This window comes from Apium graveolens, chromosome 3 (assembly GCF_009905375.1).
Source record: "Apium graveolens cultivar Ventura chromosome 3, ASM990537v1, whole genome shotgun sequence".
Lineage (NCBI taxonomy): Eukaryota > Viridiplantae > Streptophyta > Magnoliopsida > Apiales > Apiaceae > Apium > Apium graveolens.
Window position 1 is genome coordinate 205827981 of NC_133649.1, and position 72089 is coordinate 205900069.

A 72089-nucleotide genomic window follows, 5' to 3' on the forward strand; every position below is an offset into this window, starting at 1 on the left:
ATACCTATGCTAGAGATAAGCAGTAGTTGCGTATACCCTTAGTATAGGAGACCCAAAGGTGAACATATTTTCTAAACCGGGAGACGATGTTCCCGAGTATATTATATATATATATATATATTTATATATATATGAATAGTTTTTAAAACTATGAATCAAATAAGGTTTATTCGATAACTTTATTTTATTATTGAATTTTATTTTGAATATTCATTCGAGGGCTTATGACCCCGTTTATTTTATTATTGAATATTATTTTGAATATTCATTCGAGGGCTTATGACCCCGTTTATTTTATTATTGAATATTATTTTGAATATTCATTCGAGGGCTTATGACCCCGTTTATTTTATTAATGAATATTATTATTTGAATATTCATTCGAGGACTTATGACTCCGATTATTTACAAATTATTATTCTTAGTTTTATTAAAGAATAATGTGTCGATAATCAAACTCACTTTTGATTATTCAAATAAAGATAGTACTTTCGTATAAGTATATCTTTGGTTATTTAATATGCATTGCAAGTATAAGTTTTAAAACTTCTACTTCAATTATTTTTATAAAGATTATTCTTTATGAGAATATTATTTAAATAATAATATTCGGATATTTTCTAATAAATTGGGACTGATTTATTTCATTAAATCAGCATTACTCCAAACATTCTTAAAAATGTTTGCGAGTCTTCAAAATGATTTTAAAAGTTAGAGCGGATCCCAAAACTCATTTTTTTATATATTTAAGATCTTCCTTTCAAAGTGGATTTAAATATTCGCTCAAAACCTGAGGGATCCGGCTCTGAGGTGTGTTTTATATTCGCAACAAGGTTGCTATTTTGATAAAAGAGTTTTTGATTACTTAGCCAATACTCGGGAAGTAAAATTCTTGGAACAAGTTAATCCATTAACAGGCATCGCCTGGGAAATATCGGTGAGTTTTCCTTTCCAACTAGATACGACTTCTTGGTGGAGCCATATCAACAAGTTTCTACTTGGGGAAAGTGGGGACGAGCTTTACGTTTCAGAGTCATGGATTTCATCTGAACTAGGAGTGGCGTAAGTGGTCGAGTGGCGCCGGCCCAGCCTAATTATATTGGCCCAAATGGCCTGGAAGTTCCGCTAAGACGGTCCATTCCTTAGGAGTCCAGTGTTCGGTTGACAAGTAAATCCGACAGGTTCTCCTCTACATGTAGAAAATGGTGGGGTGGCACTACTACGACTGATCATCGTAAGTGGTCTTCCTGGAGCGGCAAACTCCCGTAATGAGTTCATCATCCAATTGGATATTTCTGCAACACTACCCAGAGCACTTCGATAGAAAGACTACGGTTGGGCGATTGTTGAGTGTTGGCAGGGTCGAGTTTTCAAAATAATGTTTGCATCAAATGAAGTATCTCGTAACTTCATTTTATTTTGATAATATTTTAAAGATTGATTCTATACAAGTTTTGTCTTGTAGCTTAGTCTATGGGATGAACTATTTATACATTGAACGGTGGTAGTTCAAGTAGTATTCGGAAAAGATATAAGTATATTGGAGTATCTTGTAACTTCATCTTTTAAACTTATATCTAGTAAATGATTATCTTGTGCATGTCAAAGATTTTCAGAAAAACGTTGAGACAAGGTTAGATATATGAGATCACCTTGAAACGATATTTTTATACAGTTATAAACTGGAACTCTGTGTATATTATACATGTCAGAGGATTTAAAAGATTATGAAAAGTATATATGTATATATATACTGAATATTTTGCGACTTGGTCGCGTTAAGATATCAGCTTGGTTCATTTCTTCTTGACCAAGACTTTCATGAGTACTATGAGAATGCTCATATATTGTTAATTATTATACATATTATTTCGGTGGGCTTGTTGATTACCCTTGCTTTCTTCTTTCATCATACAACATCAGATAGACAAGATGAACAGGACCAAGCTCCCAATTCGCGAGCAGATAGGAAATGTTCCGCAGTTTCCTATAGGCGTTGATGTCGCTGTAGCTGAGGTAGGAACTCCCAATAGGCTAGGCTTTCAACTTTTGATGTACCAGATTTATGTATATTTATGAATTGTAATAATGGCAAAGAAATGTAAATTTATTCAGATACCCTTTTAAGGTGTATTGGCATTTAATTGTGGAATAAAACGACTTGTGATTATTTTTGGATATTCATCTCTGAGACTATAACTTGTGGTGTGTGTGTTTATGGTGGGGTCATAGTACATAGTAGTTGATTATTTATTAAGATTGGGTGTTATTAAGGGAAATGGAACTCGTGACAACCCGGATCCCCGACCCCGGATTTGGGGGTGTTACATGTTTATTCTATTTTAATGATAAGGCATATAATGTTGCACAATTAGTTAACAATTTATATATTCTAAGATGACTCAAATCAAACATTACCTCTACCATTGTTGTTAAGCCATATTAATGAGAAACGCATTTCTGAGTTACATATAGATGGATACTTGGATAAGTTTGATTTTGAATCATACGGAAGATGCGAACTTTGTCTCATTGGCCTAAAGCTTCTTTTACCTGATCAGGTGAAAGGGCCACCGAACGATTATGACATATACATAATGATGTATGTGGTCAAATGCATATGATGGCAAGGGGTGGCTTATACTACTTCATAACATTTAATGATGATTTCAGTAGATATGGATATGTGGTTCTTATGAAGAACAAATCTAATTCTTTTGAAATGTTCAAAGAATATAAGGACGAAGTAGAAAAACAAACAAGGGAAAAGTATAAAAGTTTTACGATCAGATCATGGAGGAGAATACTTAAACCTCAATTTCAAGAGTTTCTTGAAGGAGTGTGATAGTGTATCATAACTTACTCCTTCTAGAACACCTCAATGGAATAGAGATTCTTAGAGGAGAAATAGTACCTTGTTGGACATAGTGCGATCGATGATGAGTCAAGCGGATCTTCCATTTAGTTTCTAGGGTTATGCTCTAGAAACAGCTGCATATACACTTAACCAAGTTTCGACTAAAGTGGTTCAAAATACTCCGTATGAGATATTGAGTGATAAATGTCAAAGCATGTCATTTATGAAAATTTGGGGACGTGAAGCGTTTGTAAAACGTTTAGCCTATGACAAGCTTGGACCAAAATTATATATATGCTATTTTGTGGGATACCCAAGTGAGACTAGGGTATAGTTTTTATAATACTTCCGGGAACAAAGTGTTTGTTGCTCAGGCCGCTGTATTTCTTGAGGGAGAACTACTTTCTAAGAAAATCAGTGGGAGGATAATACATCTCGATGAAGATCGAAAACCACATGATAACATTGAACCAGAGTTGGAATAAGATCAGGATGTACTTCAAAATGTTGAAAGTAATCCTGTCCAAGAAAAACAGGTTATTCGTAGATCTAGTAGGATTCACTATGATAAGCCTCTCACCTACCAAGATGTTATGAACAGTTCAGACTCCAAGAGATGGCTAGAGGCCATGAAATCCGAGATGGAATCCATGTATCAAAATAAAGTACTGACTTTAGTTGATCCACTCGAAGGGGTAAAACCTATAGGGTGCAAGTGGGTTTTCAAGAAGAAAACTGACATGGATCGTAAAGTACAGACTTATAAGATGCGACTAGTGGCAAAAAGTTTCAAAGAAATTTATGGTATAGACTATGATGAGACTTTTTCATCGGTTAATATGGTCAAGTCCATCAGGATTTTGTTAGCAATAGTTGCTTACTTTGACTATGAGATTTTGCAAATGGATGTCAAAACTGCTTTCTTATATGGGAGCCTTAAAGATGATGTATATATGATACAACCAGAGGGTTTTGTCGGTCCAAAGTTTGCTAAGATAGTTTGTAAATTGCTTCTATCTATTTATAGATTGAAGCAAGCCTTAAGGAGAATGAATATTCATTTTGATGAAACGGTCAAAGAGTTTGGCTTTATTCAAAATGAAGATTAATCATGTGTTTGCAAGAAGGTTAGTGGGAGACATGTGACATTCCTAGTATTATATGTAGATGATATATAACAAATAAGGAATGTCATACCTTCTCCACAGGATGTTAAGACTTGGTTGAGAAATAGTTTTTCGGTAAAGGACTTAGGCGATGCTACTTATATATTAGGGATCAAGATCTATAGAGATAGATTGAAAAGATTAATCGACTTAGTCGGAGTACATATATTGATAAAGTATTACATCAATTTATGATGCAAGAGATAAAGAAAGGATATGTTTCGATGTCTCATGGGATAGTGATCTCAAAAGATAATTGCCCCTTTAATCATTAGATGATAAGGGACATTTGAGAAAGTTCCAGATGTGTCATCAATTGGATCTATAATATGTACAATAATATGTATTTATCCTGATGTTTCGTATGCTTTGAGCATGATGATCAGATACTAGTCTAATCCAGGTGAGGGTCACTTGATAGTTTTCAAGAATATTCTTAAGTACTTAAAGAGGACTAAAGATTTATTTTTGGTGTATGGAGAAGATAGGGAACTGGTTGTAAAGGGTTACACTGATATTAGTTTCTGAACCTAATTTTTGGACAGACAAGGATGATTACGAGTTTATGTCTGTTTTGTGGTTTGTCTAAATATAATTGATGTTAGCTTGAATAGTTCACAGCAAGAACATTGATGATTCTATGGAAGCCGAATATATTGATATTTTTTTTAAAATAGCCATGGAGACTGTTTAGGTATGTCCTTAGGGAATATCGCCTTATTAATGAGATTAATGATTAAGGATATATAAATGTAAAGTGCATAGTAATGATAGTGTTAAAGACCCACTGACTAAGGCTTTGTCGTAGCAGAAGTACGATGGTCATACTAGTTCCATGAGTATTAGGTACATGTGTAATATCCGGGATATATCGTGTAATTATTTTGCTAATAAATAATTAATATATGTGTTCAGTATCTATTAAGTGAATTAATTGTTAAGTGTGTTTGGATGTTTAAAAATATTATTAATTGAGTATTTTAATTTTTATATGTCCAAAATAAAATGTAGATAATTGCCATATCTTCCTAATTATTTTTATGTTAATTTATGAATTTATAAGGATCATATGAAATTTATAAAATCTTTTTCCGAGTATTTAAAATCTATTTTATAAAAACGGGAACCAACCGACGTCATCCATTGTTACGTTTTTGGAATCCGAAACTCTTCCGAGAACTCCTTCCTAACCTAATTGTAATATTCCGAGCATATTCCATGTTTCGACTTTTTCGATCCGGCGTACGGTTTGTCCTGCGCAGGTCCCAGCGCAACATTTTCGATACAATATTCATTTCGGTAAATCAATAAAACTCGTATTTTCGATAAACATGAGCTTTTTATTAAACTATCCCAATTATCACCTCGTAGTACGTGTAACCAGGCGCTGAGACCAAGACCGCAGTACAAATTGTACTGGTTTGGATAATTATACCGAAAACCGATACCGTTTGGATCAGTTTTTATAAATAAACGTACCGTTTTATATCTGAAATGATCCAATGGGATACTAATTTTCCGTAATTATAAATAGCCTTTACCGTATTTTATTTCGTATCAAAAATCATTTGCAGTCAGTAATTATATAAATTTTCAGAGAAAATTCGTATATTCATAAACCTTTCTGAGAATCAAACCAACAATCGGAGGTGTTACCGGAGTCCGTTTGAAAAGCTCAAGTACTCAATCCAAAGGTCTTGAGGTGTTATATCAGATTCTATGTTCCAAATCACTGCAGAAATTAAGGTTTATTTTCTGAAAAATTATTTATTTTTGAATTAATTTTATTAAAAATATGAATTTTTGTTCGGATGATTGTTTGTATGATTTGATGCTTGCATGTTGTAGAGCTTGTTTTCCTGATGATTTTCATATGTCATACGTCTCATTTGGAGTTCAATAACATGCTCAAAAGTGGGTTTAATTCTCGAATTTTAAAATTAGGGTTTATAACCCGTATGAATGTTTTCAATTGAAATTTGGGGCTTTTTGATTTAGGGGTTATTAGCTGTTGATTTATAGTGGATTATGTTCCTTATGAAATTTGAAATGGACTGGTATATAGCTCATTAACAGAGGATGTCTGAATCGAAGGGAGTTGTGTTTTGAAAATTTCCGAAGTTCGCCGGTTTCCGGCGATGTTCTTGGCCAATTTCCGGCCAAGTCTGGGGTTATTAGAATGATTTGATTGCATGAATAAGTTCCAGGTTGTCTGTAGATGTGATCTGGAGCTTGTGGTGAGGTGAGGGTGCCGGAATCATGTTCTCCGGCCACCCCTGTATTTTCCGGCGACGGGGGCTGTAAAATTGCAGTTTGGTACCTTGTCTTTTGGGGAAGAAACAGTTAGGTCCCTGAGGTTTCCAGAACTTGCAAATTTTGGATTCCTATTTTAAAAATATTTAAAAATCATATCTCCTATTTATTTTAATTATAAAAATTCGATTTTAATTTTTGAAAATTCCAAAAATTATTATTTTAATTACGAAAATTATTTTTAATTAAAAAATAAATCTGAATCAATTAGTTAATTAATTTTAGTTAATTTTTAATTGATTAATTGGTCAATTAATTCGAAAATTGATTGATTAATTGATTTAATTAATTATTAATTGATTTTAGTTAATTATTTAATTAGATTTAATTATTTAAAAATGATTTAAAAATTCCAAAAAATAGTTTCGAGATTTAAAATATTATTTTAAATTGTTTTCAAGACTCGATAATTATTATGAAATTGTTTTGAAGCCAGAATTGGCCAACCGAACCCTATTTACTACTTCGAAATTGATCCAACGACCCGTTTTAATTTCGAAAAATGTTTTAAAAATCATTTTAAATACCAGAAAGCTTGTTTATTACCCGAGACTTATTTATAAATAATATATTATTGATTATGTGACGTGCTATGTGTTATATGTGACTTGTTGGTTGACTGTCGGTCCGTATATTCGATGTTTACTTGTTTATTGCGTAACTTTCAATCCGTTAATCGAATTTGGGTGAAACGAAGGGTAGATAGAAATATGTGTCGAATAGAATCGTATGAGTTAAATATTGATAGATGCTTATGATATGTGAGCAGAAGAGGCAAGGCGTAGGAAAGGGAAACAGATAGTCAAGGAGTAAGACAATGGTGGTTGAGAGCAAGTGCAGTGTAGTAAGCTAGTACCAGGCAAGTGTTCTGAACTTTCTCGAGATATTGCAGTAATTGATATTCCTGTTTTATATTGCAAGTGCTTTGAAGCACTGAACCCTAAACCTTGATTTCGGTTATTGATCTTGAGCCGTAAACCTGATTCTTTCCAGACTATTGATTATTGTGTACCCAAATACAAACCTCAAATATACGATACTACTCCACAAATACATACAAACTAACTATTACACACTGAACCGAATTGCTTACACATTCAAACCATTGTATCTTATGCTTTGAAAGACCAAATTCTTGGAACCCTGAAATGTTGATCCCTTTGTTATCCAATTCTTTCATTACCTAACAGCCAAGCTTTGGAAATTCCATATGGATTTTTATACAGATTGAAACCATTTTCATTATTGAACGTCCAATGTTGTTAATGATCCTGTGTATTGTTTATCACTGCTTATTCTGTTATTATGGTAGAATTGGATTGTTTTTATAAAATTGTGGACCAGATTCGTGGTCAGACCATATAATGGTCAAGTTAGGCCAATGTGTGCCTTGGATCCAGTAGTTAGAGCAGTGTTGTGTGCTTTGCTCGGGGTTAGTGCGTGACTGATCAGCAGCCTAACCTTGGTGTTTAACATAAAAATATAATATCCAATTCTAAATCATAATCCATTGTTAACTTGATATCGTATCCATATTTCCCTGATGATCATTATTCTCAGTTTGTCATTGTGACTTGCTGAGCTAGTTAGCTCATTTGTGCGATGTTGTTTATGTTCTTTTCCAGTTAAGAAGGAACCGGTTGGTACCGAGGATCCCCAGTCCAGCGCGAGAGCTAGGGGTTCAGATTGATCGAGCTAAGCTAGTAGGCTTCTTTTGGAATAATTTTAAGTTTGTAAAAAGTTTGTAATAATGTTTAATACTCAGTTCTGAGTTGGATAGTTGGGATTTGAACGGTTTGTAATATAAGTAAGTATGGTTAGCTTGTGTGCATGCTTTAACCTGTTGCAATCCGTGGTAGTTGGCAAGTAGGGTCACTCCATATTATTATTATTATTATTATCTTTATTATTGTTATAAGCAGGTTATAAATAGTGTATGTGTGGACCCCAAACTTCTGACCCGGGTTTGGAGGGCGCCACAACATGGGTGATTGGCTCTAGTGCAAGTGGGAGATTGTTAGTGTTCGTGCCCTAAAGACAACACTATTATGTTTTAGTTTAAGACATTAGGATTATTAATGTTTATGTTCTATCGATTATTCTCTTTATAATTTATTAATTCTTAATTTACTGCGATATAAATGTTAGATTAATAAATGTCCTTGGAATATGATATGCAATTCTATATCTCTAAGTACGTGACTTAGAAATGAGATTATGAGAATAGTATCAATATTCCTAAAGATCCCTAGTCGAGTATTATTATTAAGGGACAATAATAATGCATTAAGACTGGTGTGTTTGTTGACTAATGATCACATCTCATTGATCATAGGTATAGTGATACTAAAGTCAAAAACACAGGCAGATGTATATGTACATGGTGCTGGACAGACTCAATGTGAGATTCTACATGTCTGTTGTGTCATAAATAATTCTCACAGTGATAATGATGTAATGGTCCTTAGACCTGAAGTCATTATATTTCTATACGAGAATTAATATACATTGATTCCATCAAAAGTTATCCTTGACCGGGTAATGATAAAAGTGGACATTGGATATATTATGAAACGTATGAGAAATATGAATGATCTAGATGTGATTTAACCCTCCTATTTTAGGAGTGATATTATTGGCCTCTTGTAGTCAAAGTTACAACCCTAAGTAAGTTGTATTGTAATATAAGTTTGCATTTTGTATTGTACCATTTATATCTGTAAAAATGTTCAAGGGCAGACTGGAGTCTTTTTCTGTAAACAGTACCAAGCCTAAGAATTACATCTGGAAGAAGATCAAGAAGATCATGCCTCAGAAGAATTATGAAGAAGCTTGGAGTTGAATAAATCTGTTTTGAGAAAAATATTTTAAGTCAAGATCTCTACAAGTCACAGATTAAGTGTTATAGAGAAGTTATTCGAGAACTCCAAAATGACTTATCGAGAAGTCAAGAAAAGCTACTAGAGAACTCAGAGATATCGACAAGCCAAATTGAAGACATGAAGATTGAAGATATCGACAAGTCATTTCTTCACTAGAGAACTCTGAGATATCGATAAGTCTATTCGTCACTAGAGAACTCAGATTTATCGATAAGCCAATTTATCATTAGAGAACTCAGAGTTATCGATAAGCCAAAATGAAGACATAAAGATGAGAGATCTCGACAAGCCAAATTCTCTTATAGAGAACTCAGAGACTTCGATAAGTCAAAACAACTGTACAATGATTAGAGATCTCCATAATCCAATATACTTATCGAGATGTCAAGTTCTCTATATACCGAACTGGAGATCTCAAGGTAAAACTCAAAGTACAAAGTACAGACTAGTTAAATATCTAAGATTATCAATTAACAAACAATCCAATCAGTTGGATTGAAAAGTCTACAAAAAGCAGCTTAAAGAGTACAAGATCAAAGGCCAAGATTAACTGGCAAATCAAAGTAACAGGCGTGCAAGATTAGCAAAGATATACTAAGCCATAAATAAAAAGATTTGGTTATCCAAAAATAGGGTTTAGTACATGCTATTACATGTTGTGTAATAACCGATGTTTACTGTTCTATAAAGTAAACACTAGATGCTTTGTTAGAAGTAACAATTTATATCAGAAATCTTGTATTCTCTCAAGGAAGAAGCTAAGCTCTTCAAAGAGCCTAGAAATTTTGTATCAAAACATTCGTAATTTTAATATAAAATTAAGCGAGTTTTGAAAGACTTGTGTTCACTATTTTATCTGTCTAAATTCAGTACTAACATATTTCACTATAAGATTTTAATTTACTTTGTTCATCACCATAAACACTTCAAGAAAAGCAAAAAAACACAAAAACACATTCACCCCCCTATGTGTGTGATTCTTTATCCAACACACTTCATTTGAAAAATTGAGGGAGAAGGCAGTGAAGTATACCACTTGGGTCGTCGAATTCTGGGTCAACGAATTCCAACTTCTTCGCTATCGATTTGCTTATCTTCTCCTTTGATTTTTGTTTCTTTTTTTTATCCCTTTTAACAATTTGAGATTTCGGGGTACCTTGAACAACTTGGCATAACAAAGTAGGGGAAACTACACTTTTGGAATCTGAATCAAAGGATGGTTATGTTTATGAGTGCGGTTACAAGGCCTAGGTATGACAAAGATGGTGTTTGTATATTTGATAAAAAATAAGTATCATTCCCTTCACTATTGAGAAGTCGGCGGCTAGAGCAAGTAAAAATAGAGTAAGGGGTGTCATAGAAGTAAAACTTATAGAAAGTATCACCAAGATTGTGATCAAGCAATGTTTAATTGCTAAGATTATTCAGGCTATAAAAGCTTAATGGCCATCTAAATTTAACAAACATATAGTCATCCAACAAGATAACACTAGACTATTTAAAAACTAAACACCGGTTGTTTAAGCCTTAGATATATTAAAAATAGAGCAACAATGAAGCAAATGTATGATATCACTTCACTTGAAAAATTGAGGGAGAAGGCAGTGAAGTATACCACTTGGGTCGTCGAATTCCAACTTCTTCGCTATCGATTTGCTTGTCTTCTCCGACTTTATTTTCTTCTTTTTATCATTTTTAACAATTTGAGATTTCGTGGTATCTTGAACAACTTGGCATAACAAAGTAGGGGAAACTACACTTTTGGAATCGGAATCAAAGGATGGTTATGTTTATGAGTACGGTTACAAGGCCTAGGTATGACAAAGATGGTGTTTGTATATTTGATGAAAAATAAGGATCATTCCTTTCACTATTGAGAAGTCGACAGCTAGAGCAAGGGGTGTCACAGAAGTAAAACTCATAGAAAGCATCACCAAGATTGTGATCAAGCAATGTTTAATTGCTAAGATTATTCAGGCTGTAAAAGCTTAATGGCCATCCAAATTTAACAAACATATAGTCATCCGACAAGATAATGCTAGACTATTTAAAAACTAAACACTGGTTATTTAAGCCTTAGATATATTAAAAATAGAGCAAAAATGAAGCAATGTATGATATCACTTCACTTGAAAAATCTAGTGTTATTCCTAATGAACTAATAATGAGATTTACAGAAGGGGGGTTGAATGTAAATCTCAAAACTTTTTCAAGTTTTGAGCAGTTTCAAAGCCTATGTGTTTAAGATAAACAAGTGTATGAATTGCTTTAAGCTAATACAGACAGATATATATTCAAACACTAATGTAAAGAACACAACAGACCTTAAAAACTTTTCTGGTGGATTGTTGTTCCACCAGAGATGGTATTTCAGAAAATCTGTGATCCAAGAAGTTGATCACAGCTGCGTCCTAGTACAAACTAGATAATTTTTCTCTCAAGATTTTTCTAAATAGCTCTGGAAAAATTCATATCTAATTACTAGCTGCTGCTTGGTTTATATATCACCAAGTTTACAAGTGAAGACAAAGATAAAAATACAATAATAAAATAAGTTCTCCACTTGTTTCTTTTCCATTTTACTCCAGTGCATTGTTGACTATTGCCTCTTTATGCTAGAGTAGAACGGCTGCTTTTTCTGATGTTCCTGAAATAGGCTACCACATCTCAGTTGTCTCTGTCAACCCATGTGCCTTTGTTTGTAGGTAAAACTACCACTTGTCAACTGCTATCTAACAGAACATCCGTTGAAGCCTTCATCCATTGATGGCTTCATCCGTTGATGTGTTAGCAGTTGAAGCTCTATCCATTGATGCACTCATCCGTTGAAGGATGTTATCCGTTGAAGCTTTAGAGACATCCGTTGAAGCTTTGTTTCTCATCCGTTGAAGGTCTTTAAGTTATCCGTTGACACCATTTCATTTATACAAAATTACAAGGCATGAAATATTTACAATTGGCCTTCCTATCTGCATATCCTCTAGTAGTCAACATGACTTATAATTTCCCTCAACATTTAAGAATTATATCTCAAATTCAGAAACTGAAATGTGCTACAACATTAGACTTATTTCTAAGTAAAGCTATGTTAGGGCGAAATCACGCACTAATATTCACGCAAGTATACGCGTTCGCAAGTAATATAGAATACTTTCTAGTTCGTTCCCTCAGAGACTCAGACTAAGTTATTGTCTAATTAAACTCACTCACCAATGTATGATTACTTCTCAATGTTAAGATAACACTTAAAATTGTTGATTAAATATTAACTATAATTAACTACTTAATTAACCACTTAACTAACACTTCAATAAAACACTCATGAGATCACAACTTCATTATTACTTCCTTCTATAGCCATTGTTATTACCTTTAGCATGTGACAGTGATGATATTAATCGAATAACACGAAACTGATAAAAGCCAACTTTTATTATACTAATACCATTCTACCAAACATCCACAATTAAGATAGAAGTTGAATAGTCATCAATTATGTTGAGTTCCTATATGTCTACAGAAATTTACAACACAACGATTTAAGCACAAGTTATTCCTTTTTGATTACATAGGGCAAATAAAACTGTTAGAGTTACCCACTAATCATGCACAACGTACATGAACCTATGCTAGCATGGCAAGTTCTAAATCTCAAGATCCACCGTCGCTTCACAAGAGATTAACACCCTATCTTATATGTTCGCGACGCACATAAGACGAATATGCACAACCAATACTAGATATCATGCAATCATCATATACTAAAGTATTAAACAATTAACTAAAGAATTCCATAATAAATCCGTTGCAACCCCATGATCACGATTAGCCCATAATAGAACTTATCGCCATCATGGGTTCATATGAAATCATGATAAACAAACACAAGAAAATAACAACTAAACTAATTATATTTAAAAAGAGTACGTCACAAGAGTAAATAAGTCAAAGCAAGAAAACTAGCATCCAACGTTACAACGAAACAAGAATCACAAGAATATATGCTTCCTCTTCGTTGCGGTGTGCTAAATCGGTCTTCTTCCTTATCTCCTTCGCTTCTTGCAAAACACAATCTAAAACATAATCTCCTCTTAATACTCTGTGAAAAACGGCTCAAATCTACCTATATAATAGTCCCATAAAACTCAGATTACATAGAAGTTGGAAGCCAAACAGAAGTAGAAGTCTAAAATAATTTAGTTTTTTCCCCGACCCTGCGCGGCCGCTCAGTATTTCTGCGCGGGCGCGCAAGGCTGCTGCGCGGCCGCTCAGCATTGCTGCGCGGGCGCGCAGGACCCTACTGGAAAATTTCCAGGTTTGCTCCATTTCTTCACCGTAATCTGCCCGTTCTTTTCCTCTCGCAATGGTGAACACATGCCAAGGCTTATTCTTGATGATTCCTTCTCCGAAATGCAACTAATACCCTGAAATGCATAAACACTAGAAAAATGCATCAAATACACAAAATACTTGATTTCAAGACACCAATTTAAGCCATTTTAAGACGTTCTAAGTGGTATAAAATGCCACTTATCACACCCCCAAACTTAAATCGATGCTTGTCCTCAAGCGTCACAGACTCAAAAACAAATAAAAATATGCATGAATGCAATCTATATGAAAATGCAACGATCCCCCTTACTACAATTAACCAACCAAATTGCCACGTCTCAACGAATGCAGTTAGACAGTAAAGATCAATAAACTCATGCAAACGGACATACCGCCAGAAATGTGGTGTGTGCAAATGCTTAACAGATATGCTTTGGAACTAGACCAATTACTATGACTAGACTATCCTCAAGACAATCCTACGATTATACAAAGAATAAAAATTCTAGGCACAAAGTGATATACAACACTACAAGAACTCTGGAGCTTACTACGGAATCGTGCTTTTTATTTACAACTCAAATGCTTATTTGACCGTGCAATGAGTGAGGTCCACAAAAGACTTATACAATGGTATCCATGTAACGAGCGTTAGGTTAGCGGATCCCAGACTCTAAAAGCCTTAGGTCACTAGGCACAAAGTCCCCTAAGAACTTAATAACTCGAATACCAAAGAGCCCACTCTTGATCAATTATGCAAATTTTTTTTTTTTTTTAATAACTCTGAGCAAGTGCGTTTCGCTCCATCTTGCTCAACCCTAGACTACTCGCATAACATGCGAGCCGGCTACTAGCCATTTGACGCCTAGCCACAACTAGCAACAAATTCCATTTTTACTCCATTTTTTTTCTTTTTCATGCCTTTACCACTAAGAACCTATTATCAAATTCCAAGCATAATAAATAGATTATCCTCGAAAATAATCAGATCATAACAACAATCTATCCCTTAAGCATTCTCTAAGACTTAGTGAAAATACAAGTGCTTCTAGCATGCATACCAACCTACACAACTTAATATCACTTTAATGCTATCACTACACTCGCATCAATATCACAATTCAGTCGATAAATCATTGCAAAAGGGATCATGGTATATGCATGAGCTATATGATATGACAAATAAATAAAGCTATATAAAAAAACTATATGGCAAAAATTATGCAACTATATGAACTAACTATCATGAATATGCAGCTATATGACACACACAAAATATTCCTTAACTACCACCCCCAAACTTAAAATCTTCACTGTCCCCAGTGAAGGTAGTAGAAAGGAACACAGGGTATACCTACTCGGAGTCATCATCATCATCACCCTCAGTAGGTGGAGTATCAGGCGGCGGGTATGCAGAGTCCTCACCAAAAACTGGCCACTGGATATCAGCTCCAAGGCCTCGAAAAGCAGTCCCTAACGCAAGGGTGAGCTCCTGAGCAAACCTGCTCTGCGTCTCATACATGGCATCCATCCACCGTGAAAGCCTCCTATACTGGACATCACCGATCCCAGCACCCTCCTGAGCTCTCGAAGAACTAGCCTCACCACGCCCTGGCCTGGCCATAGTAGCACCTCGTGCTGGACGCCCTCCTGGAAGACGATAACCCAGCCCATGCTCCTCAGGCTCACCACCGGTCCACTCCTGCATCCCATTCAGAGTGCCAGAATCTATCGGAGCTACTGGCAACTGCAACTGCTCATGAGCCGGCCAGTTCACTCCTACTGCTCGGCATAGCTTTGTAACCGTGGATGCATAAGGGATGTTCATATCCTTTGCTCCCCTCAAAAACTTCAGAATTCCTTGGTAGATAAACTCACCAAGGTCCACATAGTATTCCTCATTCAGAATTCCCCACAACAACTGTGCTCTCTCAACTGTGACCTCGTATGCATGTGAAGAAGGCAAAATATTAGCACATATAAATGCATTCCATGCACGGGCATACCTGTTCATGGCGATCGCCGGAAAGTGACGATACTCATTATTGGCTGGACTGCGGTTCCAAACTGTGCCCGGTCGATAGAGAGTCGCACAAATTAAATCCAAGTCAAAGTCCTCAGCAGTCTTTTCATTCCAGTTCTCCTCCTCGGGCTTCCTCTCTCGCTGTCCAATCACACGGCGAATCGCCGCAGGATGATAATCAACCGTCAGCCCACGAACTACAGAAAACCCATTCTTTTCAGCCTTCGCGTTCGCGTAGAACTCGCGAACAACACTCATCGGTACTGCTTCGGGTGACTCACAAAAAGCTATCCACCCCTTCTCTGCAATCATGGGCAACAACTCACCATCCCTCCCTGATGGTAAAAACCCCCTCTCCTTCAGAATCGGCTTCCCCAACAGCCTAGTGTACTCCTCCTCCGCAGCTCTGTCAGTTAACCGAGGCCTTGCAGCAGTACCCCTTGATGAATCAGCAGTAGGAACTGTGCTGCTGCTGTCAATAGTGCGTGCTCTCTTGGGTGCCATTGATTTGTGAATAAAAGTGTGTAAGAACTGATTTTTGATGTCTATGCGAGGGTTTAAGTGTAGGAAGTTTGTGGGACATATGTGGGATAGGTGTATGTATATATAGGGTGTGGAGTAGGTTAAATTAGATTAGGAGTGGGGTTGAGAGATAAAATCATGGGGTAATGGGAAAAGAATTCGTGGGTTTATGGGCTGTGATGGGTTTTTTGTGTGTTTTTGTTTTTTTTTTTTTCTGAACTGTAAAAAAATTTTCTGAAACTCGACCCCTGCGCGGCCGCTCAGCATTTCTGCGCGGGCGCGCAGCAAGCTGCGCGGCCGCTCAGCATAGCTGCGCGGGCGCGCAGAGGGTCTCTGGAATTTTTTTTTTCAGCCCCTGTTTTCTGATTTTTTTGTGTTTTTGGATAGGTTATTAACTTCTAAGGGTTCCTGTAACAACAATTCATGAGTTGCCTCCCACGCAGCGCTTCTTTTTCGTCATTAGCTTGACGTTCCGTACCTTTCTCACGTAGTCAACAACATGGCACTAACCACCTCTCGGTTTGCCATGTCCCCATAGTAGTGCTTCAACCGCTGACCGTTAACCTTGAATGCTTGGTCCGAATCATTCTCAAAAATTTCCACCGCTCCATGTGGAAACACAGTTTTGACAATAAAAGGTCCAGACCACCTTGATTTTAACTTCCCAGGAAAAAGTCGGAGCCGAGAGTTGAATAACAGAACTTGTTGCCCTGGCACAAATAACTTAGGATGTAGCTTCCTATCGTGCCACCTCTTCACCTTTTCCTTATACATTTTGTTATTCTCGTACGCTTGAAGTCGAAATTCATCAAGTTCATTAAGCTGAAGCATTCTTTTCTTACCAGCTGCATCTAAATCCAGGTTCAATTTCTTCAATGCCCAGTAGGCCTTATGCTCAAGCTCCGCCGGTAGATGACATCCCTTACCGTACACCAACTGAAACGGTGACATCCCAAGTGGAGTTTTGTATGCTGTTCTATAAGCCCAAACAGCTTCATCGAGCTCTAAAGACCAATCCTTCCTTGACGGACAAACAACCTTCTCTAGAATGCGCTTTATCTCTCTGTTAGACACTTCCGCTTGACCATTTGTTTGCGGATGATAGGCAGTAGCTACTCGATGATTCACATTATAACGCTGCATCATAGAAGTGAACTTACGGTTACAAAAATGCGATCCTTCATCACTTATGATTACCCGAGGTGTTCCAAACCTTGTGAAAATTTGCTTATGAAGAAAATTTAGCACTGCCTTTGCATCATTTGTCGGTAAAGCTTTAACTTCGACCCATTTTGAGACATAATCGACTGCCAGCAAGATGTACTGATTATTGCAAGATGAGATAAAAGGCCCCATGAAATCGATTCCCCATACATCAAAGACCTCGACTTCAAGCATCACATTTAATGGCATCTCATCCTTCCTTGACAAATTTCCCACTCTTTTGCAACGATCACACCTTAAAACAAACTGATGAGCATCCTTAAACAAGGTAGGCCAGAAAAAACCTGCTTGCAGAATACGAGCTGCCGTCTTCTCACCTCCATAGTGTCCACCATAAACCGTGGAATGGCAGTCTCGTAATATCCCCTCCGTCTCACAGAACGGGATACATCTCCTGATGATCTGGTCAGCTCCCTGTCTAAACAAATATGGTTCATCCCACATATACCACTTCACCTCATGCAGAAACTTCTTCTTTTGCGCGGATGTCAAATTAGGAGGCATTATATTGCTGACAAGATAGTTTACAATATCTGCAAACCATGGTTCTTCCTCCTGAATTGCAAACAACTGCTCATCCGAAAAAGATTCATTGATTAACGTTCTATCTTGTGAAGTAGAATCGGGATTCTCCAACCTAGAGAGATGGTCAGCTACTTGATTCTCAGTACCTTTTCTATCTTTGATCTCTAACTCAGATTCTTGAAGTAAAAGCACCCAACGAATGAGTCTCGGCTTCGAATCCTTCTTAGAAACCAGATAGCGAATAGCTGCATGATCAGTGAATACTGTCACTTTCGTACCAAGCAGATAAGATCGAAATTTCTCAAAGCCAAAGACTATAGCCAAAAGCTCCTTCTCAGTAGTGGTGTAGTTCAATTGGGCCCCATTTAAAGTTTTACTCGCATAGTAGACCACATGGAAGAGATTTTTCTTGCGCTGTCCCAGAACTGCACCTACCGCATAATCACTCGCATCACACATCATCTCAAACGGTTCTGTCCAATTTGGTGATGTAATAACTGGTGCCGTGATCAAACTCTCCTTGAGAGTTTCGAATGCTGCCAAACATTCATCATCAAATTTAAAAGGCACATCTTTCTTAAGTAAATTGCACAACGGCTTAGATATCTTTGAAAAGTCCTTGATGAATCGCCGATAAAAACCCGCATGACCGAGAAAACTACGGATTCCTTTCACCGAATTAGGTGGGGGAAGATTTTCAATGACTCCCACCTTGGCCTTGTCCACCTCCAGACCTTTGCTAGAGACCTTATGCCCAAGGATAATGCCTTCACGCACCATAAAATGACATTTCTCCCAATTAAGCACCAAATTAGTTTCCACGCATCTTTTGAGTACGGCGCGCAGATTATTCAAGCATTCATCATATGAGTGTCCAAAGACGGAGAAGTCATCCATGAACACTTCGACGTTATTTCCAATCATGTCAGAGAATATAGCCATCATACATCTCTGAAAGGTGGCCGGGGCGCCACATAACCCAAACGAAACTCTACGAAAAGCAAATGTGCCAAATGGACAAGTGAAGGTAGTCTTTTCCTGATCCTCTGGTGCAATACAAATCTGATTATACCCGGAATAACCATCCAGAAGACAAAAATACTCATGTCCCGCCAATCTGTCAAGCATTTGATCAATGAATGGAAGAGGGAAGTGATCCTTCCTTGTGGCTTTGTTCAATTTCCTATAATCCATGCATACTCTCCATCCTGTAACTGTTCGAGTAGGGATGAGCTCATTCTTTTCATTTGCGACCACAGTGATACCTCCTTTCTTAGGTATACATTGCACGGGGCTCACCCACAAGCTGTCAGAAATAGGATAAATGATGCCTGCATCTAGCCATTTCAGAATTTCTTTCTTCACCACCTCCTTCATGATCGGGTTCAGTCTTCATTGCTGTTCCACAGTTGGCTTACTTCCTTCCTCTAGCAAAATTTTATGCATACAATATGAAGGACTTATCCCCTTGATGTCTGCTATGGTCCATCCTATAGCCGATTTGAATTCTCTCAAAATCCTTAAGAGCTTATCTTCCTCACTACCTGAAAGGTCAGCTGAAATAATAACAGGTAACGTAGATGAATCACCTAAAAAAGCATACCTCAAGTGTTCAGGTAATGGTTTAAGCTCCAAGGTAGGTGCTTCCTCTATTGATGGTTTGAGCTTCCCTTCAGCATTCTTAAGGTCAGAAGTACCAAGAGATTCAAATGGTATGTCGAGCTTTCGCTTCCATGGAGAAGCGTTCAGATATTGTAATTGCTCGTTGCTATCTTCATCATCGCTGTCAAAATCCCCCACTAAGGCCTTTTCCAATGCATCAGACATTAGCATGTGATCGAGTTCCGAAGTAACTGCGGAATCAATCTCATCCACTTTTAAACACTCCTCATCTTCTGTAGGGAATTTCATTGCCTTGAATACGTTGAAGGTCACATCCTGATCTTGGACCCGCATAGTAAGTTCCCCTTTTTGCACATCTATCAAGGTACGGCCAGTAGCCAAGAAAGGCCTCCCCAAGATTATGGGAATCTTCTTATCTTCCTCAAAATCCAGAATAACAAAATCTGCAGGAAAGAAGAGCTTATCCACCTTGACAAGCACATCCTCAACTATGCCCCTTGGGTAAGTAATGGAACGGTCAGCCAATTGTAGCGACATGTATGTGGGTTTTGGATCAGGCAGATCCAGCTTTTTAAAGATCGACAAGGGCATCAGATTAATGCTTGCTCCCAAATCACAAAGGCACTTGTCAAAAGTTAGATTGCCAATGGTGCAAGGAATGGTGAAGCTTCCTGGATCTTTCAGTTTTGGTGGTAACTTTTGATGCAGAACAGCGCTACATTCTTCCGTGAGAGCAACGGTTTCAAGGTCATCCAGTTTCACCTTCCTTGAAAGAATAGTCTTCATAAACTTCGCATAACTAGGCATTTGTTCCAGAGCCTCAGCGAAAGGTATATTGATGTGAAGTTTCTTGAACACCTCCAGAAACTTCCCGAACTGTCTATCCAGCTTTTGTTGCTGCAATCTCTTAGGAAAAGGTGGTGGAGGATAGAGCTGTTTCTCCCCTGTATTAGCCTCAGGCAGAGTGTGTTCAACAGTAGTCTTCCTTGGTTCCGCCGCTTTCTCCTTTTGCTTAGATTCTTCATCTCTAACTTCAGCTTCGACTTCTTTTGCCTTTTCAGCATCAGCTACTTTTCCAGACCTTAAGGTAATAGCCTTGACTTGCTCTTTGGCTTCCTTCCTGCCTGGTACTTCCGTGTCACTGGGAAGAGTGCCAGGTTGACGATTGAGCACTGCATTGGCTAATTGACCGATTTGATTTTCCAAGGTCTTGATAGAAACCGCCTGACTCTTGCACAACAGCTTAAGTTCCTCTAAATCAGCACTAGTAGGTGCAGCTGCACTTCCCTGTTGAGGATATGATTGCCTTGTAGCATACTGCTGTGGTTGCTGGAATCCAGGTGGGTTAAACTGTTTACTTACTCCTTGCTGATATGGTGGCTGAATAGCATTCTGATTATTTCCCCAGCTGAAATTTGGATGATTTCTGTTGTTAGGATGATAGGTCGCTGGCACAGGCTGCTGTTGTCGCTGATAATTATTCACATACTGAACAGATTCATTTACAAGAGAACACTGATCCGTAGCATGAGAACCTGCACAAAGCTCACAAACCATAGCTATTTGATTAACTCCATACGTAGCCAGAGAATCAACCTTCATTGATAGCGCTTGGAGCTGGGCTGCAATAGCGGTGGCTGCATCAACTTCCAGAATACCTGCTACCTTGCCTGACGTCATCCTCTGAGTTGGGTTTTGATGCTCATTTGCAGCCATCGTCTCGATAAGATTATACGCCTCAGTATAGCTTTTAGCCCATAAGGCGCCTCCAGCTGCTGCATCGAGCATGGGCCGAGATTGGGCCCCCAAACCATTATAAAAACCAGTGATTACCATCCAATCCGGCATTCCATGATGTGGACATTTTCTCAACATTTTCTTGTAGCGTTCCCAAGCCTCGCACATAGATTCTGTAGGTTGCTGTGCAAATTGAGTAAGAGCACTCCTCATAGCAGCAGTCTTTGCCATTGGATAAAACTTCACCAGAAACTTTTGCGCAAGATCTTGCCACGTAGTGATTGACCCAGCTGGTTCAGAATGTAACCAGTCTTTAGCTTTATCCCTCAGTGAGAATGGGAAAAGCCTCAACTTGATAGCCTCATCAGTCACGCCATTATACTTAAAAGTGCTGCAGATCTCGACAAAATTCCTTATGTGCATGTTGGGGTCTTCAGTTGCCGCTCCTCCAAAAGAAACAGAATTCTGCACCATCTGAATAGTGCCCGGCTTGATTTCAAAGGTGTTAGCTTGAATAGCCGGATGAAGGATGCTTGACTGAATGTCATCAATTTTAGGCCGAGAAAAATCCATAAGAGCCGAATCAGCTTGAACAATACGATCTCCCATGTTTACTGGTTCTTTCTGCTCAGTTCCTGAATCCGAATCCTCAAAATCTAACTTCTCCGGTGTATCAAGAACTTCGTCTTTCTCCTCAGCTGTATCTAAGGTCCTCTTGCGAGCACGAGAACGAGTTTGCATAAACGTTTGCTAAAGTACCTGAAATACAACCGAAAAGAGTAATTAACTACTACGTCCTAATCACTGAGTCCTAATGACCAATGATGGTAAGTACATAAACTAAACAATTACACCGAGTCCCCGGCAGCGGCGCCAAAAACTTGTTAGGGCGAAATCACGCACTAATATTCACGCAAGTATACGCGTTCGCAAGTAATATAGAATACTTTCTAGTTCATTCCCTCAGAGACTCAGACTAAGTTATTGTCTAATTAAACTCACTCACCAATGTATGATTACTTCTCAATGTTAAGATAACACTTAAAATTGTTGATTAAATATTAACTATAATTAACTACTTAATTAACCACTTAACTAACACTTCAATAAAACACTCATGAGATCACAACTTCAATATTACTTCCTTCTATAGCCATTGTTATTACCTTTAGCATGTGACAGTGATGATATTAATCGAATAACATGAAACTGATAAAAGCCAACTTTCATTGTACTAATACCATTCTACCAAACATCCACAATTAAGATAGAAGTTGAATAGTCATCAATTATGTTGAGTTCCTATATGTCTACAGAAATTGACAACACAACGATTTAAGCACAAGTTATTCCTTTTTGATTATATAGGGCAAATAAAACTGTTAGAGTTACCCACTAATCATGCACAACGTACATGAACCTATGCTAGCATGGCAAGTTCTAAATCTCAAGATCCACCATCGCTTCAAAAGAGATTAACACCCTATCTTATATGTTCGCGACGCACATAAGACGAATATGCACAACCAATACTAGATATCATGCAATCATCACATACTAAAGTATTAAACAATTAACTAAAGAATTCCATAATAAATCCGTTGCAACCCCATGATCACGATTAGCCCATAATAGAACTTATCGCCATCATGGGTTCATATGAAATCATGATAAACAAACACAAGAAAATAACAACTAAACTAATTATATTTAAACAGAGTATGTCACAAGAGTAAATAAGTCAAAGCAAGAAAACTAGCATCCAACGTTACAACGAAACAAGAATCACAAGAATATATGCTTCCTCTTCGTTGCGGTGTGCTAAATCGGTCTTCTTCCTTATCTCCTTCGCTTCTTGCAAAACACAATCTAAAACATAATCTCCTCTTAATACTCTGTGAAAAACGTCTCAAATCTACCTATATAATAGTCCCATAAAACTCAGATTACATAGAAGTTGGAAGCCAAACAGAAGTAGAAGTCTAAAATAATTCAGTTTTTTCCCCGACCCTGCGCGGCCGCCCAGCATTTCTGCGCGGGCGCGCAAGGCTGCTGCGCGGCCGCTCAGCATTGCTGCGCGGGCGCGCAGGACCCTACTGGAAAATTTCCAGGTTTGCTCCGTTTCTTCGCCGTAATCTGCCCGTTCTTTTCCTCTCGCAATGATGAACACATGCCAAGGCTTATTCTTGATGATTCCTTCTCCGAAATGCAACTAATACCCTGAAATGCATAAACACTAGAAAAACGCATCAAATACACAAAATACTTGATTTCAAGACACCAATTTAAGCCATTTTAAGACGTTCTAAGTGGTATAAAATGCCACTTATCAAGCTACACCCTCAACGGATAGCCAAAATGGTCTTATCCGTTGAGGCTACAAACACTAGTTTTCCACTTAAGTGTTTTGTTAAACATATCATCAAACCAATGCACATATATTCCTAATATCTAGGGAGAAGGCAGTGAAGTATACCACTTGGGTCGTCGAATTCCAGGTCATCAAATTCCGGGTCATCGAATTCTGGGTCATCAAATTCTGGGTCATCGAATTCCAACTTCTTTGCTATCGATTTGCTTGGCTTCTCCTCTGACTTTTGTTTCTTCTTTTTATCCCTTTTAACAATTTGATATTTCGGGGTATCTTGATCAACTTAGCATAACAAAGTAGGGGAAACTACACTTTCTAAATCAGAATCAAAGGATGGGGTCGAACAATTGATCAATTGTGATTTTGGAGATTTTTCAGTAACTTCTACGATCACAATAACTAGAGATGGAGGAGTTAGGGTTTCAGAGTTTGAGTCAAAAGAAGGAGCGGAATCATCTATTAGTTAAGATTCCATTGAGTAAGATGACAGTAAGATAGAAAATAAATTTGAGGGTTCTTTTGATTTTAGGGTTCTTGATTTAGTCGGGTAAAAGAGTCGTACGGAATGAATAGAATAAGAAAGTGGTAAGATAAAAATGGGTGAGTAAAAAATTGATTAAATTAATTATAAGTTTTGTTTAACTTTAATGAAGATTGTTAGAGATCTGTTTAAAGAATATAATATAATATAAACTGTTTTAATAATATTATAAATTTACTATTTTTGGTGATGTATAGAAATGAGGAAATAAGAGGGACACCCCAAAATAATAACCCAAAATAGTAACCATAGAGAATTCAACAGGAACAGAGGGAATATATCACATCTATATTTTTGTCAGCCTATCCTACACAAGTTGTCCATCTTTTAGAACTTACTTATCGTGGAAATTGAACACCAAAACAACTAGCAGAAGATTCTTATTCATCAATCATATTAACTTTAAACTTATAACTTACACCTCGTTGAAAAATTACATTGAACACTCTCTTTAAAAATGGAAAACATACAAATTCAAACATTGGTTGACCTTCAAATTATCAAGAAATATGATTGGAAAATTCGGGTGAACGTCTCTAAGAAAATGTAAACACTATATTCTAAATTTCAGACTCCCGGAAGATCTAACATTGGATGACCTTCAAATTATCAAGAAATATGACTGGAAAATTAGAGTGAACGTCAAAAAAAATATAGACACTATATTTTGAATTTCAGAATTTGCGGAGGTCTGAGCCTCATACTGAATGATGTTGTAGGAATAGTCATTCAACGCAAGGCGTTGCAATCCATTGTCAACAAAAGAAATGAAGAACAAAAATTCCCTGAGATAGTAATATCAGATACTGGTAAGTTTCTAAACTTATACTATTACTAATGGGGGTGTTTTAATTTCAGATTTTAAAGGATTGATAATAATCCATCGATTTTGGAAGATTTTCGTTTATTTTAATTGTTCATGGATTTTGACGGAGTTGATAAAAAAATCTTGCAGAGTCTTGCTAATTTTGTGAAGTTTTCTACAAATCTTTCAAAATCTCGTGTATTTTAAAGAGATTTCAAAAGATTAAAAATGAACTAGCAAATTCATTAAAATCCACAACTTTTTCAAATAAAATAAATTCCACGAATTTTTGAATACCATCAGATTTTGATGGACTTTTAAAAATCCAAATTGAATATCGTCATATTTCAGTAGACTTTTTAAAATATAAATTGAATATCTAAATTGAATACCATCAGATTTTAAAAAAAAATTCTAATCTATATTGAATACCATTAAATTTCAAAGAATTTTTAAAATCCAAATTGAATATCTCTTGACTTCAAGAATTCAAAAAAATCTTTTAAAATTTTGATTAAATACACCCTCTAAGTTATAAAACAAACTCATAACATCATTATATTATCACTACAATAATGAGAGACCTATTCGCTGGGACGAGTTGGGCAACACATATAACATTGCTTTGAACAATGCTGAAATGCATTATCTGTAAAATGGTGAGGAACAAGCATAGTGCCGATGTTACATTGTGCGATTATGTTTCAATAAAATTCTACGTAAACCACTATAGCGAAATGGTTAATGAACTTCGAAACAGGTATGCACTTCAAACAACAATGAACGAGTACAATTTGGAACACTTAATCTTTATCTTTTGAACATACAGGTACTGGATTTACGGTCTTATTTAAAAGTCATTCTTCACTAATTCAACAATGTTGTTGTTAGACCTGGCAAAACAGGCCCAAAACCATATATCCGGTCCAAACCAAACCAGTTTTTAAAATCTGGCCCAACAAAAAGTCATATTTTTTATTTGGATTTGGTTGGTTTTAAAATCACATTTTTTATCCTAAATTTGGACCCAAATATGGATCAAATGCGTGATTCCATATTTAAAAAAAAAGACTTCTAAGTTCTAACCTAGAATCGTCAATCGAAGATTAAGCAATATTGTAACTCTCGGCTCTAAACTTGGGTGTATTTATTAAGTTCGAAGAATCTCCTGACTGTTTTCATTTAATCTTTGAGTAATTTTCTGACTGTTTCTGACCTCTGATCTTATCAGGTATATATCTCTGCAAACACCTATACATACGTAGACACACACATCTTTATATATGTTTGATTATTTGGGTATGTGTGATTTATGTATGTTTAGTATATTTATCAAATTGAGTAGTAATTGTGATCAATTATGTATATATGTTTATGTTTTATCATATGTTTAAGTATGTTTTATTATTTAGTAGTCTAAATCTAATGTATGTATCTATATTTTCTTGTTTGTTGTTGGTTTAATGTAGATTTAATATTGTAATGGAAGAAGAACAAAGTTCGACCTCTAGTAGACGTACAAAAAGTTTTAAGAAATCTACATCAATAATTTGGGAATTATTTGATAAGTTTGTGGAGAATGGAATACAAAAGTCTAGGTGTAAAAAATGTGATCAAGTTTATATAAGTGAACATTGTACCTCAAATATGAGAAAGCATATGATGTTAAAACATGGAGACGTTTGTGGTGATGAACTTGAAATTATTCTATTCGAGCAAAGTGTTTACCGTAATCTAATGGGAAAATCAATAGTACAACATAACTTGCCCTTTAATTTTGTTGAATATGATGAAATTCGGGAAATGCATAGGTACTTAAATCACAAAGTACAAGACATTTCAAGAAATACTATAAAAGCTAATATCTTGGATATATATAGGATAGAAAAGAGAAAAATGAAACAAGAGTTAGAGAATTTATCTGGGAGAATATGTCTTACATCTGATTTGTTGTCTTCATCAACCATGGATGGGTACTTATCTCTTACTGCACATTATATGGATGAAAATTGGATTTTGCAGTCAAGGATCTTAAATTTAAGATTTATGCCTCTACCACATACATGACAATTATTGGCAGAAAAATTTATTTGTTTGCTTAAAGAATGGGGAATTGAGAGAAAAGTGTTTTCATTAACTCTTGACAATGCTTCTGCAAATAATTCTTTTGTAGAGATTTTGAAAAGTCATTTGAATATGAATGGTGTCTTGCTTTGTGATGAAGATTATTTTCACGTGCGTTGTGGTGCACACATCTTGAATTTGATTGTTCAAAGTGGCCTTAAAGTAGTAGACGGTTGTGTACGTAAAGTTAGAGAAATGGTAAAATATGTTAGAGGAGCAAAGGCAAGGATGATAAAATTGGCAGAGTTTGTTAGTCAACTTTCAATTAATTGCAAAAAGAAGCTTTCTCAAGATGTTCCAACAAGATGGAACTCTACTTATATCATGCTTGAGAGTGCATTGCAATACAAGATTGCTTTATCTTAGTATGAATTAGAAGACAAAAATGTGGGTTATTTAACAGATGAAAAATGGGCCAAAGTTCATAAAATTTATCAATTTTATAAAGCCTTTCTATGATATCACTGTTCTGTTCTCGGGAAGTCAATATCCAACTTCTAATCTTTATTTTCATGGAATGTACAAGATACAGTCACTTATTAGCACGAAAATGCAAGATGAGAGTAGTATTTTATATGAAACAGCGTTTGAAATGAATGAAAAGTTTAGGAAGTATTGGGAGAATTATAGCTTGATTTTGTCATTTGCTGTAATATTAGATCCTCGCTATAAGTTGAAGTTTGTGGAGTATGTATTTAGAAAGATCTATCCCACAAATTATTCTGAAAAAGTTAGACATATCTATGAGAAGATGGAAGAGCTTTACTTGGATTATTATCGAATATCAAGTATATCTTCTACAACTATCACTTCTTGTTCAAGAGTCATTAACGAAGATCATGATGAAGCAATGGATGATATAGATGTAAGAACTTTCCTTTGATCCTAGTGTACATTTTATACACTTGTATATGCGCTTTTATTATTGTGCTAACATTTTTTAAATTTTGTAGGAGTTCGAATCAATTTTTTGTCAAAATGACTCACAAAATGAAACTAAATCGCAACTTGATTTGTACTTGGAAGAAAGTAAGTTGGATGCTAGAGTGAAAATAGATGTACTTTCTTTTTGGAGATCAAATAAGAGCAAATACCCCATTTTATCCATTATGGCACGAGATATTTTAAGCATGCCGATAACTACCGTTGCTTCTGAGTCTTCTTTTAGTATCGGAAGTCAAATTATTAGCAAGTATCGTGGTTCTATCACACCGGATAATGCAGAGGTTTTGTTATGCACCAGTGGTTGGTTGTATGGGTCTAAAGGTAAAGTTAATTATTTCATAAATCTTTTGAAATTCTCTGAAATCATTAATTATTTATAATGTAAATATTATAGTTTTTGAAGATGAAGAAAGTGGTACAGAAGATTCCATTGGCGATGTTGAGAAGCTTGTCGCAGACTCCGGAAACTTGATGTTCTACTGCCTGGATCAAAATTGTTTGGTAATGTTGTTGTCTGGATGCTTAGACTATCTATACATTTTTGCATAAGTACTGCTTTAGTCTCTAGTCTCTGCTTATCATACTACTAGTAAAGATCTGACCAATAACTAATAAATAATTGATTAATCATGTCTGTCCTAACCCGTATCTGATATAAGTTGATTAATAAAATTTAAGATACCTTCAAATCGGATCATTCGCGCTGTTGTCATTGTCTAAAACATATATCAAGCTTTAATTTGCGGTTTAGCATGAAGTATCAAGCTTTGTGTTGGTTTTAACAATTCCCACATTTTTCACTTGCTAAAGTTGTTGATCCACTGTGGGTTGGTTTAATAATTTGGGATCCTGTCTGCTAAGACTTTCTCAGTGTTTGATTTCTATACTAGTAGAATAGTTAAAAGCTTAGAATGTTGCTCTAAATTAATAGGATTAAAAATATGATTAACTTTCTAGATTGTACCCCCTGTTAAATTTTTTAGAAAGTGAAGTCTTTAGTTGAAAAAGAATTACACCCGGGAATATATGATTAGTCTTCAGCTAAAGACTTCACAATTAAATTCTGATCACTGGACAATCTGGTGCTATTTGAATATTTGGATTAAATTCCTGACAACAGCCTGTTGTCAAGAAGCTTTATTTGGATATTTGGATTAAATTCCTGACAACAGCCTGTTGTCAGGAAGCTTTTAACGATTAGGATCACATTGTTGACAATTCTTGAACATTTCTACCAAATGTTTATCAGTTCACCTAAGTTTAACAAAAGAATTGTACCAACTTGCCTACCTTTTTTTGTATTAACAAAATTGTGTCTTCAAGTACACTAGTTTACATTGTCCAACTTTAAAATGTTCCAAGTTTATTTTAAGCTTCAACTCCCAAAACAGCGAGCATCCCTACTAGTTTAGTATATGGCCTCCAATCTAGTAGGGACTTGGGACGGCTCAGTACTAGCTTCACCATGTTAGTACCATCACCCAGATTAAAATGAAAAAACAAACATTATTTATAGCGTTGCAGTTTTTTGAGTCCTAACTGAAAGCATCATACATTAATGTAACAACCTTCTGAACTGGGAAAAACTGAGAAGTTGTCTTCCCTGTGACATGCAGCAGACCAGTTGTCAAACCATTTAACTCTTGACCGATCTCAGAATCCCAATGGTTGGAAACGCAACACATACCAAGCTGAACTGTGATCACGGCTGACCTAGCAAAACATCCTTGTACGGAGTTGGAGTTACTGATGGTCCGACTAGTTCAGCATGTCTTCTCCTCTGGTTTTCTCGAATGAGGGGTACTTGACCTTCCCGTACATGTGCTAATCGCTCCTGTGCTCCACCTCTCAATTTCTCTAGCCGCAATCCATTATCAAACTGCTGCATCTTAAATACTTTCACTACATTGGTTATTCCTCCAATGAATAGCATTAAGCTCCCAACTATGCATAGCAAGGTCCACGTCTCGCTCTGCATAAACTTAAAAATGCTCAAAACAGAGATATTGAATTTAAATATTAAGCACATTAATCGGTGGTTTAATGTCACTTCAACTAAGAAATTTCAACTTTTGAACCCCTTTGAAGTCATTCAACTCAACTTCCCCACTTCTCCAATATGATTACTTTCTAGTTATGCTCATGCCAATTCCAGCTAACTTAAATCCACTACATTGTTTTCCCCCTTATTTGACCAAATGCTACATGGTTTTTGATCGAGAACTAAGGGGATTGTATTGTATCAAAAGATTTAAAAACTTTTAATGATTCTAGAACTCACAAGGTATTGAATTCTAACATTAACATTCAAGGAGTCTATAAAAGTTTGGTCTTACTCAATCAAGATTTTTACAAAGTCTTGAAAAGTATGGCGGTATTAAATTCAGACATCTAAAAGACTCTTTACAAGTATTCTGTTATTCAAAAAGTCAATGACTTTTAAAAAGATTGACTTCTAATGACTTACTTTGAAAATTAAACTACATCACTTTTAAAAAAGTCAGGAGATTTATCATAAGAATTAACATGACTGCTAATAACTCTGTGAAAACTTATTTGAAATTTCGATAACTCTATAGTAGTTGTTAAAAATATGTAAAATTCATGAAAGTCATTAACTTTATAAAAATCATTTAAAGTATAAATACAATACCACCCCTTAAACAAACTGCACAAGTGACTTACAAATAAGTCCAGACCATGGTGAAGCGTGCCAGCCTGCTCGCGGCAATTCAGAACGGAACCTACCAAGAACAACAAGCTTCCCATCAGGAAAGGGATCTGGACACTTTCTTGCAAAACCTGGACGTGACCATCTGCTCTTTCATAGATCTGGCATGAGTTATGTATGGAACCCAGCACCCACAAAGATGAACCTGCAATAAGCATTTTCATACCATGCTTCTCCAACTTCAAATATTTTTGCTTCTCCTCCTTAATATAAAATAGCATAAGATATAAGATACCATAACTGATTTTAAATATGTCATTATCTTAAAACAAAATTGATTCTCTCTTAACTCCAAGTAAGCAATATACACATAGGATGAATGACCAATGACCAATAGTTGCTAGTATTTCATCATTAATAATATGCACATAGATTACTTCTTGTTTGTTTGTAAACACGTAGACAGATTAGAAATATGTAACATCGGAGGCAAAAAATAAAAGACTGAAAATATGCCTACCGGATCACTGTACTGAGAAGTACTTCACTTTGCTATTAGGACATAAGCTTCCCCGTAATATATAAAACATGCAAAAATACGTTTTCCTATCTAGAATACACTAGAAAGGCTGATATAAATGAAAGCCCGGTCTACTTCCTATTGGAGGTCAAACAACTTAACTATGGGGTCAAACATCCAATTTCATAATATTTTTTTTAATTTTTTTCTGAATAAAAGTTTTATGTTTAAACTTTTATTCAAATAAAAAACATTATGAAACTATACTTTATAGAAGTTTCGAAATACGTGCAAATAGTGTACGTAAACTTCCCGGTGGAACGGAGGGAGTAATATATTAGCGGGACGGAGGGAGTAATATATTAGTGTTAAATATTGATAATTTTCACTTTGCAAATAAAAAATATCTAAAAATTTACCAAAGCTCAATCCCACCAACTTGACATTGAAAGTCATGAAAAAATAGACTTTTCTTTGTCTGTATCCCTCGGTAAATCCTTTTACAAAAACTTGCACTTGTTTGGTTGGAATATTATTGAACTTGGGTCTATGAATATTTTTTTACTCCATCTGTCCCGATTTATTGTATTGTTTGACTTTTTATGGTCAAACTGACTCAACTTTGACCGTAAATAAAAACTTATTCATTCATTATTTTAAAAACCAGAAATATAAATATTAAAATAGATTAATTATACTTTATAATGATATAATTTTTATAAATATTTACGATTATATATCATATGAATTTAAATTCAAAGTTGTGGGGGGGGGGAACTACACCCATAACCTCAAGTATACCATGTTGCTGGTTGAATTCTACTCCCTCGTCCCACTAGATTGTTTACGTTACTTTTCGGCACGTTTTTCAATGCTCGTTTAAAGTATAATTTCATAATATTTTTTTTAATTTTTTTTCTGAATAAAAGTTTTATTCAAAAAAAACATTATGAAACTATACTTTATAGAAATTTCGAAATGCGTGCAAATAGTGTACGTAAACTTCTCAGCGGGACGGAGGGAGTAATATATTAGTGTTAAATATTGATAATTTTCACTTTGCAAATAAAAAATATCTAAAAATTTACCAAAGCTCAATCCCACCAACTTGACATTGAAAGTCATGAAAAAATAGACTTTTCTTTGTCCGTATCCCTCACGGTAAATCCTTTTACAAAAACTTGCACTTGTTTGGTTGGGTAAATCCTTTTACAAAAACTTGCACTTGTTTGGTTGGAAGATTATTGAACTTTGGGTCTATGAATATTTTTTTACTCCATCTGTCCCAATTTATCTGTACTGTTTCACTTTTTATGGTCAAACTGACTCAACTTTGACCGTAAATAAAAACTTATTCATTCATTATTTTAAAAACCTGAAATATACATATTAAAATAGATTATTTATACTTTATAATGATATAATTTTTATAAATATTTACGATTATATATCATATGAATTTAAATTCAAAGTTGTGTTAGTTTGACCGTAGAAAGTCAAACAGACAAATAAATTGGGACGAGAGAGTAGTTGGCAAATAATGAAAGTTTGTAGCCAAAAATTTAGTATTGTCAAACATGGCATATGCAAACATACTGCAATCTAGGGCTGTGCAATGATCAGTTTGGTCGGTTTTTTACGATCAAACCGGACCGTACCATATATAACGGTTTTAGAGAAAATCAGACCGGGCCAGGCCATTTGAAAACGGGTCATTTGAAAACGGTCTGGTCCGGTCGGTAACGGTTTAAAACCTAACTAAATACATAAATATAAAATTTATTATTTTTTTAAAATTTAGAATACAAATACAAATTTGAAGATATTAATTATAAAATAAATATATAAAGTATAAAATAAACTTAAGTAATTAATATATATAAAAATGGTATATAATTATAATAAATATATTAATATATATTGAAACGGTCCGGTTTGACCTTAACGGAGATGAAAACTAGGTCGAACCGTAAAATAACGGTTTTTATTCATATCAAACTTAGACAAGTCGAACGGCCGAAAAAACCGTAAAAAGCAGTTTGGTCAGTTTGGTCTTGGTCGGTCAGTTTGACTTTTTTTTCTCACCCCTACTGCAATCTATTCATTTTGAGCATAGAAATGTGGGACATCTCATTATTGTATTTTATAAGTTACTCCTGCAACCTTTCTTCCAACTCTAATTTTGTAAGAAATTACCTTTCACATTCCTTCATCATCCTATACTCTTAAACCAAATATAGAAATAGTTCCACTCATAATTTTTTTTCTCATTCCACTAAATAATAGTAATTGGAGGGAGGAAGGATAATAAGAAGGAACCAACCTGGATAAAGAGAAAGAGAATAGCGAAAAAAGAGAGAAGAGTCCCCAAACACTGAAGCAAAGGCACAGCAAACTCAACAAGGGCTAGTTGAATATCATATTCCATCAAACCCAAACAATAATCAATTCCAGCGAGATGAGCAATTAAATCATGAATATTCACTATTGCAATTATTAAAAGTCCTATTAATACCAACACAACCCCTATTTTTGATGATAACTGTGTTGCAAAACCCACAAGTAATAATATAGTCGCAAATACATATAGCCCCGCGTTCATGTACTCTGACCGCTTTCTCGATAGCCTTGGCCCGTACATTCTGCTATCACGCGCCGTCGCTAACTTTACCATCTGGTAAAACCCAGAGAGAGATTTAGATTTATTATTAGATAGGGTAGGATGAGAAAAGACTATTAAATTAGAGACACTTTCATATATAAAATGAGAGAGAGAGAGAGAGAGAGAGTAGGGAGGGTACGTGGCTGCATGCAGTGGCACACGTGGCGGCTTTATAGTAAGTGGCGGTTAGGTTGTTTGGCTTAGGGTTTGACCTTTGGAAACAAGTGTTTTTGCAGTTTGACACTTTTTTTTTGTAAGGGGGTCTATGGATCGGTGGATGCTTGGGAAGTTAAATATTAAAAAATGGGGGAAAGTCGGGCGATTATTTACAACTATCTGTTATTCTCATCTTCTTACAAGAAATTCTGAGATTTCTAGGCATGTTAGAAGTGGGAATTTAATCGTTGCTCGAAATATGTTTGATGAAATGCCGGTGAGAACAGTGGTGTCTTGGAACATTATGGTATCTGGGTATTCTAAATCCGGAAGATTTAGTGAAGCTCTGAGTATTGTTAAAGAAATGCATATAGGTGGTATGAAGTTTAACGAGACTACATTTGCTTCCACTTTGAGTGCTTGTGCCCGTTTGCCTTCGGTTTGTGGTGGTAAGCAGGTTCATTGTGTTGTGGTGAAGTCTGGGTCGGAGGATTTTAAGCATGTTGGAAGTGCTTTGGTTTATTTCTATGCAAGTTGTTTTGAGATTCAAGATGCAAGGCGGGTTTTTGATTTGTTGCATGAGAGGAATCAAGTGTTGTGGAGTTTGATGCTTGTTGGTTATGTTCAATGTAACTTAATGGACAATGCTCTTCACTTTTTTACAAGTATGCCATGCCGCGATGTCATTGCTTGGACCACGATGATATCTGGTTATTGTAAAGATGATGCTTGTGGGAAGGCTTTACAGTTATTTAATATCATGAGAGGAAGCGCAGAAGCCAAGCCAAATGAATTTACTCTTGATTCCATTACTAGGGCTTGTGCTAGAGCAGGGATGTTGCATGAGGGAAGAGCTATCCATGGCCTAGTTATGCGATATGGATATGAGTTTGAACACTCCATAAGCGGTGCACTCATTGGCTTTTATTGTGATTGTGATGTTCTGGATGATGCCAAGAAAGTCTATGACAGACTAATAAGCCCCTCATTGAATGACACAAATGTCTTCATTAAAGAACTCATAGCTGCTGGTAGGATTGCAGACGCGGAATTAATTTTTAATGGACTACCCGAAAGAGACCCGGTTTTGAATAATCTGATGATGAAAGGGTATTCCTTGTGTGGTAGAAGTGAGGATTCTGAAAAGTTATATCTGAAAATGCCTGGCAGAACTTTGCTCTCTTCAAATACAATGATTTCAGTGTATTCTAGAAGTGCTCAATTAGATAAAGCCGTGGATCTCTTTGAGAAAGTGAAAGAAGAAAGGAACCCTATAACTTGGAATTCTATGATCTCAGGTTATATTAAAAATGATCAACATGAAAATGCGTTAAAACTGTATGCAATAATGCACAAAAATTCGATATGCAAAACCAGATCAACCTTCTCTGCTCTGTTTCATTCTTGCTCATGCCTGGGATCTATTCAGCTCGGACAAGTCCTTCATGCTCATTTAATTAAAACACCATTTATATCTAATGTTTATGTTGGGACAGCCCTTGTGGATATGTACGCTAAATGTGGGAATATATTCAATGCTCAAAAAGCATTCATCAGCATATCTTCTGCTAATGTGGCAGCGTGGACGGCTTTGATACATGGCTATGCATGCCACGGGCTTGGTTCTGAGACGCTATTACTCTTTGAGGAAATGATAAACCATGGAGTGCGTCCGAATGCTGCAACATTTGCAGCGGTCCTTACCGCTTGTACTCATGCGGGGTTGTTTAACAAGGGAATAAAATTATTTGACATAATGAAAGAAAGTTATGATATTACACCCAGCTTAGAACACTTCACATGTGTAGCTGATCTTCTTGGTCGATCAGGCCGTTTAAGAGAAGCCGAGGAGCTTATTAAAGAGATGCCAGTTGAAGCGGATGGTGTCATTTGGGGAGCTTTGCTTAATGCCTGTTGGTTCTGGATGGATATGGAAGTGGGTGAAAAGGTTGCTGCGAAGATGTTCGCTTTTTATCCTATTCCAACGTCTGCCTATATTATTATGTCCAACATATATGCAATATTGGGGAAGTGGGAGGAGAAGATGGAGATGAGGAAGCTATTAAAAGGCTTGGAAATGAAGAAGGATCCTGGATGTAGTTGGATTGAGCTGAACAACAGCATTAATGTGTTTTCTGTAGAAGATAGAACCCATCCTTCTTGTATCAGCATATATGCAACGTTAGAGCACTTGACTGGAAATATATTAATTTCAACGTGAAAATAAAAAATGTTTCTAACCTAGTAACAGGATACAATATACGCAGTGCAACAAACTCGGATGCTCAATATGTACAGTTTAGCAAAATCCGTTATAGTTTTCTACTAATTGTCACATAGGTGTGTACCAACTACCAATTGTTTGAGACATAATGAGCAAAAGGTCCGGCTTCTTTGTTTTCTATTCTTGGCATCTAATTGTTTACATGATCAACAACTTCTATTGGCTTGTGCTGAGTTAATTTAGAAGTTAAGGAAGATTTAGTAGGTGGACTATGAAGTTCGCTTCTTGCCATTTCATTGTTCTGCTATGTGGGTAAGTGTTTATATTATTATATATTTCAATTAGAAACCGAGAAATCATTTACCAGTGAAATCAGTTTTTGTTCTTGGCCAGGATTGGATACATGAAGCTACGACAGCAACTGATAACATATTTTTACGTTATTAGGGTACTATTTTGTTAGTTAGTACGTTATTTTCCTCTTTTACGCTTGATTTTGCGGTGTTTCTGATTGTGCAGGTATTAAAGAAGTTTTTACGGCCGTTTAATGGAATGAATTAGGCCACAAAACAGAATATTATGATATGTCATCACGAGTCAACACGATCTTGGTGAATCGAGCGGAAATCTTTTTATAAGGGAAAGCTATGCAAACATTTGGTCACGAAGATCGTTGTAAATAAATCAATTAAGAGATTTTTGTAATTAATACTTATATATAGGTTTTTAGTATAAATATACCCCCTAGCCTCATTATAAAAATATATCTTACCTCTCATCACACAACATCTCATCTCACACATCTCTTACCTCTCTTTTCATCTTTCTCCCTTGTAAATATTAGTTTATTATTCAATAAAAGCTTAAAGTTCGTTTCGATTCTTTGTATGAGTTCTTTATTTTCTTATACCATGATGGTCTCGATGATGTTCAACTAAACCCTCTCTAAGGGGCAGATGTAGTTGGCTAAGTGATCCAATATCATGGTATATGCGCTTTAATTGCTACATATTTGTTTATTAATTATCTCAAATATCATGTCTATGTGAGTATTTTCATACGTTTCCCACAAGTAAAGTTGGGAGTTCGTATAGTTAGGATCTATATGATTTTGAGAGTTGATTTAATTGGTAAAATGAATGTGAAATATTTTTATGGTTTTAAATGAAACTTGATTTGGAGTTATTGGATGTCTTTACTCTAAATACTTGTGAGTTTATTTGCTATTAAAAATACATGTTTATGCCATGATATTCGTGTTTAGCCGATGAAATTCGTTCCTTAGATATTTAAAAAGTGATATTATAAGTGCTAGTATAATTATTTCGTTAGTTTATTAAATTAAAAACTTGATTCGCGTTCTCTGTGATTCGACCCGTACTTGCCCCCGTACTCATGTACGCCCATGCACTTACGGTTTTATAAGTTTTGGATTTTTCCCAACAAGTTTTTAGCACCGCTGTCGGGGAACGCGTCGTCGACTTTTTAGTTTAATTTTTAAAATCATTTTGTTTTCTGTTTTTCCCAAAAACAGATCCAAAAATATTTTTTCCATGTGAGACCGGTTCGTCTGGTTTATTAATTGTTTAGGTACACAATTCAGCCAATTTACTGCCGGTTTCGTCCTTAGTCAGTTTTGTCCTGTAGCTAATTTTTTTTTGAATAAATGTACTTGCTTTCATTAAATCGAATCAAAAATTAATACATCAGTGATAATATCCGGAGCAACATTAAACCACTCCTGAAAGTCTGACATAGAAAGAGTAGCTCTCGCTAATGTGTGAGCCACAACATTCGCAAACCTATGAACGTACTCGACTAGCACTGCATCAAAGTGCTTAAAAGACTCTACACAATCTAACACAATCGTGTGAAAATATGATCTGCATTGCGTTCCTTTATAAGCATCCACTACCATTCTAGCATCTGTCTCAAATATGCATCTTTTGAATCCGAATTGTTTGACCCATACCAACGCCTCTTTTAAGCCCACTGCTTCTCTCGGCTGTAAACATACTGATTTCTTGCTTGCTCTAGCACCCACAAATTCTCCATTTTCATTCCTGATAATACAACTAACGCCTATACTATCATATGCTTGAAAGATGGCTGCATCAATATTGATTTTCACCCAACCGTGAGCTAGTGGACACCAATGTCTTGTAGTTAAACTCGTTACAAGGCTGTAATTTTGTTTCACCACTTTCCTATTCTTCCATTCATTAAGAAGATTAGCTGCTGCTGCATGAGTTCCAAACTCTGATCCCCTAATCTTATCCCAAACCCACCTATTTCCTCAATACCACAGACATCAACACACAATTGCTATCCAGGACAATTTTTCTTTAGTACAGGTACTACCTAGAGAATATAGTACTTCTTTTACAGGCCATTGACACCTCTCATGACTTATCTTCTGAATCCCTACTCTCGACCATACACTTGAGCAAATGAGCAACCGAAAAGCACATGTTCTATCGTTTCATCTGCCAACATACACCAGGAACATATCGTGTTTATTTGAACATGTTTCGCTGCTAATGCAGCAGCTGTAAGTACCACATCTCGACAAGTTCTCCAAATAAAATTTATCACTTTCCTAGGGAGATCCAGGGACCATAATTTCCTCCAAAGCACTTCATATGGACCATTTTTCTCACCTACTAATCTTTTATAACAACTTTTAACTGTGAATAAACCAGTTTGCTCCAGGTTCCAAACCACGAATCCTGCTGCAAGTGCAATGACACTGGAATGCGTTTCATTAACTCCATATCTCTGGCGTTGAAAATATCATTCAGCACTTCCTTATCCCAGCCTTCCCTATCGTCATTCATTAGGTTTTCCACTGTTGTATGTTCTAATTCCTGAGACATAGCAGTCTTAATGTACCCATTTTGTAAGCAAGGCAACCAAGGTATTTTCCAAATATTTGTTTGTTCCCCATTTCCAATCCTTCTTCTGACTCCTTGTTGTAACGGCTGCTTTGATTCAAGTATACTTCGCCACATAAAACTAGGGTTTGCACCTAACTTTGCTTCTAAAAAACTACTATTCGGATAATATCTTGCCTTCATCAATTTCGTAACCAAAGGATTGTCCTCATTCAATAAGCGCCATCCTTGCTTCGCTAACATGGCGATATTAAATTTTTTCAATTCTCTAAAACCCAACCCGCCAACATGTTTACTTTCACACAATCTCTCCAAGACATCCAACGTATAACCCTACTCCTTCCACCATTCCCCACCACATAGAATTCATTTGTCATTGTATACCATTACAAACTTCATTTGGGATTTAAAAGAGGTTCATCCAAAAATTAGGAATTGTCTGCGCTGCCGTTTTAAGAAGAACCAATTGTCCCCCCTTTGACAATGATTTGCGACTCCATCCCTGCAACTTGTTACTCACTTTTTCTGTCAAGAATCTAAATGTATTACTCTTGTTCCGGCCAATATGCATTGGCAGACCTAAGTATTTTCTTGGAAATAACGATTCCTGGACCTGCAATATTTCACAAATTCGATCTCGACAATCAGTGGTAGTATTTGGACTGAAGGTCACTGCTGATTTTATGAAATTAATTGCTTGACCGGATATTCTTTCATAACGTTCCAAAATGCTCTTCATACTCCTTGCATCTTGTGTTGTAGCTTTAAATAACACATAACAATCATCCGCAAAAAGCAGATGTGATATAGACGGAGCCTCCCTTGCTACAGAACAAACATGCACTAATCCAGCTTCCTCATGTCTCTTAATAATCGAACTCAACCCCTCCGCACATAAGAGGTATATGTAGGGGGATATTGCATCCCCTTGCCTAATACCTCGTTTTGGCTGTATATCCCCAAACTCAAACCCATCATGTAGGAAGCTATACCTGACAGTTTATACACACTTCATGACCCTCTCCACCCATATACTGTTAAATTGAAATTTCTTCAGCCTACTTTCTAGAAATGACCATTCAAGTCTATCATAAGCTTTGGAAATTTCAAGCTTCAACCCAGCTACACCACTCCTTCCCCGCATCTTTCTTTTAATATAATAGTTCAATTCGAAAGCGACAAGTGCATTATCCGTGAGTAGCATGCCTTCAACAAATGCACTCTGGTTTTCTGAAATTAAACTCGGTAGACACTCTTTCAATCTGTTGGCCATTACTTTCGATAATATGCGAAAAAGAACATTATAGAGTGATATAGGCCTTAAGTATGTCATGGCCTGAGGCTGTGTTATCTTTGGGATCAGACAAACTACCGTACGATTTACTCCCTCTGGAAACTCACATTTATCCAGAAAACACCTACAAAATTCCACCACGTCTTCGCCCACTATACTCCAATACGCCTGATAAAAACATGGATTTAATCCATCACAGCCAGGTGCTTTCTCCGGATACATCAAAAAAGGCTTTTTTAACCTCCTCACTAGTAACAGGCGATATCAACTTCAAATTTTGTTCCTCTGTCACTTGATTTATCTTCTCCCTTTCAGATTAACAACCTGCCCTTCCTATTGACTGAAACAACTCTTCAAAGTATTCAATAATGATTCTATTTATCTCTCATTATTCTCCTGCAACATACCCTGCTTGTCTTTTAATTTTGTAATCTGATTTTGTTTCTTTCTCCCAGAAGCATATTTATGAAAAAATTGCGTGTTTTGATCACCCTCTTTCAACCAAAATTGTTTTGCTTGTTGCTTCCAATAGACTTCTTGCTTTTCCAATAATTTAAGAGATTCCCATCTAGCCTCGTTATACTTTCTCACACCCTAATCATCTCGTCGAGATCTAAACTTCCTCATCTCCTTTCGATAATATTGGATCATGTTTCTCATCTCTCTTACTTTTCCACCTTCAGCTTCCCTAATTACTTACCTGGTCAATTTGTATTAGTGACTAGGCTAGCAATTCTCTAATTCAGCGCCTTATTTACAAGGAAGTGCCCCCGCTTACCTGGCCAATCGGTTTGAATAAATCTAGATTTATGAACTTTTTGGTCGGCCAAAAATTAGGAGCTGTCTAGATTTTTTAGATTAACTCAGGATTAGTATTTTTTTTCCCTTTTTCTAGAGTATTTTCTCCCCTCTTATGGCTAACTGGTAGATAATTTATATATCTTAGTAGTGTATGGACACTTAGGAAATAAGTAGTAGTGGACATTTAACTCGCCCAACCGCTAGACTTTAAAACACACATTCATACACCATCATGGAAGAGGCTTCACTTCCTCCTTCTACCACTCTCCACCTAACTTTATATCCCAAACAACCCAAAATTGATGTAGGAGCAAACATTGACTCTCTTCTCGAAGATGAGTTTATTGTTGACCAAGATACTAATGAAGAATTTAGGGAGTTGTTTAGGGATATGTCATCAATAGAAATGCTTGAGGAACTAAATGATATTACTGCAAAGTGGGAGACCCAATGTGAGGAGAGTTATCTCAAGCCTAGGATCATTGTAAAGCCTTCCATGAAAGCCTCGTGGAATTTCACTTTTTCCTCCCACTTATAAATTTAGTTTCCTTTCCTTCATTATTAAGGACCAATAAACACACTGTAGTTATCAGTTTCAACAACATAAGGAAGCACCTACTTGGTTTAGAATATCTAATAAGGGAGAATATCTTTTTGAGATGTACAGCCTTGAATTAGACATTCAAGGTCGAACTTTTGATGACTACTTACCTAATATAACACTTTTTGGTTAGGTGTAAGCATAAATTTTGGGAGAGACTTCATGGCCTAGTTAGACAAGGTGTTGGATAGTGGTCAAAACTTGATATGGGGGACACATGTATATTTTGTATAATTTGTTTTGTATAGTTTTTTCCTTTATTTTTAAACAGGATTCTTAGTGACCTTCAAGTTTTCTTCTCATTCACCATGGTGAAAGAATGGTACACCTTTGTCTCTTTTGTGTAACCTTTTCTTTTACATTGAGGACAATATAGATTTTTGATATGGGGGAGTTAGTTGTGATTAGTTTTGATCCTGTTATTTTGTTCATTTAAAAAAAACAAAAAAACAAAAAAAAATGAGAAAAAAATGATGAAAAGTAAAAATACAAAAAAAATAGGAAGTTAGCTAGGCTGTCTTCTCTTAACCTTAGTTACTAGTTGGTGTTGACTATTTTTCAAAAACAAATCTTATATCTATAGTGCCTATAGACGATTTAAATTTTATTAAGCATAATGATATTCACAAACTTGCGTCACATTTAGGTTTTGCCTTGAATTCCGAGACTCCACACACTATTCACAAGGTCTTTGTTAGGAAGATGGGTGAGATAGTTTTCGATACCTGAGAGAGAACTCACATGTTAGAACAATGTCGAATCATGCCTTTGCGAAAAAAAGGTTGTAAGTAATAAATTAACTAGTCTTGTTTTGTGGCCTTTGTTACTCGAGCAAATAAGCCCTTAGGGGTGTCTCAACACCTAATACCCTATGACCATATGGTTTGGGAGTCATTGACCCAAAACTCGTTACATGGGTAACATAGAAAGCCTAGAAAATGGACATTGCACGGTCAATAAAAAAAGGGGAAAAAGGAAAAAAAAATAGCAAAAGGAGAATTTGGCTAGACACTTGTTTTGATAGAGATTGAGTCAGTTCAATACTGATTGAAAAAGCGAAAATGATTCATCCACTTCTAAACAGCATTGACCGATTTCAAACACACCTTGAAAGTCTGGGCAACGTTTAAGTGGGGCAAGTTGTGATCTCCTGTTTTTTTCAGAATTATTATTATTATTTGAATATGTTTATATGATTTTCTAATCTAGAAGGAATAAAATGGTGGATATTTTATTCTTGTATGACGCGTTTGTGTTACTAAATGGTAATGTGCTAATTGTTAAGTGTTGTATCAATTCTAACTAATTTCTGAAAGTATTTACTTAAACGTATTATCTTCAAAAGTTTATTTGAAAGCCGATCATTTTATTGAGATCGGTAAATTGAGTTTGTTTTGTAATATTAGGGATTGAGTAGATATTATGTTAGCTATATGTTGTATGTAATATTAATTGTTTGTGAGTCATTTGTGATTAAGAATTATTTGTATTATTAATTACTGAGTCGTATCATTTTATTTTTGTCTTTAAAAACCGCTTTTATTACAAATTTATTTTCATAAATATTTAAATTATCTTTAAAAATTATTTTATAACTTTATAATTTCAATAATAATTTTTGGGAATTTACAAAATTTAGAAACTAATATTTCATCAATTATTTATCCCTAAATAATTTTCTGATTGTATTTAAGTGTAAATTCAATATAAAATTCAAGAATGTTTCAAATATAATGAAACTCGTATTTTCTTAAGTTTTGAATATTTCGAGAATTTTAAAATTATTTTGGAAATTTTTCGTATTAAATTCACCTTGACATTTATTAGCTAAATCGTAAAATGCGGGTCGAATGCACAATTCAAAAATATTTTGAAAATTAAAATAAATTTATTTTAATAGTTTTTTAATATTCTCAGAATTTTAGAAGTATTTCGATAATTTTTAAAGTTAGTTTTACTCACAAATTTGTTCGTTAAATATAGAAATGCGGGTCTGATGCGTGATCCAAAAATATATTAAAAATTATGAATTTTATATTTTATTAGTTTTTAAATGTTTGGGAAATTTAAAAAATGTTTCGGGACTATTTCGATGTGTTTTTATTCGTGAGTTATACCGTCATAATGCAACAAGCGGAGGAGAAGCAGGATGCCGGGGATACATGTCAATCCAAATAATACGGGTACAATTGTCACGATTTCATTGCTATGTGTCAAGACTTAAGCTGTCGGTTTCAATAAAAAAAATAAAATAATTACATACCCCCTATAACCCCACCCCCACCTCACCCTGCGTACCCCTCCCCTGTTCTTTCTTCCTTTGCTTCCCTCTCCTCTGTCTCTCTTCTGTCTTTAAGTTTATTTATTTTTAATTTTCAAAAAAATCATATCTCACAAACCGTCCGTCCAAATTTCAATTATATATATATATATAAACGATCAACACTTCGATACCTACGCATAGCTATGTATATTGCAAGGTTTTGAGGAGATAATTTGCGTAACATATTTTCCATTTTAATTTATTTTAGGGGCGTAGAAAAGAAGTTTGACGGTGTTGATTACTCCACATGTCGTTTCAGCGTGTGTATGTCTATGACTATGAATTTCGGATTTTTCTGGTGATATTTTCCGGACATAAGATAATCACTTCGGGGTGATCAGAATTTATTTTGGCTAACGATTTCAAAATTCTGCTTTCGTACTTGTGTATATTATAGCATGCTAGTGTTTATATATTTATTTAGAAGTTGTTGGAGAAGTCACTTTTGGTCCGAATTTTTGTTTAGATGGTCGTGTTTTTCGTTTCTGGCGTGTTTATACGTGCAAATATAAATTATTGTGTGTTTTAAATTTATTGATTTTATTAGAGTATAATTGGATTGTATTGTTTGGGATTAATTTTGAGGGGTTCTAAACCCGTGGAAAAGTCCGTTTTACAAAGATGTTATTTCGATTTTTTTTGTAAAATATCTATTTCAATTTCAAATTATTATCTTTTCTTATTTTTGAAACTAATAATTTGATTTAAGTTTTTATAATTTGTTTTGGTTAATTATTTATTCATTAAATTAATTGAATAATTTATTTAATCGATTAATTTTTATTTATAAATAGTTGAATGTAGTGTAACTATTTATAATTGAACCAAATAATATTCTAAAATTATTTTGAGCTTTTTAAAATTATATAAAGGTATTGAATATTTAATTAACATTTATATTAATTGAATTATTTTTATTTCACTACAAGAATAATGTCAATAGACATCACACATTAGACATCGATTAACTTTGCCACTGATGTTAAAAGAAGTATTGACATCACCCCGTGTTTTTGTGATGTCTTTTTTCTTTGTAGACATCGGTTATAATTAAACCAATGTCTAAAATTCACCAAAAAAATAATAATTTCGCGCCCACCTTTTCTTTCCCCCCTTAGTCAAATTTTCATTCAGTTTTAGTTCTAAATTTCCCCACAATCCCAAAATTCTCCCCCCTTAACCAAATTTTGGTTCCCCCAAATCAATCTTCAGACACAAAATCAAAACAAAAAACTAAAAACTAAAAAACAGAAAAATGTTCTCTCTCTCTCTCTCGAACCCCTCTCTCTCGATCGAACCTCTCTCCCCTCACAATCTCTCTGAACTCCGGCCATCATCTCACCATCACAATCTCTCGAACCTCTCTCTCTCTCTCTCGAACCTCTCTCTCTCTCTCGAACCTGTCTCTGGAACCTCTCTCTCTCTCTCTCGAACCTGTCTCTGGAACCTCTCTCTCTCTCTCTCTCTCTGAACCTCTCTCCGCTCTCAATCTCTCTGTTAAACCTCTTTCAGTTAACCTCTCTACTTCGGTAAGTGTTGTATCTACTTGAATTGAACTGGTCTTCTCTGCATGAAGACCGGTTTTAAAAGTTGAGGATTTTTGAATTCAAAACCCTAATTTTGTAAATTGGGGTTTTTTCTAATTTGAAACCCTTATTTTTTTATTAATTTAGTGTCTAAACTTGTTGCTAATACTTTTCTTCTTGTTGTATACAGGACCTAATCTGAGAAAAAGATTTAAAGCTTTAGGTAATTTGGGTGTTTTTGGTTGTACATTTATATTTTTGTTTGTTTTTTTATTTTTGTAAATTAGGTTTTCATTTGTTTGTAATGTTGTAATTTATTTTTGCAGGACATTAGTATTGTTTGATTTTTCGATCTTCGGTGAGTTTTCTTTTCCAACTCTGTTTTGTACGCTTATACATTTGATTTATTTTGTTAGTGTTGATAGTGTTTTTTTTGTCTATGTGCTATGTAGTTGGTTCTTATGTTGATCTATGTGATGTGTACAATATGCATTATGTATAATATGAAAGCTCAGTTTTGTTTTGTTTGCAATTATGTGCAGGAGAATTCATTTTGGTATTAATATGTTGTATTTAAATGTAGTCGTGTTCTGAATTTTGTATGCAAGTGTGTGGTGTGAAATCTCAGTTTCGTGTTCTTAATTTAGTCATTGTGTATGCAAGTGTTTAGTTGAAAATAGTACATTTATAATTTGATAATCTGCATCCGTGAGCTGACTATTATACTATGATTAATTATAGTTAATTATATAGTGATTATACATTAAGTATTGAATGACTAGTTAATATATAGTACTAGTACTATAATTAAATGTATAATATGAATTATGTAATGCATTACAAATCGATTCATATTATAATAAAATGTATAACATTAAAATGTATAATATGCATTATGTATAATATGAATTCTCAGTTTTCTTATATCGTTTATAGTCTGCCCTATGCGTGGTTGTCATACTTAAAATCAAGTTAGACTTATAAAATAAATATTAGACTTACAAAATAAATATAAGCCTTATACTGAATTTTTTAGTGACATACCAGGTGGTTTTAAATGGATAAGTCTTGGATAAAAGTCGATAGGGATTCTCTACAGTATGAAATTGGTGTTGAGAACTTCTTGATATTTGCCGAGAAAAATGCTAAAAACCCCAAGAAAATTCCTTCTCCTTGTGCACATTGCTCTAACTTCACAAAAGTTTTCTGTGAATATAATCAGAGGTCATCTTCATGAATCAGGGTTTAGTTTAGGATAATCTGATTGGATTTGGCATGGAGAAAACCATGTTAATAGTACTAGGTCATCTGTTAGTAGTACTTGTCCTCCCTCAAAGCCCATACCAATTTCAGAAACATTTAATGTGTGTGAAGCAGCCTATAGTAGGGAAGATTGCGATAAAGAGTCAGATAATTTTAAGAGGTTTGTTGCCGATGTGGAACAACCTCTGTTTGAGGGAAGTGAGTGTACTAAACTAGAGCTGGTCTTAAAATTACATAATTGGAAGGCTAGGTTTGGAGTTTCCGATAAAGCTTTTACTGATCTGCTTCAATCAATTGGATCAATTCTTCCTAAAAATAATCTGCTTCCGTCTAATATGTATGAAGCCAAGAAAACCTTGACTGATTTAGGTCTCGAGTATATTAAATCCCACGCTTGTCCAAATGACTGCTTATTATACAGGGGTCCAGTACTCGAGTCTTCTTCCGAGTGTTCCAAATGCCATCTCTCTCACTGGAAAGTTGGGAAAGATGGTCAAGTTAGGCTAAATGTGCCAGCTAAGGTTATGTGGTATTTTCCGATAATCCCCAGATTTAAAAGAATGTTTAAATCTTGGTTTATTGCTGAATTAATGAGTTGGCATGCAAATAATCGATCCAAAGATGGAAAGATGCGTCACCCCTCTGATTCTCCTTCTTGGAGAAATGTAGATTGTAGGTGGCCTGAGTTTGGTAGCGAGGCAAGAAATATACGTTAGGGATTAGCGGCCGATGGTATAAATCCACACAATAATGGATTAAATAATTGGTACAGCTGCTGACCAGTTATGTTAGTAACGTATAATCTTCCTCCATGGTTATGCATGAAGAGGAAGTTTATGATGTTAACAACATTAATTTCTGGCCCACAAGAGCCTGGTAATGATATTGACATATATCTCCAGCCACTGATCGACAATTTAAAAAAATTGTGGGAGGAAGGTGAACCAAACGTGTACGATGCCCATACCAAATCCTTTTTCACTCTAAAGGAAATCTTGATGTGGACAATAAATGACTTCCCGAGATATGGAAATTTGTCGGGGTGCGTTAATAAGGGTTATAGGGCCTGTCCAGTATGCGGGTGATCAGCCGTGGCTAAATATCTAAGTCGTAGTAGAAAAATGAGCTACCACGGATATCGTCGGTATTTAGATCTTTATCATCCGTATAGGACGCAAAGGACAAATTTTAATGGAGAACAAGAATTTGGTTATGCACCTGAACCACTTAGCGGAGAGGAAGTGTTGGGGCAACAACAGCAACTTAGGTTCAGTTTTGGGAGGGGGGAAGCCAAAAAAGGTGGAGTCTCTATGGAAAAAATAGTCAGTTTTTTTGAGATAGAGTATTGGAAGTTTCACCATGTTCGACATTGTTTAGATGTCATGCACGTCGAAAAGAACGTGTGTGATAATATAATTGGGACACTTCTACACATGAAATTTAAGAGTAAAGACAGACTTCCCTCGTGTCTTAATTAAAAGAAATATGTCCTAAGTCCAATCATGTATGAGGATGTAGGAATAACTTTTATGTAATCTGTTTTGATTTCATTGATATTAATAAAAGACTTGTTTTGTTTTTATTAATGGCTTTATCTATTTAAGTGTTTAAATAAGATATACCATAGTTTAGAGTAAAGCTTTTTATGGATTATGATGAGATCATAATAATGAGACCTAAAAGATGATAACTCTAAACTTAAATAGTTCCTGGTCGTAGGATTACTATCTGGTAATTAATAATCCGCAGAGATCGGTACATACTATGCTTGCTTCATTATGAAAGATGTCTGTTCTCATAGACATTTGTGTGGTGACACTATAGCTAGTATGTAGGTGCTTATTATAGAATAAGTTCACTGAACATGACTCGCACAGCTGAACAACTGATGGAGTTCACTCACGTGTCAGCAGTTGTTCACATAGTGATAGTTGTACAAGTATCCTTAGACTAGAGGTCATCATAGTCATCTTGTGTACACTGAACTATACTTTGGTTTAGTTCTTAGTCTCCAGGGACAATTATTAGGGCTCTACTGGGTATAGGAATTTGTACACGAAGATAGTGTATGATCAATAAAGGATCTACCCCTTCCAGTGAAGGAAGCGAATGTTCAAGGCTGATCCACTTATGCTAGTTCAGGAATCTCTGGCTAGAGTAAATGAAATTAGCAAGGAGTTTCTAATTTGCATAGAACTACGCATAGTAAATGGTAAGCAAGTGATTGAATTAGATAGGCTTGACACGAGATCCATGCCTTGTATTTAATCGGGACATTGTAGGGTAGAAGGAGTTTATTGTACGGTAACTATTCACTGAATAGGTTCTTGGTATTCTAAGCAGTGAATTCATATTATCCGGATAGTCGCGATATGCTGAGAAGTATCCCTCACGATGTAGAATAAATGTGATTAATTAATTAATCATATTTAATAAATTAGAGAATTTATATAAATAATGATAAAATAGTTTTATTATTATTTATTTCTACTACCGGCTTAATATTGAACCTACAGGGTCACACCATAAAAAGAGAATGATTTAATGGTGGAGGAATTAATTAATAATGGCTAATAATTATTTATTTGTGAAATAAATAATTAATTGGAAAATTTAATAATTGATTAAATGAGATTTAATTGATTATAAATTAATTAAGAAAAGTTCTTAATATTATTAATTAAGGATTTAATTTTTGGAAATTAAATCAAGAGAAAGAATTATTTCTAAAGTGTTTAGAAAAAGGATTAATAATTAAAAGGTGTTTTAATTATTAATGAGAATAATAAATGGGATAATAATAATAATATTTATGGGAAAATTTCAGCTGAAAATTTTGCCTATAAATATACTATTATAGACCCTATTTTTATTCGAACCCCAAAACCCAAAAAGTTTGGAAAACCCAATTCTCTCCACCTCCTTCCTCCTTCTTAACATCGTTTTCTTGGTGGATACCGGTGGAGTGCTTCACACTTGAGGAGCAACTGCTAAGGATCTCTGATCGTTGTCTCCGAATTATTTTAAAGGTTAGATTCGATCCCTCGAATTTTTATTCATGATCTGTATGCTTTTATATGGATTTTATATGTGTAAAAGTGTTTTGCCTTGCCCCCGCTGCGTTTAAAATCCAACAATGGTATCAGAGCATAGGTTGTATGCATATAGATCTGTGGTAAAAATTTCAGAATTTTATATGCTTGTATGAATTAATTATGATTTTTACAAGTTATATCATGAATTAATTTTGTCTGATGAGAAATCGTTTCTCAGAATAATTTTAAATGTTGATCTGGGTTCTACAAGTGTTGTAGATCGTCTGAGTATTTTTTTCATAATTTTATGATGTATAGATTTTTTATTATGAATTTTTAAAGTTCTTACAATTAAATTCGTAATTAAATAAATCATATATATATATAAATTGATTGTAAGTGTGTATATATATCTGTACTGCATCTGTTGTCTGTTGTACATCTGTTGAATGCACGGAAGAGAAGACTCAGGTCTGGCGGCACGGAATTCCATGGGCGGCGGCGGCTGCTTTAAAATAATAATAATAAAAAAGGGTGTCACGCATTCCGAGAATGCGTTACACACCTGTGGCGCATTCACGGAATGCGTTACACCTTTTAATTGGTTAAAAGGGTTGTAACGCATCACTGGAATGCGTTACAGGGCTTGTAACGCGTTCCTGTAATGCGTTACAGCCCGACTGTTTACATTAAAATTGATTTTCTAGGAGTTTCGTAACTCCGTTTTGGGCGTGCAATATACCGTTGGATTCGTTTTTCCGAGACGGATCTAATGGAGTGATCAATTTTAGTTTATATGAAAGTTTTGAACTGTTTATATTTCCGAAAGTGTTTTAAAGCTGTTTTTAACTGTTTTTAATTGCTTTTAAATGCTTCATGTGATACATAGAGATGTATAATGCTTAGACTAATGTGCTAGATGATGTAACATGCCTACCTTGATGTTTATTCATGTTTATATATGTGATATATGCTTAGTTTATCATGTGATGATAGATTTAGGTGAACTTAAATGAACATAAGGCGTTTGTTAGACAACCTAGTATAGTGAAATTGTTTCATAACCTTAATAACAATATTATGAATACAATCATGAGATTCTTGTGTTTGTGAAACACGTAATTGAATATGAATTTTCGATATGAGAGAAAAGATGATTTTGTCAACAACAGATTTCTATCTGTAAGAAAGGGTTATTAAGTGACGCCTCTTGACAATGCTCCACCCGATCTGGGAATCATCTGATTATTGATTATTGATTTGAAATATTTAATTTAAAAGGAAGAATCTCTTTATAATATGATTATGATTGTAACGTAATATAATCCCTCTAAAATTAAATAATATCAAGTAGTAATTGGCCAATGATACAACGGGCTTGTGTCGGTCATAGCCTTCCAACATGATAAAAAAGTAGTTCTTATTTTTGAATCATTGTCGGTTCGTGCTACAGCCGAGGGCCTTGATTTTGAAATAAGAAATACTTGTCTATTACATAGAGATGTGTACATTGAATAAGAATCTAAAGGTCGGTACGTGCTACAGCTGTGGGCCTTTGGGGACTGATTCAACTGTACGGAATATTGGGTTAGACTTGACTTAGAATATTGAGTTTATCGTGCCACAGCCGAGACTCAGTTATTCAAGAGGCTAAAGTTTGATTAGGGAATAACATAAGATGTAATTGACAAGAGTTGTCTGCCTATTGAACATTAGATGGCGGTTCGTGCTACAGCCGGGGTTGTGTAATGGAATGTAGGATCCCTATTCCCACTAGCATTATGAATGCTTAATTTTTCACGTAGGGGGTTGAATTAATTACGTAAACTAGTGGGAGCCACTTATGAATAAAGACCCGATTCATATAGTGTTTTAAAATGAAATCGAATATTTGCTAAGTGTTGTTATGTGTTTTTCATTTACAGATTTACAATATACATTATGTCTTCTGCACTATCACTCAGGAGCATACTGGATGCTCACAAATTGACTGGTCCTAATTATGCTGACGGGCTTCGAAACTTGAGAATTGTTCTCAGGATTGAGAAGCTGGAATACGTGATTGACTCACCTAAGCCTACTGAACCTGCTAGTAATGCACATAATGATGAACATGTTTGTATCGTAAGTGGATAGATGATGCAAATGTTGCTCAATGCATCATGCTAGCTTCCATGAACATTGAGCTACAGAAGCAACATGAGCATATGGATGCTCACACTATCCTCATGCATCTACAAGAGTTGTATGATGTGGCGGGGAGGATAGCTCGATATGAGATATCGAAGGAGTTGTTCGGTTGTAGGATGTCTGAGGGATCATCTGTGAATGACCATGTACTTAAGATGATCAATTTGATTGAACATCTTGGACAACTTGGTTTTGCTATGGATGGGGAGCTGAGCCAAGACTTGGTCTTGCAATCGCTTCCCAGTTCGTTCTCGCAGTTTGTTGTGAACTTTCACATGAATAAGTTGGATGTCAGCCTGCCTGAACTCCACAACATGTTGAAGAGCGCGGAATCGAATTTTCCCCTAAGAAGAGTTCTGTTCTTCTAATTGGTGAAGGTTCCAATCCTAAGAAAAGGAAGAGGAACTCTTCCAAGAAGAAGAAAGTAGGTGAAGAAAATCCGGTTCCACCAAAAGCTGAAGACCCCAAGAGCAAAATTGTTTGCTTTCACTGTAACAAGGTGGGGCACTAGAAGAGGAACTGCAAGGTTTACCTTGCAGAATTGAAGAAGAAGAAGGGTAGTGAGACTACCGCTTCTGATTCATGTATGTTCATGGTAGAAGTGAATATGTCATTAAATCAAATCTCTACTTGGGTATTAGATACCGCCTGTGGTTCTCAAATCTGCAATATGTTGCAGGGACCAAGGAGAAGTAGGACTCTTGAGGAAGAGGAGGTGATTCTACTGATGGGAAATGGAGCAAGAGTTGCTGCTGAAGATGTAAAATCATTTCATTTACATATGCCTACGGGCAAGACTATTGTTTTAAATAATTGTTATTTTGTTCCCTCGATTGTGAGAAATATTATTCCCATGTTAGACTTGGCTGGATTTTCATTTATTATTGAGAATAATGAATGTTCTATTCTTAGAGATAATATTCTTTATGGACGTGGTGCTTTAAATAATGGTCTGTATATATGTGACATAATTTACTTCAGATTGAACAAACTAATAAAAGAAAAGGGATGATGAAAATCTCACTTTATAGTGGCACTGCAGTCTCCATTTAGTAGACATGGAGAGAGGACTGCAAATTTGCTAGGAATGGTACACACAGATGTATGTGGACCAATGTCTAAGCAAGCCATGGGTGGATTTTCATACTTCATTACTTTCATAGATGATAGATCTAAATTCAGATATGTGTTTGATGAAACACAAGTCTGAGGCCTTTGAAAAGTTCAAAGAATATAAGTATGAAGTGGAGAAATAAACCAAACATAGTATTATAATTCTTCGATCAGATCGAGGTGGTGAATACTTTAATGGAGTGTTTCTGGATTATCTCAAAGTAAATGGTATAGTCTCCCAGTGGACTCCTCCAGATTGGTATCTGAAAGGAGAAATCGAACTTTGTTAGACATAGTTCGGTCCATGATGAGCTATGCAAATCTTCCAGTATTCCTATGGGGTTATGCATTGGAAACCTCAGCATATTTACTGAATAAGGTGCCTTCCAAAATCTGTTCCTCAAACTTCGTATGAGATATGGAAAGAAAGGAAACCGAGTCTTAAACACGTTAAGATTTGGGGATGTCCAGCTTATGTCAAGAAAGTTGACCCAGATAAGCTGGAATATCGATCCGTAAAATGTAGTTTTGTGGGATATCCTAAAGAGACTTTAGGGTATTACTTTTGCACCGATCATCGGGTGTTTGTCTCCAGACATGCTACCTTCTTGGAAAAGGAGTTTATCCTTGAAGGAAACAGTGGGAGCGAAATTGAACTTGATGAAGTTCAAGAAGCACAAACTACTATAGATCGAGTGGAAACACCTGTTCTGACTGGACAACCTTTTGTGGAACAGCCCATTCATAGATCAGGGAGAGTGTCTCGCCAACCTGAGAGGTATTATGGCCTTGTCATTGAGAATGACAATGAGTTGTCGATCATTGATGATGACGACCCTGTAACCTATAATGAGGCTATGAGTAGTGTTGACTCAGAGAAATGGCAAAGTGCCATGAAATCCGGAATGAAATCTATGTATACGGGATACAAAAGAATGATTAGAGTAGATGGCCAGGTGGAGACCTTTAAGACCAGGCTTGTGGCAAAAGAATTCAAATAAAGGCAATGAATTAACTTTGATGAAATCTTTTACCTGTAGCCCTGTTATAATCAGTTTGGATTTTGCTTGCGATTGCTGCTTACTACGACTATGAAATCTGGAAAATAGCCAGATGGTTTTCTTTCCAAGAGAAATGAAAACCTAGTGTGTAAGCTACTGTGAACCATATGTGGTTTAAAGCAGGCTTCTCGAAAGATGGAACATTCGTTTTGATGAGCCAATCAAAGAGTTTGATTTTATCAAAAACGTAGATGAACCATGCGTCTACAAAAGGGTTAGTGGGAGCGCGGTAACATTTCTTGTATTGTATTGAATTAGAGTTGACACACATAACAACATAGCAGACCCACTCACAAAGCTACTTTATGAGAGTCACTTTGATCGTCATAAAGACAAGATGGGTATTAGATACCAGAGTGATTGGCTTTAGTACAAGTGGGAGATTGAAAGGAATATGTCCTAAGTCCAATCATGTATGAGGATTTAGGAATAACTTTTATGTAATCTGTTTTGATTTCATTGATATTAATAAAAGACTTGTTTTGTTTTTATTACGGGCTTTATCTATTTAAGTGTTTAAATAAGATATACCATAGTTTAGAGTAAAGCTTTTTATGGATTATGATGAGATCATAATAGTGAGACCTAAAAGATGATAACTCTAAACTTAAATAGTTCCTGGTCATAGGATTACTAACTGGTAATTAATAATCCGCAGAGATCGGTACATACTATGCTTGCTTCATTATGAAGGATGTCTGTTCTCATAGACATTTGTGTGGTGACACTATAGCTAGTATGTAGGTGCTTATTATAGAATAAGTTCACTGAACATGACTCGCACAGCTGAACAACTGATGGAGTTCACTCACGTGTCAGCAGTTGTTCACATAGTGATAGTTGTACAAGTATCCTTAGACTTGAGGTCATCATAGTCATCTTGTGTAACTGAACTATGCTTTGGTTTAGTTCTTACTCTCCAGGGACAATTATTAGGGCTCTACTGGGTATAGGAATTTGTACACGAAGATAGTGTATGATCAATAAAGGATCTACCCCTTCCAGTGAAGGAAGCGAATGTTCAAGGCTGATCCACTTATGCTAGTTCAGGAATCTCTGGCCAGAGTAAATGAAATTAGATAGGAGTTTCTAATTTGCATAGAACTACGCATAGTAAATGGTAAGCAAGTGATTGAATTAGATAGGCTTGACACGAGATCCATGCCTTGTATTTAATCGGGACATTGTAGGGTAGAAGGAGTTTATTGTACGGTAACTATTCACTGAATAGGTTCTTGGTATTCTAAGCAGTGAATTCATATTATCTGGATATTCGCGATATGCTGAGAAGTATCCCTCACGATGTAGAATAAATGTGATTAATTATTTAATCATATTTAATAAATTAGAGAATTTATATAAATAATGATAAAATAGTTTTATTATTATTTATTTCTACTACCGGCTTAATATTGAACCTACAGGGTCACACCATAAAAAAGAGAATGATTTAATGGTGGAGGAATTAATTAATAATGGCTAATAATTATTTATTTGTGAAATAAATAATTAATTGGCAAATTTAATAATTGATTAAATGAGATTTAATTGATTATAAATTAATTAAGAAAAGTTCTTAATATTATTAATTAAGGATTTAATTTTTGGAAATTAAATCAAGAGAGAGAATTATTTCTAAAGTGTTTAGAAAAAGGATTAATAATTAAAAGGTTTTTTAATTATTAATGAGAATAATAAATGGGATAATAATAATAATATTTATGGGAAAATTTCAGCTGAAAATTTTGCCTATGAATATACTATTATAGACCCTATTTTTATTCGAACCCCAAAACCCAAAAAGTTTGGAAAACCCAATTCTCTCCACCTCCTTCTTCCTCCTTAACATCGTTTTCTTGGTGGATACCGGTGGAGTGCTTCACACTTGAGGAGCAACTGCTAAGGATCTCTGATCGTTGTCTCCGAATTATTTTAAAGGTTAGATTCGATCCCTCGAATTTTTATTCATGATCTGTATGCTTTTAATTGGATTTTATATGTGTAAAAGTGTTTTGCCTTGCCCCCGCTGCGTTTAAAATCCAACATTAATTTGGTTGACATGGGAATACAGCCTGATTTAGCTCCAGAAATAGGTGAGAAAAGAATATACCTACCTCCTGCCCCTTATACTCTCTCCCGAAAAGAAAAACAAACAATGTTGGCATCATTGTACGACATGGAACTTCCATACAGACATGCTTCAAATATAAGAAACTGTGTATCGATGATTGATATGAAGTTGTATGGTTTAAAGTCCCATGACTTCCATATCCTTCTCCAACAACTACTACCTATTTGCATTCGTTCAGTGCTTCCGAAAAATGTTAGGGTTAGTATCATAAGATTGTGTTTTTTCTTCAACTCTCTGTGCAACAAAGTTGTAGATGTCTCGAAGTTGAATAAATTACAAGCATATGTGATATTAACCCTGTGTGAGTTAGAGAAGATATTCCCTCCGTCATTTTTCGATGTTATGATACATCTTATGGTCCACCTAGTAAGGGAATTGCGATTATGTGGACCGGTTTTTTATAGATGGATGTTTCCATTTGAACGCTTCAATAAAATATTGAAGAGTTATGTAAGAAACCGATTATATCCAGAAGGTTCTATAGCTGAAGGTTACCTCAAGGAAGAGTCAATAGAATTTTGCAGTGAGTTCTATAGCGGGAGTAGTAGAACAGCTGGTCTTCCGAAAGATGAAGAAAAAATTTCTGGTCCAATCGGTGGTGTGACTATGAAGTCAGTTGCGGAAAAAGAACGAGATGGGGCTCATATTTCAGTTCTTCGTAATAATTCAGAAGTGGAACCATATATTATGTAAGTAAAACATAAATAAGTATACATATAAGTGTTAAAGTTGTATTTGATGTAGTTTAGTCGAATCTGATGTAAGTAATTTCAGGTTGCATAAAAAATACCTGGAAGAGATTTATCAAGGGAAAAAGAAGAGTGTACAGTGGCTATTGGGAGAGCACAATTGACAATTTGCCGATTGGTTTGAACAAAAAGTTGGTTTACATTCTTTTTTCTTCTCTTTTATTTTTATAAGTCGTGTTTTTAAATTTATAGCCACTTATATGCATCAATAATTTACATGTAGGTCAGTACATAAATGAGGGAGAATGCGGAAGCCGTATCTGAAACTATAAGATGGTTGGCTGGGAAACCTTCATTTTCAGTCTTGACCTACGAAAGTTATGCTGTTGAAAGGGCCCGATACCACACAAAGGATCGAGATAATGCAAGTGTAGTTCAGAATAGTGGTGTGTCATTAGTTGCAAGGACAGTCCAAGTATCTAGTGCTAAGGACATGAATCCTATAGAGAGTGATTTAAAATTTTATGGGGTGATTAGGGAAATATGGGAATTAGACTACCACGCATTCAAGGCCCCTCTGTTTTTATGTACATGGGCAGCAAGTGACAAAGGTGTCAAGTCCGATGATCTTGGTTTCACCCTTGTCAACTTCAATCGACCAGGTCACAAAAAGGAAAAATATGTCTCTATTGACCAAGTCAACCAAGTATTATATATTGAGGATCCAGTTGATGCTAATTGGTCCGTTGTGTTATCGACGACAACTCGAGACTATTGATGATGCAAGTGTTTGTAATAAAAGAGAAAATGTTGAGGGTATATGGGTCAAAACGTTATAGGAGTCTAGCTATATATTCTCCTTATTTTTAATTTTTCTTGTTATTTGTAATTTTTCTTGTTATTTGTAATGTATCTCGCGATCTCTGTTTTCTTGTAATTTTTCAATGTAGTTATAGGAGTCTATCTGTAATTTTTCTTGACAATTAAATGAGATTTTTTTTTAATTTTCTGCATATCTGTTAGACATTGTACCATGAACTGTGTAGTTGTTCTAATCTATTAAATATTAGTTAATTTTTCATATTAGAGGAAGAGGAAAGAATGGCACCAAAAAAGCAAATGCGAAAGCAATCAGAAAAGACTGCATCACAGAATCTTAGCGGTGGAAGCCCCAAACGGCTGGAGGATGTTCCGAACAATGATGAAAACAATGAAGGGCATGCATCAGAATCTCAACCGACTAACTCAGAACAGACAAATACTACAACTAATACTGCTACAAGGAAGTCTGGGAGTAAGCGAGGCGTATGCGCAATGTACAAAGTGATTGTTAAGAAAGCTCACGGGAAGAAAGTTAAAGTCAATGCCAATGAATGGGGGATTCCTAATGGGGAAACTAGAGCCCGTTTGCAGTCTTACATTGGTATGTTGGCCAGGACTACGATTCCAATCGAAATTCCTACCTGGCCAAATGTAGACCCTGAATTAAAATCAAAGCTTTGGTTATATCTTCAGGTACTAGATCAATTGTAAAAAAATTATTTTCAAATGTAGATCTTGAATATAAGTTTTTCTTGTTATGATTTTGTGAACTTGTGTTTTTTAGGCTACCTTCAAAGTTAAACCAGAAATTGAGGACATGGTCCTAAAGTCAGCAGGCTGTAAATGGCGACAGTTTAAGACTGATTTGACGGGAAAGTATGTGCTTCCATTTATTGGAGAAAAGAAGAAGCTGAGTAAGCCGCCAAGAGGCTATGGTTACGTTAGTAAGGCAACCTGGAAAAGGTTTGTGAGACAGAGGACTGATTCTAACTGAAAGGTATGTTTTAATTTTGTAATATATCATTTTGGTGATTTTTTTGCATCGTGTGTTGTAATTTTTGTAATCTTGTGACATGTTTTTAGGAAATTTATGAAACACAAAGTGAAAGAGTGTCTAAGAGAAAATATCATCACTGGCTGTCAAGAAAGGGCTACATTGGTTTAAAAGAAGATGAGGTAAGAAAAGTTCATTTAATTGTATAACTGTATTTGATTTAAAATAGGTCAGTCCATAATAAATTAGAGTCCTACATTTTTTAGCCTTGGAGTTATTTGTATTAATGTATTTAATTTTATTTGTAACAGATAAAAAAAGGAAGGTTGAATACGGGAGAAGAACCAGATAGAGCGATTTTTTGGCAAAAGGCTCGTAAGCGGAAAACCGGTCAAGAGGTCGAAGAGGTCGATGAAGATTTGGCTGTTGTATGTGATAAAATTGTAAGTTTTAATTTTGGTTAAATTATTTAAACAACCACTGTCAATTAAAAAAGGCCATACATGAATTAGTACAGTAATTGTAATTATATCATTTTAATGTTATATTATATCGCATAAATTATATCGCATTAATTATATTAAAGTAGGCGAATCAGTAAAATTAGGACGACATAAATCAGTAAAGTAGGGGAATCAGTATAAATAGGACCCCTGTCATTGTTTTGCATTGTTTTTTTCATGTTTGATTTAGAACGCTTGTGTAATTTAAATAGGTATAGTTAATTGGTCTTTAATCATACTTTTTACAATTTAGGACGCATTACATGGCCACTGATTACAATTATGCGAAATAATTATAATTTATCTTTTACTAAAAACTAGTTAACTCCATTTTGGTTAATTTATTTTCTTTTAATTTATTTTCTTGTTAATAAAACGCATTGTTAGAAAAAACAAAGAAGGGTGAGATTCAGTTTTCTGGTGCTGAAGATATTCTGACAACGACTTTGGAGAGTCGTGAGCATTCTGGGAGGGTTCGGGCTGTTGGAGGGTACATCACTCTAAAGCAATACTTTAATTTGCCGAGAGAGCCAAAGCTTCGAATCACAAAGGCAGAGTTGATGGCCCGTGATCGACAAAGGGATGAGCTGCTTAAAAAAAAGACGCAAGCTCTCGAGGCAGAGATTGATCGCTTGAAGTCAGTGATCGAAAGTGGAGGTACTTTTCACTCTCCAATGCCGTCTGAAAAGGCAAGTTGCGATCCGGAAAAGGACAAAGAAATGAAGTCAAATCCACCATCTGCAAGAGGAGTTGTGTTGGTATATGAAGATGATGACTGTGGTTTTACAGATGGCCCAGCTAGGCCTTTACCTCCTGGAAGTCATGTAAGTTATTTTAATTTTGTGACCAACCTTGTAATTTATCTTACTAAGGTAAATCATGGTTACCTTAATTTTTTAATTTTGTTTATTTAAATATTATAAGCCCAACGATCTTGTGAGCTATCTGTCGAGAGACTAGAGAATAAGGTTGCATTTGGTATGGTATATCCTCGCGAGGATAATTTAACTGCTTGGTACATGGAGTTGATATACGAATTGGATATCAATGTGTCTCCGTTGATGGACTCATAAAACCAGATGCCTTGCTTCCAGCTGAGACACGTGGTGATGATATGATGACTGTCCGCGATGCTCTAGGATCTTTTTTGGCATGGCCTGAGGAATTAATTAGCTACACAAATGTTGCGGTATGATGAATAATATATATATGTATAATATTGTCTGAATTTTGAAATTAAATTGTTCATTTCAAGATATTAAAAATTAAGTGGCATGTACATTTTATTTTGGTTTTATATTTTCATCAGGTGCAGAAAAAAGAAAGGCCCCGAATAAGTGCTGAAAAAATAAAAAAGAATGACGGGTATTTGAAGGCACAAATCTTTCAAGCAAAGCCAGGTGCGTAAGTGCCAAAGGGCTTTAACCTGTTGTATAAACATGCAACAACTTGGATGAAAACTACCGGGGTCAGTATCCAGGTTCGATGTGAGTAGGATGTGTTTGGACATGAAAAAACAATTTATTTATTGCATGAGAATGTTGTGTCTTTATTGGAGTTTGAAATGCTGGGCCAAGCAGTAGTTGCAAGTTACATGGCGTAAGTTACCTTTTTTTTAATGATCATTTCTTTTTAATGTTTGTAATTTTCTAGAACTTGCATTTTAATATCAGCACTCTTTTGATAGACATTTGCATTCTGAGATTAGTGAAATACCAGAACTGGCGGAGACATTTGCTTTTATTGATCCTGAATCCCCATATCACGTGAATGCTGATTTTGAAGCATACATTTTAAATCGGTTGAGAGAGGGTAATCCGGATCGCCTATTCTTTCTTCCGCATAATCAGAAGTAAGTACTTATTGTAATACTGAAAATTAAAAACATGGATAGTACAGTACAAACTTCTATGTGATGTGTCCTATCTGTCTTTGTTTTTTTTGTGAAAATAGTATGCATTGGATTTTGGTCGTTATCTGGGAAAGGGAAATATATATTCTCAATCCACTACCTCACTCGACACAATTTCCTGAACTAGAAAAGGCATTATCAAGGTAAATTTTTATTAACGTAATAGTTTGGTATAATTGCATGTTCATTTCTGTACATTGTATGACATTTTATGTTTTATATGTAGGGCTTTGAATAGTTACAACTCTGAAACCGGTAGGGGCAACATGATGGCCAAGGCAAAGTTTCTTAGTGTAAGTACAATATATCGAGTACCTAATATTTGTGCTTAATATATATAATTTATTTGACATGCCTGATTTGTCTTTTAATTAATGAATAGGGATCTCCCAAACAACCCGGTGGGATTGAATGTGCGTATGTAATAATGCGATACATGAAAGAAATTATCGATGATGATAAGTTGAATTTTGCTAAAAAGGTATTACTTTGACGCTTCCAGTTTGCTATATACTGAGATATGGTTACTTTTCGATATGGTTACTTTTCATTCATGTACTGAATTTTGTTTGTTTGGAATTTGTACTGGTTGTCCAAGACTCGATCGTGTCTCGATCGTGTTATAGCATTGAGCTAGATGAAGTTCACATTGAGGCCCTACAGTTCATCCAAGAGCATATCTGATCAATTCTTATACTCAAGGTCTTTTCTTTTGCATAGTCGTACATTTGGTAATTTAGACGGTTCGGTGTAGTAAGAATGTAAGTGTGTGAATGCTGGGGTTGGTGTATAAGTTTGCAAATGCTGGGGGTTGTATATTTGGTAATGTAGATTCTGTAGTTTTTAAATGATTGATGCAGATGATGGGGTTGGTGTTGGTGATTTTTGGATGATTGATGCAGATGATGGGGTTGGTGTTGGTGGTTTTTGGATGATTGAATGGTTAAATGTATGAATGATTGACTGGTTGGATTTGTGTGGATGTTTGTTATTCCAATGTTTTAGTTTTGGTTATGTAGTAAAGGACATCGGTTTTATTTATAACAAATGTCTATTAGTAACGAGTACATCACTTTTTTAGAAAATTAGTGATGTAAAACTTTACACACTTTGGTCTATAAACTTCTTACACATCACTTTCAATTAAGAAAAGTTGATGTCAAAAATGATAATGTACATCACTTTAAGGTAAAAAAGTGATGTCAAAGAAATCCAGGTTCAAGTCTAAATGAAAGATAGAAATCACTTTGTTTAAGATAAAACTAATGTCAAGTAACATTATAAACATCACTTTTAACCAAACAAAATTGATGTCAAAAAACACAATGTACATCAGTTTCAGACAAACAACTAATGTCAAAGACTAACATATTCAAGTCTAAATGATACATAGACATCACCTCATTCTAGAAAACACTGATGTCTTTACGCTAAATTAGACATCACCTTTCATTAAAGAAACAGGTGTTTAATATGTCATTTTACATCACCTCTATCAAAATTATCGATGTTTTTGTGACAAAAACATAGCTCAATATATGTTTAATATGTTTTAATAGGTGTAATTTAGTTATTAAATAATTTTGTTATAGCATTTTTTGTAAAAAATCATCACATAGACATCAGTGTTTTTCACTATAATTGATGTTTTTGTGACAAAAAACATAGCTCATGATATGTTTAACATGTTTACTTAGGTGCAATTTAGTTATTAAATAATTTATTTATATCATTTTATGTAAATAATCAACATATAGACATCTGTTTTTTAACTAAAATCGATGTCTAGTCGAGCCGATGTCACCGACATCAACATCGGTTGGGAAACAGTATAGACATCGGCCAAAAAGCGATGTCTATGGACTTTTTTCTTGTAGTGTTTTATTTGTAGAATATAGACCGTTCGTCCAATTAATACGAAACGAACGCGTCTAGACTTAGAAAAATATTTTGCTTTCATTAAAAATACTTTTGAAACCCAAATCCTTTTGTTTCGAAATGTTGCTTGTTTTGCAAGTCGTTCTGAGTCCATTATTGATTGATAAATCATATTTTTGACCCAATTTTAAAAATAGCGAGTCAAATATTTTGACGTAAGTCATGTGTTGTATGAATTTATGATATGCGAGTTATGTGTTTATGTGCTATGTGAATTACGTGCGTACGTGGGTCAAGGTTCTTGTATTGACTGTTGTAATTATGTGTGGGCTATCGTATGAGTAGACGATAGGATTTTGACGCGCAGTTCGTCGAACAATTATCGTTTAGACGATTTAAGCGTTATTTTCTAATTATAGATACGAGTCTTTCAAGATGATCATGATCAGATGAAATGGATGAAGAGTAGAGTTGAATAGTATGGAATATTGGGTTACAGCACTGCATGAGCAACAGATCAGAGATTTAGCGAAGTAAAAGACGGTGATGTCTTGAGATGCCATACTGAGATAATTGTGTTGTTACAAGTGTGACTAACTGCTAAAAATCAAAGGCAAGTTTTCTATAAATATCTTTCATATCCAACTGCTTATGATTATGCAAGTATTGCTTTTCTATTCTCAGTTCAGAATAGATAAATATTTTACATATCGCTGCATTAAATGATTCTATTTATGCAGGTACACTTCTGCTATTCTAAGTTCAGAATAGTTAAGTGTTTTTACTTATCAAATTACTGTATTTATAAATGTTTTAGATTTTGAGAAAAAATGATTTGATTGCGAGTATTCCTGCCCAAGTGAATGGGGGAATAAAATTATTTAGGGTGTCGATTATTATGACCCCTTCCAATAAAAGGTTTTAAGATTGGATGAATGCGTAAGTGACCGTGGCGGATGATCCAGTGGAGGGCCATGTATTATATGAAACATTTATAATAACAACTATGTCACATACAGATATATTGCCTTTTATTTAAGTACTTTTGTTATGTGACATGTTTCTACGAATCATGATCCAGTGCTATCACACGGGCTGATCAGCATGTGATAGTACGTCAATCGGAGAAAGATTCCAATCTAAATAGTATATTTTTTTTGATAATCATATAATAAATGATTTATCAAATATTTTGGTTTTGGATAAAAGGTGAAATGTAGTTTTGATTCAGTTTCTGATTTTTGTTAATACTTAATTTGTTGTTAAATATCAAAAGTGGTATTAATAGAGATGATTGATGTTGACTTCAGTATGGGATGTTGTGAGCATCAAAGTTCATATTGATATCTAATTTGATATGACATCAAAATTAGTATTGATATCAAGAGTTGAGTTTTGAATAAAGTTTATGATTCAGTCCATAGTCACTGTTTCATTTTATTGTTGTTTACGATATTTCCGTCAATACTGTTTTACGAGTTTTATTCTCATCAAGATTCAAAGTATTGCTGAAGCATTTCGCTCAAAAATATCAAAAGGGTTTTGAATACAATTGTGAATTAATTATCCGATTCGTTAATAGATTTTTTGATTCAGAAATTATGAATTTAAATGTTCTGCTCTATTGCAGATGTTGTAAAAGGCATGCCTGTAGTTTAACAAGACTAAGACATCTTGTCAACTCTAAATAAGTTGTATTGTTATCTTAATTTGTATTTTGTACTTGTAACACTTAAAGTCTGTAAAAATGCAAAAGCGTAGACCGAAGCCTTTTTCCTAAAACAGTATCAAGCCTAAGGATTCTATCTGGAAGAAGATTAAGAAGATCATGCCTTAGAAGAATTTTGAAGAAGCTTGGAGTTGAATAAATCTATTTGGAGAAAAATATTGTAAGTCAAGATCTCTACAAGTCTTCACATATTTAATCTTATAGAGAAGTCATTCGAGTTGCAGAGAGTACCGACTGTAAGTCATATGTCATAGTCTATTTGTATATTCGAGGATTCAACTCAACTCAAATAAGAATGTAATAAGTAAATAGTGGATCTACCGTCAAAGAGATCTCGCAAAGTAATATCTGTCAAAGGATTCAGAAACAAGGTTCATCTACAGACTTGAGGAATTAGTTCACTGGAAGAAGTTCAAGAAATTGATCATGCCTCAGTGATATAAATCAAGATTGTGGATTTAATCAAGTGACAGAGATCTCGTCAGGGTATCAATTAATTACAAGGATTTAGTCTAAAGAAAATCAAGAGTATCAAGGTCAAGGCTTGAAGAAATGTCACGGAAGTTAGTCACTCATGAACCAGACAGTACATCGAGTGTCAACATTGAAGTGGTGGAATTGATTCATAATTGACAGTGATTTTCAGAAGATTTTCAGAAGAATGGTTGCTGCTCAAGATTAGTATTAATTCTCTATTAATTAATTAAGTCATATAATTTAATTAAGAAAATAAATTATATCTGCAAAGATTAATTAATTGATTAATTGATTAATTAATTCTGAATTAATATTAAGGTTTTTCAGAATTTTAATTGGATTAAAATCTGCATTAAATCAGGAAGACAATTGAAAATGAACTAGCATGACAATCAGGATTGTCATACCGATTGTCATGCCAGGCCATTTTCAATAGTCTCACCGAAAGTTACACTAGGAGGAGGATTGTCTTGCTAGTTCATTCTGATAGTCTTGCTAGTTCATTTGATTGTCATACCGAAAGTCTTGCTAGCTGTTGAGATTGTCTTGCTAGTTCAAAGGATAGTCTCACCGAAAGTCCTACCAGCTATGGGATTGTCATTCCAGTTCATTCCATTCTGTTGATTGATTAAAAAGATAGAAGTAGCCATTCAACAATTTTAATCCAGAACACATAAGTCAAGAACAAAGCAGAAAAGAAAAAAACAAGCAGAAATATTTCATCTTTTCATCTGCATACTTCAAGATTAAATTTCTAGATTGTAAAGTTAAATCCAATCCACTAGAAATCTTTATCTTGCTCTTGTGTAACAATCTAGCGGATCAAAATTCCTAGAACTTAATCTCAAATCGCGTTTAGCATTTGATTCTAATTTTTGCAAAAATAGAAAAAGTTCATGTCGAATTTATTCTAAATTTGTGATAATTAATTTGAGATTAATTCCTTATAATCGATACAGTTGTTGTAACACCTTTCAAGTTTAATAATATTTTTATTTAACTTGAATTTTGTTTCACATTTTTTTATTCCGCATTTATTCGATTATTCGGTACTGTTTGTATTCAACCCCCCCTTCTACAAACACATTGGGAACTAACAATTGGTATCAGAGCCTTCTGATTAACGAACAAATCAAGATCCTAGACTTTTGTGATTTTTTAACTCCTTGAATTTTTATTTATTCAAAAATTCATAATGACTTCACAAAAAGTTGGAACCGTTAAAATTCCACTATTTGATAAAGAAAATTATATCATGTGGAAGAAGAAGATGCTATTATTTTTACAAGTTGCAAATCCCAAATATCTGAACTTGTTAAAGAAGGGTCTAAAAACTCCGATGGTTATTAAACCAGAGGTGATAGTAGATGATGTTGTGATTACCAAAGCTAGAACCTATCCAAAAGAGCCTGAAGATTTTACTCCTGCTGAGAAGGAAGAAGCCTCCTTGGATGCCAGCCTTCAATTAATATTAATTGATTCCCTTGATCCCTTGATGAACAGACATGTGATGAACTGTAAAAATTCCAAACACATGTGGGAAACTATTGAGGTGATTAATGAAGGCACAGAGGAAGTTAGGGAGAACAAGTTGGAGATCCTAACCTCTGAGTATGAACATTTTAAATCAAATCCAGGAGAAGGAATTACTGAAGTGTTTGAGAGGTACAATGCGTTGATCAACAACCTGAACATAAATGGAAAATTTTATTCAATCAGGGAGGTCAACAAAAAGTTTCTTTTAACACTGCCAACTCATCTTGAACATAGAATCACTGCCATTAGAGAAGCTAGAGATCTGAGTGAGATTTCTTTGGATAGACTCTATGGTGTGTTAAAAACCTATGAGTTGGAGCAGATTCAGCAAAAGGAAGTCTACGGGAAAGATAAAATGGTTAGCACATCTACTGCTCTTGTAGCTGAAGGTCAACAACAACAATCTCAACAGTTGGAGAGAATGGTACAGTTTTCCAAGGCTGAGGAAAATGTGTTAGTAGCAGAATATGATCCTCCTACTACAAATCAATCAAGTGATGATTTTTATTCCTTGGAAGAGCTGGAGCAATTGGAAGATGAGTCAATGGCCCAAATTGTCAAAAGATTCTCCAATGTCAGATTCAAGAGGAATCCCAAGCTTAAGTACAAGTCCAACGACAACAAATTCCAGAAAGGTGGATCTTCATCCTCTAACACCAGCAGTGGTGGATACAAAACAGGGATGGTTGATCGAAGCACCATCAGATGCTATAACTGCAATGAGTTGGGACACTTTGCCACAGAATGTAGGAAGCCAAAGCAAGTAAGGAAGAACTCTTATGATTCAAATCAGAAGAGTAACTCTGAAAGGGCTTATCTGGCAAAGGGAAGAAGCTGGGATGATACTGACAGTGAAGATGAAGAAGAAGGAAATCTTGCTCTTATGGCTCTTGATGGAAAAGCTTCATCGTCAAGAATAGAGGTAAAACTTTCTGATGCTGAAATGGTTTATCATCTAAGAGGTAACTTAGATTGTGCACGTCGTGATAATGAACTGTTAAGTTTACAGATCACAGACCTTGAGAAAGAGGTCAATGAATTAAGACTTGTGCACATTAATCAAGACAAATTAAAAGAATAAGTATCTTTTCTAGAGAATAGAGTTGACTGTTATAGAAAACTCGAAACTATTCTCAAAGAAAAGATCACCGGTCTTGAGACTAAGGTTAGAGCCTACTTCAATTCTTGTTCGAAGGCTAAAGAGTTCTACAGTAAGCAAGCTGTTAATCAAACATCTGGAATAGGTTATGATTACAATGCTGCTATTGGAGAATTAGGCATATACTCCCCTCCTCATGTATGTGCTAAAGGTAGGGAAGTACCACATGTGCTTAAGGGTGTTGATGAACCCCTCTATAAAGCATCAATTGCTGAACCATTTGATGCGACCTCTTCTGTTATTCAAGAAGAAATACGTGTTGAAGATCATGCTAATGAGAAGGTTATTTCCAAGTCAAGTATGTCAAAAGTTCCAGTCAAAGTTGTGAAAGCAACTGAGACTAACTCAGACACACATGAGTTGGATAACAAAAATGCCATGTCTACCATGCATAAATTGCCTGCTGTTAATCACTCTCATAAAGCATACGGTGTTTCTAATTGTATGTCTTGTGCTTTTAATATGATGTATGCTTATTTTAATGGTAAGCATGTTTCTAATGATAAGACTACTCCTCGTCAGCATGTGAATAACAAGAAGCATGATAGGTCTAAGACTGCTAGTCCTTCTAAGGCTAGAAAGGAGACATTTGTGCCTAAGCTTAAACAGAAATTTGTTAAGGCTGTCTATAAGGTCAAATGTTCAGTCATTGAGAAAGTTGAGACCATTAAAGTTAAAAATGTTGTGTTGCCTGACAAAGGACAATTCTATAAGTATGCCGGGCCCAACCAAGTTTGGGTTCCAAAGAAGGTCTAATCCATTTGAAGTGCAGGGCAGTATACAGGTGTAACCGGTAGTGTGGATTCTTGACAAGTGGATCATCAAGACATATGACCGAAGATAGAGCCCTGCTATCAAATGTGGATTGAGAAAGCTGGCCCCCTGGTTACCTTTGGAGATAACAGCAAAGGTTTATCTGAGGGATATGGCTGTTTGCAAGCTGGTAATGTTATCATTGAACTTGTAAATAGTTTCTATATTTTTGCTATATTTATATAAGTTTTATTTGTATTTTCTGTAATTGTAAATATTGTATGATATATGAAATTATATGTTGATATCTTGTTGATAGATATTTGGTATTTAATTCATTGATATTTGCTTTTATTATTATTATTTGTATTGTATTATTTTTTTTATTATTTTATTTTTAGTTTATTTTAAATTTTATGCAACATAACAATTAGTATCTAAGTACTTGACAAGTATCGGTCAATGATATGTTGTTAACATTATGTTGCAGATATTTGTAAGCTTTTGACATGAATGAGAATTACTTAGACTTTACCCTAAGTGATCAATGTTTTATCAAAAACTCATTCATATTAAAAAACAAAATCAAACTTCTTTCTACATTAGTGATTTCTTATTTCATGTAAAATCCTTTGAAATCACTATTGTACATCATTACTCTCAAATGATTAAATGTATAATTTTCATTCATTATAAATCTTAAATACATTTTATCTCTATAGTGCCATATATTCTGTGTTACAGGTTCAGCCTCCAATGACTTTCTTTCATTAACAGTCATGAGGTTGAAAACCCACAACGTCTATCCCAGACTGTAAAGACAAACACAAAAACAGAACCAACCAACACTCTCTTACCACTAAATGTAGTATGAATAAGCGTGAGGGAGATAGTGCCTTAGTGCACCACATAAGGAAGGTTCTGTAGTCAACCCAGTAGCTCTGTCTCCTACAAAGATGAGTAGTATTTAAACCGAGACAACTGCTAACCCCCATACATCTTCTCAAAAAGATGTAATGGCTGAAAAGGCACAAAAACAGTTACTAGATTCATTCTCTCAACAGGGTGCGTCTATTGAAATTTGCCTGTCGGCCAAGGTATCCTATGTAGTGTCACCACCTCAAATATAAACAATTCTTAATGCACAAGGAAAGGTTACACACACAAAGGATGAGTTGACGGAAACAAGAGTTTCGACCATTTTAAGGTCAGATTCGATTGTTCAAGGTTCGTTAATGGACCTATTGCCTTTACAGGTGAAAGGAGAGGATACTGATCCAAAAACCATATGTCAGTGGTCAGTGTCTATCTCCCCAGGCTTAAATCCCCTGGATGCATCTGCGGATAGTGGATCTGACATAGGCGCAGATCGACAACTTGTTGACAATGATTCAGATATTACCTGATAAGTCACAAGGAAATGTCATCACAGACATTAGAAGGGAACTTTGATCTTTATGCTAAATTCTTTGGATCATTGTTTACCTTCCCAGAATTCAAATCTGGAACCCTAAAAGGAAAACTTGCAACTTGTAAATTATGACTCAGATTCATCTGACGAGTTTAACAAGGATGGGGATTTGCGAACTCCCATTGCACCACCTGTGACCTCCTTAAGGATGGCTAAGATGATTTTCCTTACAGGTACAGCTGGAGTATGGAGCTATGAGAGAGGAGTGATACACTTGTGAGAATGAGTGTAAACACGAGTGGAGAGAAGAGTGAAACACATGTGAGGTACACTAAACAGAATCACACACTCACAGTGAGGAAGAAAGAGAAACTACTTGTTATTTCTTTTCCAACCAAGTGAATATGAGACCTCCTTCAGACGACGGCATACATTCCTTCTTTAAGCGGGAGATAAAAGCTTAAGTAATAGTTTGGAGGATTCCTCAACTAAGGGGAGAAATAGCAGGGAGTAAGAAAAAGATCCAACATGTACACTACACCACACCATTTTTGTTTGTAACTACGGATCCTATTGTACGGAAGAGGTGGTAAACACAATGTGATTTTTTAGAAAGGGAAGAACCTGTTTTCAAAAGGGGAGTACCATTGGCTTTTATCTGCGGATCCTATTGTACGGGAGAGGTGGTAAATGAAGGTGATCTTCTTTAATCAGTTGATTCTCATAGGGGGAGAAGCAAGAGAGATATGGGCTTCTCAACAGGAAATGTGGTTGTACAAATGAAGATGAAACTACTTGAAGATATGTTCAGTCTAGAGGAACATCTACTTGGAATCTGGAAAATGTTAAATGTCTTCCAGAAATGTTTCTACTATTTACTTTGCATTTCTTTTTATATCTTTTTCTTATTTGTTAATTAAGTTATCCTCTAGGTATTTGTGTGTTATTTTCTAATAAACAAATAGGGGGAGATTGTAAGTCATATGTCATAGCCTATTTGTATATTCGAGGATTCAACTCAACTCAAATAAGAATATAATAAGTAAATAGTGGATCTACCGTCAAAGAGATCTCGCAAAGTAATATCTGTCAAAGGATTCAGAAACAAGGTTCATCTACAGACTTGAGGAATTAATTCACTGGAAGAAGTTCAAGAAATTGATCATGCCTCAGTGATATAAATCAAGATTGTGGATTTAATCAAGTGACAGAGATCTCGTCAGGGTATCAATTAATTACAAGGATTTAGTCTAAAGAAAATCAAGAGTATCAAGGTCAAGGCTTGAAGAAACGTCACGGAAGTTAGTCACTCATGAACCAGACAGTACATCGAGTGTCAACATTGAAGTGGTGGAATTGATTCATAATTGACAGTGATTTTCAGAAGATTTTCAGAAGAATGGTTGATGCTCAAGATTAGTATTAATTCTCTATTAATTAATTAAGTCATATAATTTAATTAAGAAAATAAATTATATCTGCAAAGATTAATTTATTGATTAATTGATTAATTAATTCTGAATTAATATTAAGGTTTTTCAGAATTTTAATTGGATTAAAATCTGCATTAAATCAGGAAGACAATTGAAAATGAACTAGCATGACAATCAGGATTGTCATACCGATTGTCATGCCAGGCCATTTTCAATAGTCTCACCGAAAGTTACACTAGGAGGAGGATTGTCTTGCTAGTTCATTCTGATAGTCTTGCTAGTTCATTTGATTGTCATACCGAAAGTCTTGCTAGCTGTTGAGATTGTCTTGCTAGTTC

The 72089-nt window shown here is 35.2% G+C and overlaps 2 protein-coding genes and 1 non-coding gene across 3 annotated transcripts; 2 read left to right on the forward strand and 1 right to left on the reverse strand.

Annotated features, from left to right (window-relative positions):
* Positions 1–21313: 21313 nt before the first annotated feature.
* LOC141715797 (small nucleolar RNA R71) lies at positions 21314–21420 on the forward strand. Its single transcript, XR_012572546.1, has one exon. It is a non-coding gene; the product is annotated as a small nucleolar RNA R71 (small nucleolar RNA).
* Positions 21421–29279: 7859 nt separating this feature from the next.
* On the reverse strand, positions 29280–33855 carry LOC141713045 (uncharacterized). Its single transcript, XM_074516254.1, has 3 exons — positions 33505–33855; positions 30676–30924; positions 29280–29962 (listed from the first exon to the last, which is right to left on the reverse strand). Exons 1-3 carry the CDS (start codon positions 33853–33855, stop codon positions 29693–29695), a joined length of 870 nt encoding a protein of 289 aa, XP_074372355.1. The 3' UTR covers positions 29280–29692.
* A 26-nt stretch (positions 33856–33881) lies between these two features.
* LOC141713044 (putative pentatricopeptide repeat-containing protein At3g25970) lies at positions 33882–37015 on the forward strand. Its single transcript, XM_074516253.1, has 2 exons — positions 33882–36535; positions 36743–37015. The coding sequence occupies exon 1, from the start codon at positions 34109–34111 to the stop codon at positions 36218–36220; it is 2112 nt and encodes a 703-aa protein (XP_074372354.1). The 5' UTR covers positions 33882–34108; the 3' UTR covers positions 36221–36535; positions 36743–37015.
* Positions 37016–72089: the final 35074 nt, after the last annotated feature.

Excerpts from the sequence above, each read along its gene's own strand:
- LOC141713044 (XM_074516253.1), top strand. The coding sequence starts at position 34,109 with ATGGATCGGTGGATGCTTGGGAAGTTAAATATTAAAAAATGGGGGAAA.
- LOC141713045 (XM_074516254.1), bottom strand. The coding sequence starts at position 33,855 with ATGGTAAAGTTAGCGACGGCGCGTGATAGCAGAATGTACGGGCCAAGG. Across the intron at positions 30,925-33,504 it reads TTCTCTTTCTCTTTATCCAG|GAGGAGAAGCAAAAATATTT; the intron begins GTTGGTTCCTTC and ends TTTTATATTAAG. Across the intron at positions 29,963-30,675 it reads ACCATGGTCTGGACTTATTT|AGCGAGACGTGGACCTTGCT; the intron begins GTAAGTCACTTG and ends AAGTTTATGCAG.